This window comes from Oryzias latipes, chromosome 17 (genome assembly GCF_002234675.1).
Source record: "Oryzias latipes chromosome 17, ASM223467v1".
NCBI lineage: Eukaryota > Metazoa > Chordata > Actinopteri > Beloniformes > Adrianichthyidae > Oryzias > Oryzias latipes.
Genome location: NC_019875.2, coordinates 30012895 through 30083870, shown reverse-complemented (window position 1 = coordinate 30083870; position 70976 = coordinate 30012895). Strand labels below are relative to the sequence as shown.

General features: G+C 44.0%; 2 protein-coding genes and 1 long non-coding RNA gene across 11 annotated transcripts; 2 read left to right on the top strand and 1 right to left on the bottom strand.

Annotated features, from left to right (window-relative positions):
- Positions 1-23277: 23277 nt before the first annotated feature.
- On the bottom strand, positions 23278-27094 carry LOC110016934. 3 transcript variants are annotated; one of them, XR_002292254.1, is made up of 4 exons: positions 25249-27094; positions 24710-25179; positions 23584-24500; positions 23278-23504 (listed from the first exon to the last, which is right to left on the bottom strand). It is a non-coding gene; the product is annotated as an uncharacterized LOC110016934 (long non-coding RNA). The 3 variants fall into 3 exon arrangements; XR_002292255.1 differs by having other exon boundaries at positions 24710-25412; positions 25754-27094; XR_002292253.1 differs by having other exon boundaries at positions 24710-27094.
- Positions 24496-49017, top strand: LOC101165260 (RNA-binding Raly-like protein). 5 transcript variants are annotated; one of them, XM_011487082.2, is made up of 9 exons: positions 24496-24701; positions 36683-36953; positions 43584-43659; positions 44948-44989; positions 45736-45929; positions 46812-46925; positions 47118-47269; positions 47986-48024; positions 48423-49017. In XM_011487082.2, exons 2-8 carry the CDS (start codon positions 36698-36700, stop codon positions 48016-48018), a joined length of 867 nt encoding a protein of 288 aa, XP_011485384.1. In that variant the 5' UTR covers positions 24496-24701; positions 36683-36697; the 3' UTR covers positions 48019-48024; positions 48423-49017. The 5 variants fall into 5 exon arrangements, with proteins under 5 accessions (XP_011485384.1, XP_020566902.1, XP_023821007.1 ...); XM_020711243.1 differs by having other exon boundaries at positions 47118-47302; XM_020711245.2 differs by lacking the exon at positions 24496-24701 and adding an exon at positions 29272-29718 and having other exon boundaries at positions 47118-47302.
- Positions 49018-51815: 2798 nt separating this feature from the next.
- Positions 51816-67582, top strand: lrrcc1 (leucine rich repeat and coiled-coil centrosomal protein 1). Of its 3 annotated transcripts, none has more exons than XM_023965315.1 (19): positions 51816-52205; positions 54221-54426; positions 54563-54628; positions 54774-54917; positions 55108-55274; positions 55767-55961; positions 56339-56538; positions 58764-58935; positions 59121-59269; positions 63149-63353; positions 63467-63606; positions 64506-64707; positions 65208-65393; positions 65500-65674; positions 65931-66094; positions 66216-66424; positions 66533-66670; positions 66858-66993; positions 67324-67582. In XM_023965315.1, exons 1-19 carry the CDS (start codon positions 52162-52164, stop codon positions 67438-67440), a joined length of 3015 nt encoding a protein of 1004 aa, XP_023821083.1. In that variant the 5' UTR covers positions 51816-52161; the 3' UTR covers positions 67441-67582. The 3 variants fall into 3 exon arrangements, with proteins under 3 accessions (XP_023821083.1, XP_023821082.1, XP_023821084.1); XM_023965314.1 differs by having other exon boundaries at positions 54750-54917; XM_023965316.1 differs by lacking the exon at positions 66858-66993 and having other exon boundaries at positions 54750-54917.
- Positions 67583-70976: the final 3394 nt, after the last annotated feature.

The following is a 70976-nucleotide window of genomic DNA, read 5'->3' as shown; positions in this document are numbered from 1 at the left end:
ATAGAACCCCTGCTGGAACTAAGTGAACCCATCTGTCCATCTTCAGAACCCGCTGAACCCTTAATGCAGGGGTCGGGAACCTATGGCTCGCGAGCCATATATGGCTCTTTTGATGGTCACATGTGGCTCGCAGACAAATCTTTAATTATACTTTTTTTTTTTTTATCATTAGTCCAGTCCTTCTCGGGCGCGATGCGATGCCAGAGGCGCGCAGTAGTAGCGGTGCTTGGAGAGAAAAATCTGCGCCAGCACTATCAATTACTATAATCTATCTCGCAGAGTTTGTACCACGCGGAAACCTGTGAATTGCCGTGCCTAAAACTGCGCGCTCTCGTCTCTGAGAAAGAGCGCGCATTTGCGGGGACGGGATGTGTGAGGGAGAAAGCAGAGAGAGGTGGGGGGGTTATGGGGACCGGCAGCAGGTGAATCGTGCAGGGATTGTGAAAACGTAAAACCCGCTGCCCGTCACTCGGCCACCAGCGTGTGTGTGAATGTGTGTGTGACTGGGTGAATGGGTCTGTGACTGTAAAGCGCTTTGTCCTTGTAGGAAGAAAGGCGCTATATAAGTATACGCCATTTACCACTCACTGCAGCGTGTGAGTGTGTGTTTGGCTCCCCGTCTGCATGTGATCAGTCTTTGTCACATCTACAGAACATTCAGACCTACGATGACGTTTAAAGTCTCAACGCCTGCATGAAGCAGAAACTCACCACGTATCAACCAGACTAGACCATCAGCAAAACTACCACGAGAAATACTCATCATTTATTAGCAACAGCATAACAATGTTATTAAAAACAATCCACATGTTTATTGTACTTTAAAAATGTTGAAATTAAACCAAATGCACACATTCATTTGAATATTTAGTTTTAAACATATCGTTGCATACTGACTTGGGCTGGGTGGCTGTTGGGCCGCGTTAAAAGTTCTGGAGTTCGTTGAACGCATCAAGCAGAGATCTGATTGGCTCTCAGTTCTGTCGCTCAGCCTGTTGTTAGGTAATTTGGACCAATTGGGTTCAGCTATGGGCCAAATAAGGGAAATGGGAGGGCTGGAGCGGGAGCAGGGGAATATAAAGTTGGGAGAAGCGCTCTCGTCTCAGCGGGAGAGACTGAGGAGTTTCTGAATTAATTGTACGTCTATAGTAACCAGAATAAAGAACCTTAAAAGAGGTTAAGTCTCCGTGCCTCAGTGTGGGAAAGGGACACTTTATTATTGTATGGCTCTTTCGAAATTACATTTAAAAATATGTGGCGTTTATGGCTCTCTTGGCCAAAAAGGTTCCCGACCCCTGCCTTAATGGGATGGTGGTGTTGCTGGAGCCTATATTCTGGTTACGGTTTGCTGAGGGCGGGGTTGCCCACTGAACAGGTGAACTGTCTGTCACAGAGCCACGCACGTGCACACGTAGGGATAATTTAGGACGTTTTCTAGCAAGCAGGTCCTGTCGAGCTAGTGCCCATGAAATAGCCCTCAGTTCCATCCTGGTGACCCCTGATTTGGAGACATAAATGAACCTTTGAGGCATGTTTTTTGGGCTGTGGGAGCGAAACAGAGAAAACCCACACAGAGCGCAAGGAGATCAGGCAAACTTCACCCAGCTGGGATTTGAACCACACTGTGAGGCAAAAGTGCTAACCACTACACCACTACACCAAACATGAACACAGTGGCAAGGCAAGGCAAGGCAAGTTTATTTGTATAGCACAATTCGTACACAAAGTAATTCAAGGTGCTTCACAAAACAGAAAAATGCATTAAAATCACAATACATCATAGAAATAATCAACATAAAATTTACTTTAAAAGAAAAGAAAAAAAAGATTTAAAAAGAAAGGAAGGAAAGAAAGGTGCAGATAGGACCTTTCAGTCATATACACGGCTAAACAGAAATGTTTTAAGTCTAGATTTGAACATGAACACAGAAGAGGCCTGTCTTACGACTTCAGGGAGGCTGTTCCAGATTTTAGCTGCAGAATATTGAAACGCTGATTCCCCTTGTTTAGTTCTGACTCTGGGAATCAACAGGAGGCCGGCCCCTGAGGTCCTCAGAGTACGAGATGGTTCATATGGCACTAACATGTCAGAGATGTACTTTGGTGCTCGGCCATGGAGAGACTTGTACACAAGCAGAGCTGCTTTGAAGTCTATTCTTTGAGGTACAGGGAGCCAGTGCAGAGACCTGAGCACAGGACTAATGTGATCATACTTCCTGGTTCTGGTCAGGACTCGAGCAGCAGCATTCTGGATGTACTGAAGCTGTGTTACAGCTCGTTTGGACAGGCCGGTGAGCAGGCCGTTACAGTAGTCTAACGTACTGGAGACAAATGCATGGATAAGTATCTCCAGGTCTCGCTTTGAGATTATGTTTTTGATTTTGGCAATGTTTTTCAGATGATAAAATGCTGCTGATGTTACTGACTTGATATGGCTGTTAAAGTTCAGGTCAGAGTCCATGATTACCCCTAGATTTCTGACTTGATTTGAGGGTTTAAGAGACAGAGAATGAAGGTAGCTACTGACTCTTTCTCTTTGTTTCTGTGGGCCAAAAATAATAACTTCGGTCTTGTTTGAGTTTAGCTGGAGAAAGTTGTTCTGCATCCACGCACTGATCTGTTGGAGGCAGTGGCTGAGTGAATCCACTGGCCCATATTCACCTGCTGTCAGTGACACATAGATCTGAGTATCATCTGCATAGTTGTGATAAGGAATGTTATTACTGCGTATTAACTGCCCTAGTGGCAGCATGTAGAGGTTGAACAGAAGGGGTCCCAGGATCGATCCCTGGGGCACACCACAAGTCAAGGCCATGTAGTCTGAGACACAACTCCCAATTTCAACAAAATATTTCCTGTCTTCCAGATAAGACTTGAGCCAACTTAGGGCAGATCCAGAGATGCCAACCCAGTCTTGGAGTCTGTGCAAAAGGATCCCATGATCAACAGTATCAAAGGCAGCGCTCAGGTCTAGCAGGATTAAGACAGAGACTTTGCCATCATCAGTGTTCAGGCGGATGTCGTTGGTTAACTTGATAAGAGCAGTTTCTGTGCTATGATGGGGTCTAAAACCTGACTGGAAAACATCAAATGAATTGTTTAATAAGAGAAAGTCAGTGAGCTGTTGGTAGACAACTTTTTCAAGGACTTTTCCTAAAAATGGCAGATTAGAGATAGGTCTGTAATTATTCAGTACAGTGGGATCAAGACAGTGAGCTTCATGTCTCAATATTCTCAATTGATGTCAATATTTCAGCTTCGGAGGACAAACAGTGGAAACTGAGTGATGCTCTGATGACGGAGCATGAATCAGAAATTGGATTTTAAACTTCTAAATGTCATCATTGGTTCAGTCTTTTCTCTGAAGAGGTTCAGTTCGGAGTCCGGCTCGCTAAGTGAAGCTTTTTCGGTTAAATCTTGTAATGTTCAACACCAGCTCTGGTTCTGGAAGGAGGAGGTGACACTTTTAGCCGTTTAGGATTCGTTTGATTCACAAACATTTCTTACATTTAAAAATTTCTTTTTAAACACATTTCTGTTTTAGAAGCAGCATTTTTTGCGTCCCTGTGGATTTGTTCTTGTTACAGGAGAAGATGCTTCTACAAAAGATCTAACGTCATGGTGCATTTGGAAAAGAACATTTTTCTTCTGAACCGACACTTTGGGTTGTCTGTCAGACGTTTTCTCGTGTGTTTCAGGTGGAACTCAGGGGGGGGGGGCGCTGCTGCTCAGCTATTAACACCTGAGCAGCTGCTGCTCTCAGCAGAGACGTGCGCCACTGACGGGCACGTAACTCACGCCGCAGGCGGCAATGAAACCTGAATGCAACATCCTCTGCAGAGAGCCCACCCACTCCTGAATGCAGCTGTTGACCAGGAACGTCTGGACTTGTGTCAAACTCTTCTGCTGAACAATAAAGATGAAAGAAGACAGAAAGATCTGAAGGATTTACTGTTCATAAATCCTGGGTAATACATGGTTTATTATATACTTTCTCCTATTTTAATAGCAGAAAGTCTTATTCGCTTTAGTTTGGAGGAAAAGGTGATTTAAAATGTTTGAATATTATTTCCTATTATTCTTTTTCTCACATCCAACATGCTTCACTTCCAGATAAATTCTGTGTCGTCAAAGCTTCACTAAAAAGGTGGTACAATCCCTGTTTAATCCATTGAACGTGGATCGTACCATATTTTTCAGAAGCATCCTCTCCTTTAACAAACAGAAATCCACTTGGAAGAAAAATGTTTTGGCAAAAACTTAGCAAAGTCCATCAATCATATGATATTTTTATGATTTCACATGTTTGTTTGGTAATATGGTGTTATGTAGAAAAAATTAAAGTTTGTTGGTTTAGTAATGAATTTGAATTTCCCCCCCCAGACATTTCAGAATTTGTGACCTTTTCGAAACTATAGAAAAAGTAAAGATAAAAATGTGTTTGGAAACAAAAAAGCAAAGATAGAACAGAGGTTTGCTTTTTCAGATGTTTCCTGGTTTGAAACACGAGTTAAAACTGGGATCATGTTTAATTCATGCAGCATCAGTCAGTCTTTAGCTGAAACATGGTGAAATACTAAATATTTCAACACGTTAGATGATGTTGATTCTGCTGTGCAGCAAAAGATGCTGTTGGTGACACATTTTCCCTAAATCTCTCCTAATGTTGCTCCTTTATTTTGACAAGATGTTTTTCTATTTGAGGACGGACAGTTTATCTGCAGCGTTCAGAGAGGGATTTACAGGAAGATCCATCCATCCATCCATCCATCCATCCATCCATCCATCCATCCATCCATCCATCTGTCCATCCATCCATCCATCCATCCATCCATCCATCCATCCATCCATCCATGCATCCATCCTTCTGTCCATCCATCCATCCATCTGTCCATCCATCCATGCATCCATCCATTCATCTATCTTCAGAACCCACTAAATCTAAGGCGTTGCTGGAGCCTATCCCAGCTACAGTTGGTTGAAGGCGGGGTTCATCAAGAACAGGTCCCCAGTGAACCAACATTCCCGCCTAGAGACAATATAGATCATTTTATTTTTATTGCACAAACAGAAAATAAGACATTTTTAATTGAAACTTTTTACTTTAGTAGTAAAAGGTTTTTGTTTTCAGTTTTTAACGTGAAAGGAGCACATGCAAACTCAGAAAGACTGTAGCTGGGATTCAAACCATCTCCCTTTGAACGGAGAGTGCTAACCACTCCGCCACTGTGTCATCCTGCAGGTCAAAAGGAAGAAGAAAAAAAAAGTTTCAAAGTGGGGCTTAAACGTGGTCAAAGGTGAGTCACATGGGTTTTCATCCGTGTTCAGTCGTTTTTGGAGACAGACGCCTAAAGGTTTTGCTTTGAGTCTTTCTGACGTCTTCAGGTTTTGCTTTTCTTAGGCTGAGAAACAACGTTATTGCTCTGATTAAAGCTTTAGTTTAGTTAGAATCAGCTGAAATTCCCTTTTGGGATCAGTCTGAGCTGTGAGGTGAGGCCACTGATGAAGGTACAGGAGTCTTCCAGCAGGGGGCGCAGTTTACCAGTTCAGCCGCTACATCTGCTTGTCCCGTTGAAATGAAGGCCTCCCAGCCACAGCAGCCTTTATCTTCATGAAAGCACTGGTCCGTGTTTTACCAGCATCTGCTTTTGAGCGCCGGCGTTTCTCCACACAGGTGAAGCTCCGACCTCTTCAGGTGAGATCGCACAAATCAGCTGCTCAGACCGGGTTTCATTACAGGTGGTTTCGGTAGAGCAGGAATCCAACAGGGTGGGGAGGACTGAAAGAAAATGTTTGGAATCAATTTCACGCTTCTGTGGAGAATAATTGCTGCAGGTTTTAAACATTATGATATGAAGATAAGCGCCTTTCAGCGCCTCACAGGGAGCGCGCTCAGTCTTCTGCTTTATCACCGTCACACGTCTGCTGTTAATTACTGACAGGCAGAGAGGCAGGCAGAGAGACAGGCAGACAGGCAGACAGGCTGTCAGGCAGGCAAACAGGCAGACAGGCACACATACAGGCTGTCAGGCAGACGGACAGGCAGGAATATAGGCAGACCGACAGGCAGACAGTCAGGCAGGCAGACAGGCAGACAGACAGGCTGTCAGGCAGACAGGCAGGAACAAAGGGAGACAGACAGACAGGCAGACAGGCTGTCAGGCAGAAGGACAGCCAGGAACACAGACAGGCAGGCAGGCAGACAGGCTGTCAGACAGACGGACAGGCAGGAACACAGGCAGACGGACAGGCAGACAGGCTGTCAGGCAGACGGACAGGCAGGAACACAGACAAGCAGGCAGACAGACAGGCTTTCAGGCAGGCAAACAGGCAGACAGGCAGACAGGCTGTCAGACAGACGGACAGGCAGGAACACAGACAGGCAGGCAGGCAGACAGACAGACAGACAGACAGGCTGTCAGACAGACGGACAGGCAGGAACACAGACAGGCAGGCAGGCAGACAGACAGACAGACAGGCTGTCAGACAGACGGACAGGCAGGAACACAGGCAGACAGGCAGGCAGTTTGTGTAATCAAACAAGCTACAATAAAAGAAGATCACATTTATTTCAGGTCAGTTTGAAATGTTTTAGGTCAAATCTTCAAACTCCTCAGTCCATCAGTGTATCTATTTGTGTGTATGATCTGTAAGATTATTTCAAATGTGTCACCCATAAAACCCTCCATGACTGACAGCGGGTGACACATCCATCCCTCCATCCCTTTATTCCTTTTTTAAATCCTCTCTTTAATTCTCAGGGTCATGGGGCAGTTGGCGCCGATCCTGTGAGAGGAAGTGATGCGTTCACTCAAACGAAAGGGTCAGACGTTCAGAAGAATCATATTTTATAAAGTTAGAAATACTCGTGCTGCATTTCCTTCACGTTTGACCTCTGACCTGCTGTCCATGAGGCCAAAAACGAAGCTTCCTCGACAGCAGTGTACTTTGCTTTTCAGGCTTTGATTTGCCTGAAAAAGTGGAAGAAAACGTCAAACTGAAAACAAAAATGACTCAGAGTAAACATGACAACAATAACCTCTCAGATGAAGCTCTGCTGAGTCAGCACAAACGGATCCTCCCACTCAAATACATCACTGTCAAAGTCGGCCTGGATTGAAAAAAGAGGAGTTCTAGTCAACACAGAGGCAGATTTTGGGACGGTGTTATATAAATGAAGACACAAACAGTCTGTGAACATGAGTGAAGACAGAAAAAGGACAGATCACAGAAGATGTACTGTTATTTCCTGCTTTGTTTTTTTCCATTCTGGGCTGTTTTTCTCTCCAATAGATTAATAGAACTCACAGGGTTAAATGAGGTCACTGCTTTCTAAATGTTTTTTTACTTTTTTTTAATTTTTATTCTACATTTTTTTGACAGATATTTAATTGCTGCTTACCAAAATGTGTTTGTAGTTTTATTTTTTAATTTTTATAATTTCTTTTTTTCATTTTAATATTTTAATTTGAAATTTTTTTGGCCCGTGTTTTGGTTCCTACATTTTTTCATCTACCTTTTTATTTATGGTTTTATGTTTTTTCCTTCCGTTTTTGTTATAAATATGTTGCCTAATATTTATTGCTGCTACCCAAAATGCTTTCAGTTTAAAAAAATTACATATATATTCAGTTTTTTCTTTTTATGTTTTTTGTTTTAAATATTTCGTCCATTGTTAATAACTGCTACCCAAAATGGTTTCTAATTTTTATCCATGTTTAGATATTAATTTTACATATTTTAATCTATTTATATTTTAGGTTTTTATTTGACATTTTTTTGCTCTTGCCGAAAATGAAACAAACCAAGAAGACAATTTTCTCAAAACAATTTGAAAAGAAATTTGTCTACGGTTCTAACAAACAAACATTTATCTGCACAGAGATTCATATTTGTTTTTTTTGTTTTTATTCCGTGCCTCCTGGCTCTTCTATGTTAGAATTGGTGTTCAGGTCTTGTTTCCATCCTGTTTCCATCCTCTTCGGTCTAAGTGGAATGTTCTGGCATGACGGCCCACCGCTGCCACCAAACCCAGGAGCCACGTCCGTTCGGACCCAGGCTGCTGCATTTACAGAGATTGCAGAAATGCAGAAGGGATCTTCAGGTATGTTGGACAGTCTGGTGTTAAACATGTCAGCTTCTCAGTACATTCAGATGAAGCGTTTTTAAAACAAGTATCAGTGAAATACCTTTAAAGCACTGCTGGATTTCTAACATGCCTGTTTTTTAAACCCTAATACCAGAAAATAAGAACTCAATTCAACATTTTTGTTTCTAAAATTCCCTTTGGTGAAAGGAAATCCACTATGGTGACAGACACAGTCCCCCGACACTCATCCTCTGAATTATTCATACCTGAGCCTTTACATTTATGTGCAAACCTGCATCTACACAGAATAAATAGAAGAGCCGCGGTCAGCGTTTGGAACGATGTTTTCCTACAGAAGAATGTTGGCTAAGTCCTCAGTGTCACAAAGCAGCTCACTTATCCTCCGTCACAGCTCCACCAGCAGGCGTCTCCGCCCTGTATCCATCCTTCATCTGGACACAGGCTGGGAAATCCTGTCTCCACCCAGGAAACGAAGCTGGAAGGAACTTCCTAGAAGGTCAGGTTCCATGTGTGGGACTGTGAGACTGCAGAGAAGCTCCAAACTGTTTTCAAACCTCTGCAACCAAAAGTTGGAATCAGATTACATGTTGCTGCAGTTGTTGCTCATAAACAGTGATCTATGTGGGTTTTATACCTCAGCCAGATGCACCTATGAGCTATGGGGGAGGGGGGGTCATGGGACAAGTGCTTGGCAGGCGACCAGCTGACACAGAACAGGAGGACGTGGCGAGCAGGTTAAAAAGACAAAAGCTACCTCAGAACCACCATGGATTATCTATAGGATGTGGACCTTTCATAATTGTATCTGGAACTTGGTTCAGCAGCAACAAGTACGATTCTGACCGTAATCTATAAATTAATGATTGTTAAAGCAATAATATTTACTGATGAGGCTCCCTCTGTGTCTCTTCAAGCAGACCCTCCAGCTTAACTGTAGGTCTCAGACCCCCCAATCACATCAAACCGGGACAGGAACCCTGCAGAGAGCGTCTGCCGCTGAACAGAGCTGCCTCTGTTCTTGATGTCAATTTTCCTTCATAAAAAATGTACTTTTATAGTTTACACAGGAACAGCAACAGCCCTGAAGGCGCCAAAGCATTATGGGATGTTTGCTTACAGTTTGTAAGTGTTTTGTTAGAAACTGTAATGCAGTTTCTGAATTTTGAACCTTTTGTTTTTCACAGATGATTCACTGAAGTGACTCTTTAGCAGGTAGATCCACCTGAAAAAGTCACAGTGAACACTTACACCAAAGGTAGAGCAGAGATGAGGGAGGGGGTTAAAGCTGAGCTTCATGCGGGAGTATTTACTCAAAGATTAACGAGGCAGAGAGCAAAGAGACCGAATCAGACGAGCAAACAAAGGCGGCAGATGAAGACTTAAACGGAGAATCCAGAACAGACTTCAGATGCTGAGGCTGGAGGAGCTGGAGGGAAACTCTGGAGTAATTATCCTACTGCTGGTATTCAGCTGGCATTTCAGCAGCACTGGCACGCCGGGATTTCAGCTGACTCGCTACTAATAAAGCTTCATTGAAACCCCGGTGTTGGAGGATGCGAGCAGGACTGTGGCAGCTCTGCTCTCCGCCTGAATCAGCACAGAGGAGGTTTGTGCTGACTGCGGCGAGCAGCAGGAGAATATCATTATCTCCCATCGAACCTGCAGTCTATGAATGGCAATGAGGCTCCCAGCAGGAGCTGCCTCTGCTCCGTTTGGTGGAATCCGCCGTTGTCCATCGCTGGCAGAGTCCGAGAGCGACAGCTTCACTGTAACATGGACTTCACACAGTTTGAAGAAAGATTTCTGCAAATGTTTGAGGAGGACAACCTTCGAACAGCAAACAGAGTCTCTGCTGAAGGCCAAAGACGCGACTTTCTGCAGCTTTTTCACTCATTTCATCAAACGAACTGGATGCTGGTGGAAATGTGGCTGTCCTCTGGGGGGGGGTTAATGAAGTGATGCAGAACAACCTCCAAACATTTTACAGAACAAAATGAGTAAATAAACACAAGCATGATGTTGAACGACGGGTTTTGGATGAAGATGAATAACTCATCGAGACCAAATCGCTTTTTACTTTATAATTCAGTCTAAACTTAAATTTATACAAGAAGTATTTTTTGTGCAAAACTACAATAAATAAACGCCGAAGGCAATCAGTTAAGATCAAAAGATTTTAGAAAAAAGTAGATATGGATGAATCTGTTGACTCCCTTACATCTATTCATGATGTCCCCCTTTGTCATTACTTTGAATGTTTTTATGGATTCACCATTTCTAATGTCGTCTGCAGTTCTTCCAGATCTGAACCAGAGATCAGTGACGGTTTTGTTCTCACCGCTGGTTTCATGAACAGGTTTGATCCTCTCAGATGGAAAAGTCTTTGGTGACTGTTTGTGTTTCACTTTCATCATTTTCATTTATTAAACAGTGTGTTTGTTAACGATAAATTTAAAGGTGATTATTCTCGTGGCTTTTTTGAAAAAGAAAATACAATTTCCTGATGCCCCCCCCCCCCCCCCCCCCACACACACACACACAGCTCAACACAGCAGATCATGTATGGAAGGATGATTAATTTATAAAATGTTTCCCTCTGTGGAGAACAGATGGAATTGATCTAATTTATGTTTCTTCCAATTCAGTTTTTTTGAATCAGTAATTAAACCAAGAATTTTCAGACACTCTTTCCATGACTTTATCACAAATCATTCCGTTTTTGTCTTTTAAGTCGGTTGTTCTTTTTCCAAAACTATACATTTAGCTTAATTTAATTTATTGTTTTTCAGCTGCATCCAAAAGCTCCTCCTAAGGAAGATTTTTATCATCCACAAATAAAAGTTTAAAAAAAAAAAAAAAACAGAAACATATTACAGATGTACAGAATAAATCCTATTGGCTCCAGAATGGAACCTTGAGGAAGACCAGACTTTTGGGGTGTTAGATTTTTACCTGGTTTGTTTCCACATTCTGCTCTCTGTTATGCAGATAACAGGTTTACTAGCATTTCAACATAGTTTCAAATGTTTATTATTGTATTATTGTTCTTTAAAGCTCAATTATAACATGGATGGTATGAAACCTGACGAGGTTCTCAAACATCAGCTACCCCTCCATCTCCAGGAAGTTTCTTCTGGCTCCTAAGATGGTTTGAGATCTTCTTCTCTTCCTGTGCTCAAAGGTTTTGAAGCAGGCGAAGACCCCAGCAGACTTGGAGTATTAATTTCTTTTAATCTCCACATCTTTAAATCTTGAATCCAGATAAAAAGCAGCGTTCTCCTAAAATCGGAATAACTCAGAGTTCCTCTACAGTAACGTTTGTGGTTTAATAATAATTAAATGAATGAATCAATGAAAGCAGACCTTCATGCTTTCACCTGAAAACCTTCTGCTTTCTGTTTGCTGAAGGTCAGAGCTGGAGAGGAGACGAGGCAAAGTGGGAAAGCAGATTAGTGAGCCGAGGCTGAGCCGGGTGGAGGTAACCATGGGGGGGGGCAGAATTTCAGTCAGCTTTATTTACTCACAGTTAGATTATTTACCGAATCCCCGTGAGAAACATCAGCAACGCTAAGCTAGCTCCTCGTTCTCTGCAAAGGAGATGATAAAGACTCACTGAGGTTCATTCGGATGCATCTCCTTTCAGAAAATAAAACATCTGTGTACGTCTTTGTTTCCCTCGTCTGAGCTGGAATCTGGCCCTCAGTTATGGGTGACAGGAAGAGAGGGCGGGGTTGCTCTGCTCCAATGGTCCCGCCCACATCTGAGAGGTGATCTTCTCAGGAACTCTAGGAAACTATGTCCTAGAAAACGACACAGGATTTTAGATATTGGCTAAAAACATGATAATAATCATGAAAAGACGTCTGGGAACGCTTGACAACAGTCAGAAGTGATGTGAGAGGGAGCTTAAGGGACTCCATGGTTGTGTCTGAATTCCTTACCTACTGACTATAAAGCCCGTTCGCCATTTTCTAGTGCTGTCTGAATCTACACCTCCAAAATTCAGTGCCCTAGAAATTTGCCAGACGTCTCTGCGAAAAACCAGTGTGCATTGATGCTCACTAGATCAGCAAAAACAGACCACAATGCATTGCGTCGGTAACATTTTTGCCCCCAAATTTTTTTTTTAAATTATAAACAAAAATGTCAACGTTTTATCTTCAGAAGACAGTGGACTCATTAATAATCATCGTAAAATGCTCATACAATTAGATTGTAACTTCATGAAATCGATTTTGTCATATCCGCCGTTTAAAAAAAAAAAAGTAGTGAGCGTGGCGTCCGAATTGCTTTTAAAATTTAAGGCACTATGTAGTTTTTTAGTAGTTATCCAGTGTGTCATGAGTGAGCACAATATGTAAAAGTTCAAATATTATGACTGGACGCAAATTTACTGTCATAAAATGTCAAGAAGATAACAATTTATTTTAGTAATTTGTAAATTACTAGATTTGATTTATCTATTTTATTGCTTTTTCCTTTGTATTTATTCCTTGACATAAACCAAACTGATCAATCTCTCGAGTCTGAATGCTTGAAAGTTTCCGTTGAAGCGACCTTTTTCCTCGCTTTGAAGCCAGTTGGACAGAAGCTACCAAGGTCCTCCAACATGAAAAACTGACATCTTTTGCGGATGATGTCTGCTGCGACCTCGATGGAGGAGGTGGAGGACAGCTGTGCTGGAGAGGAGGTGGGTGCACCTCCCACTGTGGGTGGTGTCAACCCATGAAACACCAGTGTTTGTGGAGTTTCTAACAAACCGGAGTCTGATCATGTAAAATGTATGAGCGCAAAGACGCCTGGCTGGAGGCCTGCTGCCTGCATGACGGGGAAAGACGGGGATGATGGGAAAAGCTCCAAATATTCAGAGTATCAACTCAAAGTTTGTTTATCAGTTCACTCTGACATAGAACATTTATCTGAAACTTTTTTGGACAATCAAATAAAGTGAAGGGAGTTCAGGAAACCTGCTTTTGTTTGCACTTTTCCGTCTTATTTCAGGAAACGTCCTTAAAGTCCCACTCCAATCCTCCTTTGATCTATTTTTCCCAGTGGTCTTTTCATCAGGATGATGCCGTTGTTACGCAAATCTCAAAAAAATCTGTGTAGTTTTAGAGGACATAGTTTCTGCAGATCGGCAGGAGCTCATCAGAAATTTGCGGAAGGGACTCGAGTTGCGTAAGGGACTGGAACCCCGCCCCCACTTCCCATCATGCATTTGTTTACACTCTCTCCTGCATCATTGGTGATCAGTATCAGATCTATCCAGCCGTACAGTTTAGATCCAGATTCCAGCTCAGACCGGGAAAACAAAGACGTTCATGGATCTATTTGTCTGCAGAAAGGGGGCGGAGCTTGAGGCCCCATACCAGCTATGTCACAAATATGTTCTTTTCCAAGCAGAATTTTTTTCCCCAACGATTTGAATAAAGAAATACTCAGAAATATAATTTTGAGCTGAATTTTATGTATTTGTCCTCCAAACAGCATGAAAACACCAAAAACACAATTTCCTTTGAAGTGGGTCTTTAAAGAGTAGAGATGTGATCTCCCAGTGAGAACAGCCGTCATTGGATTCGTCTTGAGGCCTTCAGCTCTCCTCTGTTTGCTCAGCTGCTGGACAGGACAAGTAAAAAAAACTCAGCAGCTGCTTCATACAGAAAAAACGTCTCCAGATGAATTCTTCAGAACTTTCTCTTCTCACTTCACTTAAAATCTTTTCCACCAATCAGCTAGCTGCAAACCGGTGGACTCGAGACCAGCCTGGTTAACCTTCCCGTTTGCGTGCGACGACGCGTCTGCAAAGCATGCATCTGCCGGGCCTGCAGCAGAGCAGATGCTCGGCAGATGTCGGGGTTAACACGGAGCGCAGGAATTCACTCTCTGTTTAACAAGCTGTTGGCAGCTGCAGCCTGGAAGTGGTGTCTCTGTGTGGGTCCACAGCAAACTCTGTGTTTCTGTTGGTTAAAAAGGGTCTCTGGAGAGAGAGGGATGCTGAAGAACAGAGGATAATGAATCTTTTGTTTTTTTGCTGCGCTGCCACAAAGATGAGTATTATCAATACAGGCGGAAGCAGCAGATCTCTCCTCTCATCATGAAATGTACTTAAAGGAAACTAAAATAGAATCAGACTATTATTTTTCTTTTTAATCGTGTTTTTTCTTTGTGGTTTTAAAGTTTGGGTTTTGGTGTTCATCTGATTTCTGCACGTTCTCCTGTGTGACGCGGCGCCGGGAGCTGTGCTTTCTGTGATCATAGAAACGTTCTGACGTGTTTGGCATGAAGTCCCTCTGGCAGGAGGCTCGGCGCACCATTTGGAGATTTATGGCGAGGCAGGGATGGGGGGGGCGTGGGGGATCAGCAACTTTTTCGTCTTTGACAGTAACAGCTTCTCAGCAGAACTGCCTCCCCATTAGCAGGAGGCCCACCAGCACCTCTCAGCAGTTCTTCCACGCTGCTCCTCTGCAGAAGCCTCCCTGTTTATGTTCCCGCCGCCACCGCTGATGCTTTTTTACCTTTTAATTTACCCTCCCTCTGTTGTCGGAGACGTGCACACGTTGGAGGGAGCTTCTGAAAGTTAACAAGCCGGCGTCTTTGTTATGGAGAGATGGGAGTGGGCTCAAAATTACCAACCTGTTGCTTGCAGAGCGCTGCTCACAAACATCCTTTTCTCCTTTTGTCATCCGATAATCAGCTGCAGCAACAAAGGCGCTTGGAGACGAGAAACCATAGAAACACAGGAAAGTTCTCTCTGCAGCTCCAGTCCTCAGACAACCGATTAAAAAACCCCAAACTCCCCTAAAACATCCTTCATTATCCCGATGCTAACTCCTCTCACCGCCTCGGTCAGCATCAGGTCAATGCGACAGGGCTGAGGGTTCAATAGGTCAAAACAGGAGAGCTGGACCTGCATGTCACACATGATTTGTTCTGGAACGGGAGGGGCGAACAAGGTTGACACCAAGAGCCGAAGTTTTTCACTGTGAGAGTCAAAGAGCCACCCCACACACTGACCTGCCAGACACACACACACACACACACAAACACGCAATTAAAGCCGTATTATTTACCATAACTACAACACAACAGCAAGTATTGTACTTGTGTTTATTTCAAGGAAAGTGTCCACCCTCAATACACACATCAATGCAGCTTAGCCAGAGTTAACACAGAGACTACCCTGGAGGTCAGGTACCCCCTGGTCAATTATTGTGTCACTACTGATCATTCTTACAGCAATGTAACAGCAGTGAGGCTTACGAGGAACCAAACTGCATCTTACCCAGACACAGAGCTGTTAGGTTTCGCTTTTGGTATGTGCAGAGATATGCTGTTTCACCTGTTTTGCTTTTCCTGTGCTCCCCCAGTGGTTGAAATGCGCTTTTCGGTTATTTCTTTAGATAATCACAACTCGCCACAAGAATGGACTAGAAACAGGCTTTTTTTATTTTTTAAACTTCCTTACAATTTTTAGTCTTCATGACTGGGCCGCATTGAACTGGTAGATGTGTCTGCTCTGCTGCTCAGGGGGAGCAAAATGATCAACAGGCCTAAAAATGTGGTTTTGGAATCTGATGTCATATCCTGAGAAGTTAACCAGAAGAGGCGGAGCCTCATCTTAACATTCGGTCACCAACAGGAAGAAACAAATTTAGAGTCCGGAACAAAAACGTAAGCTTGCTTCATACGTGCGTGTATGCGTGCGTGCATGTATATGTGTGTATCCAGTACGCAAACGTGCGTGTATGCGTACTGGAGACTAGGCAGCCGTGGTACAGACGTAGAGCGGTCAGCCTCTTATTGGAGGATTAAAGGTTTGGTTCCTGCCTTGCCTGGCCATGTGTCTTTGGACAAGACACTGAACCCCACATTGCTCCTGGTGGTTATAAGGCTGCCGCTATCAGTGTGTGAATGTGTGCATTTGCACCATTTCCCATGAAATCTTCCCTAAAACCTTTCGTCAGCTTTGGAGGTGTTTCAGTTCAACTCCACTGACTGTTGACTTATTTACTGTACAGTCACATTCAAATGTAAATGATGCATGTCCCACACTTAAATTCGAATGCTGTTTGTTGTTTTATTCACAGGAAAGCCTTCGAGCGTGTGAGAAACAGTGATGCCATCAAACCCTCGCTGGAAGCACAGCGAGCTGGAGGTGCATGTCAGAGCGCTCTAAAAGGTTTGGACAATGTTTTTAGCATTTCCCATCCCTGCAGGACGTTTAAAAAATCACCACTTGGCTCTTTGCTAAATGAGGAGGGAAACGGGCAACAACATCAAGCTTTATGCAGCGGCTGAATTAATCAGGATTGCGCTTCATGCTGCAGGACTGTATCTTGTGACTCAGAGTCAGAACATCATGTCCCTGCCTGAACCTCAAACATGCAAAGAATAACAGGGAGGAGAGAGGAACAATAACACCTTGTACTCATTACTCCTGAGTGGATCTACAGGCTGAAATGATGAGCTCCCAGTTGGATTAAAGCTGCAAGCGCAGAGATCGCTCTGAAATGAGAATGAGTTCCTCAAAAAACTGCAGATCTTGTTTTAAAGGCTAATGCAGTGTTTGGATTTTTTGTTTTTTATCACTGAATTGACTTTTTTTCTGGCGTACGGCTCAGTTTTGCTTTGTGCAGCTGGCAGCTATTCCCAGGTGTCCCTTAATACATCACAAAGTTTGCATAGCAGGCAAGTCTGCAGGATCACATTTGCAATTTAAAGCAGCTTCCTTTACTCTCCTGCTCTGAAGTAATAGACTCCTGTCACTGATAAGTCCCTGAGGCGGCGCCGACTCAATCCTGTCCCACGTCTATATCGACTGGTCCGAGAGTCCGATCTGATTTACATCGACACGAGCGCAGGAGCCCGAACGAAAGCGAGCATGTCTGAACAAATTGGAATCTCAAGGGACACGTCGTCCTGCAACTGGGGGGTGGGCTGACTGAACTGGTCTCCAGATGACCGTTTAACTTGGATTTTTTTAATGATTAAATACGGATTCATGTTCAGTGTAAAGTCTCAGTCAGGGAGTTGACCTGTGCAAGTTCTGCAGGTTTTTGGGTCCGTGGGGGTCGTAGAAGAGCGGCTGCACCCCTTACCTAAGGGGAGCGCAGGCGTGTCTTCCAGTTCACTTGAGGCTCGTACGGCCACCGTAAGGGACGCCATGAAAATGGAACGTACCATTGTTGTGGGTAAGGTAAGCGTATCAGGAAGTATTTGTAAGGCTAATGGAAGTTAGACGCACTTGTGACGTGCGGCTGATGATGTCGTACGGCGTCCTCACGCCACGCTCTAGTCCTTAAGGTGAGAGGACTGACTCCTTACTGAATGCTGCACGCACGGGGTGTGCACGTGATGCCGAAGTGCCCGTAGGACGTCCATGCAAACTACACTGATGTTCTCATTTCCTAATTTCTAACAATTAGGCTGCAGCGAGGAGCGTGCACGTTTTATGTGAACAGCACTAACGGCTCCTTGAACAGTTCAAAGGATTTCAGAGGTTAAAAAAGTGATAAATCCGCACGACACGCCTGCGCCTCACCTACTTCCCCTTATGTGTTGCATGAGTGTTCATTACAAGCTGTCGCCGCAGCATGAACGTAGAAAAAAATGAGCATTTTCTCTCTACGGGTTCACTGAGCGGTCCACCACCTGGAGACTTCCTGTGGATCGCCTCTGTGCCCCGTACAGCTTTGACCATTTTTCACCCCAGATGGCCCTTCTTCACCCATAAGGGCAGTAGAGACTGAGACCAAATCCAAGTTGCCCCTCCCCCTTTGCTCCAGTTGTGGGGGATTTGAAGCTGTAGCAGCGTCCGAAAGTTTTTTTAAGGAGGAGCCGTAGCGACTCAGGGGGAGGTATCCGTCCGTCCGTCGGAGAGACGCATTTCTTCTCGTTGTGGTCTGAAGTTTTCCTGTAAATGTCAGTAATGACTTTTTGCTTTTGCATGACTTTTTGAAGATATCAAACTAATGCTGTTATGCATTTGTTAGCTAAACATCTAGCTAACGTAGATGACCGGCTTCTATTGATGATGTCATCAAGCTGTAGTAAGGTCCATATTTGAAGACACTATTTTTCCATATTTCTTAGCTTGCAGGCATAAATGTAGAGGTAGGGAGAATTCAGATTCGGCCAAAGACTTAAGTGGATGTGTAACACTGCCCCCTGCTGGAGGTGTTTTTTAGAGGAATTCACACTTTTGTAGTGATTGCACTGTGCATGTCTTATATTACTTAGTCACAAACATTACTCCCAAATCCCTCACAGGTAGAGGGATTTGGTAGATTCAGTTAATTCCTTCCTGATGAGCTGAGGATGCAGCTGCAGCTTCTTTAATGTTCTTTTTCAACCTGCAGGTTTTTTCTTTATGATATCTGAGTCTGACTCATGTGACTACCTGCTACTATAAATAAAGTTTAGAAAAAACCCAATGACTTCCAAGTCCGATGCTACCGTTGGAAAACATGAAGTCTGTGGAAATAATTTTGTTCATAAACAGGATTTCTGAAGGTTTTGGTGCTGGAAGTTGAGAATTGGTGGTCAAACTGTCACATGTCAGTGCAGTTGCTTATTGTTTGAACGCTATAAAGGATTCAATCCGTTGTTTTCCTGTTTCTCTTTCTTTATTCTAGTATCTTCCACCATTTATTCTCTCTTAACTCCTCCTCCAATGTTTCATCTATTTCAACCATCCAACTATTCAAATGTTCAGCTCTTTCAGATTTTTCCAGCTGTGACTTTTGGTCCTTCAAATCCTTGAATTTTTCAAGATATTCCAGGATTTCCTGGATTTTTCTGCCTCTATTGAAATACATGGGGGATCCTTGGTGCAGAAGCTCGCTGGTTCGATACCCGGCTCTGGCATTTTTCACAAACATATCTTTTTATTTTTGTGCTGTTTTCACTTTATTTATGCTCAACTTTGATCATTTATTTATTTATTTTTGTGCCAATTATTACCCTTTCAGTTTCATTTTCATTCAGCAATACAGCATTCAATGCTGAATTTTCTTCTGGAATTGCAGCTCCTTCCAGTTCCAGTATTACATGAATCTTGTTGGGTTTAGTCTATCATTTCCCAACCCTTTTTGTTCTAGAAGAAACGCTGAATCCAAAAGCATGGCGGGGAGGACGGAGGGTTTGATTGGGCACCTGAGAGCAGCGGCGTGGGAACTCTGTTGACGTCTGCGTGGAGTGAGCGCTGACAGAGCTGTCAGCTCAGAAATGTGAGTCTGAAGAATGTCAAGGCTTCACTTTCACTGCAGATCTCTGGAAATGTCAGTGTGTAAACACATTCAAAGGTTACACTTTACCACTCACATGCACGCCGGCGTGTGCACGAGACCCATGATCTGATGCCTACAAGTACACACGTTTACACACAAACGCACATCCGTAAATGACCTTTTGTCTAATAACTTCTTTTTGAGAAAGCGGCGACAAACGGCGTTTTCATGACTCTCGCCATCTCCTCCACGGCTTTCTTTGCAGGAGAATTTCTGAGAAATGGCAGCAGATGCAAAGTGGCGCCTGAAAAATGAGGCAGGAGCAGAAAAGAATAAAAACAGAAATGTTCACAGAGCTGTAATTTGGACTCCATTAAACTGCTGTTTTTTTCTCCAAAGGGCTGAATCACAGTGGCAGCATTACACCAGAACAAAGCTCATGTGCTCACTCTGAGGCAGCACTCAGCCACCCGCTTCCACTTCCCTTTCTGCATATCCTAAATTGTATTTAATAGCTTCAATCAGGGAGCGCAGAGTGAGTCCCTGCTGCTAATGCACTATTTGTGTTTGGGGGGGGGGGGGGGGGGGGGGGGGGGGGGGCGTTGTAGGCGAAGCTTCAGCCCCCGTGCCATTAAAGTTGCATTACATGTTCTTTCCTGGGCTGCAATTACAGCTGAGCTTTGCCAGAACTCGGGCTCGCGCATCGACCTGCTGCGGGATGCAGACCTGGACCATCAGGTGTTTGGGAGCAAACAAACTCTGCATGCTGCACACACACGTCCTGTCATCCTCCACCCCCATTGCAGCTTTTGGTGGAGCATCTCCTGCAGGAGAAGGCGGTGCAGACTCGGCTGCCGTGAGGCGCCGAGCAGGAAGGAGCAGCGAGCTTTTTTCTCCTTTTCTGAAACATCAGAAAATCACAAATGATTTTTAGAATTTAAGAAACCTTCAGAGAGGCTTCTGTCAGGAGTTGTGGATGTTAAGGAGCAGAAGCAGGAGGTTCAGGGGCTGTAACTGAAATAATAGACACGACAGAAGACCAGACACTGTGGAGCGGACTCACTCACAGCCACAGGCCTGAACCCTTTGGCTGTGATGATCAGAGAGCAGAACCTGGAGATGAAGAACATCAGGAACAACTAAAAAGTGATCAGAACCTGAAGTCATGACATGAAGTAACAGAGAAAAACCAGGAGAGTTGAAAGTCCTGAAGATAAATCCTGGAATCGTGTTCTGTCTGCTGGAGATTTGTTCCGTCATCCAACTTTGACTGTTCAACACTTGAATATTAACTTAAGGCATAAAGCAATGAGCTCATTAAACATCCTTTGAAACCATGGAAACATTCTTCTTCCAGAAAACATCAAAGTCCAAAGGTAAAAGAACACAAATACATGTGGGAGGTTCACAAACTTTCCTTTAAGTTCATGTCTTCGGTTTAGTTTGGTTCTTGGAACAGCTTTTCAGAAACTCTTTCTTCAGAAAACGTCTCCAACATTCGTTTCTGCTGCTTTTCTGTGCATCAACAGTTTCTGCGTCCTAAAAATTCCACTCTGATCATCCTGGGATCTATTTTCAAAGCGTTCCCATTTGATGACCATTATATCGTTTCAGACAAAATCTAAAAACAAATCGGTCATTTTTAGGACATAGTTTCTGCAGAGCGGCAGGAGTTCATTAGAGATTCACCTCTGTCTTGTGGGCGGGGGTGTTGGCGTGTCGCAACCCTGCCCCCCCTTTCCCCTCCCCATGGCTGAGAGCTTTTTGTTGACTGTAACTAGCTCTCCCCCTGGCTTACAGCCCCTGACACCCCCAACCTGACATTAGCGATGCAAACAAGACTCTTTTTGGAACAAAAATATGAGCAAAATGAGAATCTTAGTCCAAGCTGGCTCATCTTAATTTAACCTCTAAAAACTAGCCCTTATTCTCGGAACATAAATCTACTTTTTTGTTTCCAAAATAATGACAAATAAAGGCAGTCTAAACTTGAAAGCCCTTTTCATGCTATCCTACGCCTTTCAGAGTAAACTATATGCATGATCATATATTAGATTTGGCACAGTAAAGAAGGACTTTTTATGGAACATGAGTTATTTTCACAGCTCATTTTTCTACCCAAAAGAAAGACGACTCGATCTGTCAGGCTCCGCCCTTCTCTCCTTGTGGGTGCCGCCCATTTCATGATGTTATCCTAGAGCCGCCCTCAGCAGTGTTTCTGCGTTTCTCCCACAAAAACAAACAACATCCGAACTTTTGTAAAGATGGATGTGCAGATTGTGCAGAGAAAGGAAAGCGTTTAGCCGATCACCGCCAGCTGCATGGAGAAAGTGGGTGTGTCTGTTAGCATGGGGGCGGGGCTGAAAGCTCAAACTCTTCCTGGAAGGGGCGGTTCTTAATTTGTTCTTAATTTGAGAAGCCAGTCGTTTTTGTGGATTGGGAGGAGCTGGTGCTCAGAGAGCAGGTTTTTAGAGTAATACTTCGAAATGCATGAATGGATCAAAATTCCCCTTTGGGGTTGTTTATTTTGCAGAGTGTAGGCCATTTAACATCCTTAATATTTAACCAAAAATTACACTGAGTTTGTGTCTTAAATCAAGTTTTTCTATTAGTTTAGCGAGGAAAAAGATTTTGACTCATTTTAATAATAATTTTCTTATTTCTAGATCTTAGCTCTCAAAGAAATGCAACATTCTGGACTGTGCTGATTTTTCGTGAAATGCTTGGAAAGGTGTGGAACAAAAAGAAGTTAAAACTTCAAACCTGGTAAAATATCTTGATTGTCTAAAAACAAAGTTGTGAAATCTTTGCAAGGATCAAATCGTTTGTTGTGCAGAAACGTCCCACCTTTGGATAAGTCAGTCTTCGGGAATAAAATCATCATCACTATGTCTCTTCATGGTCTTTTATGATTTTCATAACGAAACATTTTGAAACAAAGACAAAAGGAGATTTTTCTTTAATCATTCATTTGAATCCTGGAGAACCCACAGGGTCAAATTTAGCAAATTTTTTACTTTTTACAAAGTAATTCATTTTTTTATTTGTTTATACTTACATTTTAACTTTTTGGTTGCTTTTAATTTCTGCAAATTAAAAATGAAAACACAAAAAATGCCCAGAGAGAATAGTTCTTGGGTTCTCCTGAGTTTCTTTATGTTTTCTTTTATTTTCTGAGCTGGACCTCAGTTTCTGGACTGATTTCAGGTGATGAGCTAAAGCTTCAGGTGAAACTAAACTGAGGATTTTTGACTTTTCAACTGATCAGTTTTTGTCTAAAAGTTGCTCCAGAAGAAATTTTTTGTGAACTTTAACGAAAGACAAAAAAAATCTTCCTGTTCCTCTTTCTTATTGTAACTATGGTTTCCTTTGTTCTATTTCATGTTCTGTTGTAGACAAACATTCAGAGGAGGTTTGTGGAAGGTTCTGGAGTCGTCTTTCCCCCCCCCCGTCTTGAGCTGCCGTCCTTTGTTTCCAGTCTTTTTGTTGGGCTGACTAAAGCTGCAGGTTGCCATGGAAGTATTGATTCTTTTCTCCCTAAAGTTTGCTCACCACTCTCCACTAACACGATGAGTTTCCCGTCCACTTTTAGATTGATCACTCCTCACAGTAAAAGACATTTTCATTCACCACAACTAGTTCGAGTTGAAGCTTAGTTGTTGAAAAGTTTTTGAAGGAAACTCTGCTCACGGCTTTCTCTTCTGTTGTTGTGACATCAATGCTTCAGCGGATCTTTTGGATCCTGAGCTCACGCTGAGAACAACCGTCTAATGTCTGCTCACACGCTGAGTTTGAACGCTTCCTCTGGGCCCTTTGCTGTCAAGTCAACCCCTAAACTTAACCACTCGCTAACTTATTTGCCCTTTCACCTATTTTTGTCATGGCTCACTTAGCGAAGCAGACCCAGATGATGGAACCCAGAAGGAACACACAGGTGAATAAGAAGGTGAGTAAAGATTTATTTCTCTTGTCAGCAGTTTTGTAGTTTTGTCAAAACTGGCGACTGGATCGTGGTTTGTGGTTCGTGGCTGGAGGTAGCAATGGCTCGTGGCTCGATTGGACTTCGATTCTGGTTTGAGGCTTGGCAGAGGAGTCCTCAGAATTCCGTGAGGAGCTTCTGTTCCACAGGACTGGATACTCAGGCGACCACTCGTGGTTAGAGTGTCCTGGAGACGAGCCATAGGATGAGATTAGGCAAGGCATGACTACATGAACTAAGAAACTTGGATTGACCAGACTAAGCACCATGAGGGGCAACGAACTGGCGATGAATGCTGGCGCTGGATCTCCTTTTGAAGGTTGATGAGGTGAGTGCTCACAGCTGGGGGAGTCAGGAACAGAGCAGAGAGGGGAGGGGGAGGAGAGCTGACAGTGGCACCATGACAATTTTTTCTGGTTTATCCTACAATATGCGAGAAAACAAAACTTGTCAGACAAATAAACAAAAGTTTCACTTTGTGTTTTTTTTCTTCCTTTGGCAACTTCTCTCTAGAAACATCCAAGGTCTCACTGAGGTGTTCAAGTCAGCCAATATTTCCTCCAGGTGGGTCCCCACATTCCAGCAACCAAATGGTTCTTTTCAAATAAAGCAGTCCCCTCCTGGAGGATCTGTGGGACTCGAACCCAGAACCTCTCAGGTTGATGAAGCTGTTTGGATGAGCAGTGAAACGCTTGAAAAGAGAAGATTTGAAGTCATGAGAACCTTCATTCACACAGCTTAGGGTCACGTGTTTGTTAGTCAATCTGAGGTTTACGTTATGAGGAAAACTTTGAAAATGGAGCCAGAAGACGTAAAATGACTGATAGCAGAGTCTTCAATGTTCTGCAGAATTTCAGAGGAAGTTTGGGATTCAAGGAGAATAAAATAACAAGATACTTTGCATAAATATTGGGTTTATTTAGTAAAAACAAAGATCTGTATTTGAAAAAAGTCATTATCAAATTTAAAATGTTTTGGTCTGTATTTTAAAGTTTGCAAAATGATGGTCTTATCTTAGTACTGAAAAAACAATCCTGTTTTGTTAATTTAGATCATGTGCGTCCCTTTTTTTAAATGCACCATGAGGAGAAAGTCACGTGACGTGCTCCTCACAGACTCCTGCTTCCTCAGGTGAACAGAACTCTGGTTCTCCTGAAGGTCTTCCGATCCAAACCGAAAAAAGCTGCAAAGAAAAATCATTGAGTCTCCCGGAGGGGCCCCGGCGCGCTCCTCCAACCCCCCACCCCCACCCCTCCCATCACGTGACTCCACCACCGGCAGCGCAGAGAGGACGCAGAGGCTCGGCGCACACACGCCTGCACGCGGCCAGCCTGCTGCTCCGCCACACCGCCCCGTTCCTTTTTAAACGCTGTCCTCGCGCGTGGTGAGTACCTGCTCCTCTGCACTCCTTCACGCGGTGCCTCCCCCGCGTGTGCGGGTTTTCTGCATGCGGATGCGGAGCGCGGCTGCTCCTCCACGCGCCTCCTGGCTCTCTGCGCCGCGCGCCGTTTCCCCTCTTTTGCTGAGGCTGCGTCTCCTCCACGTTCCCGGTTGTGATCTGAATCTTCTGCTGGTCTTTTTTCTGGTTTGGTTTTGGAGGTTTCTCTGCTGCTGAAGTGCGACACTTTTGATTTTCACCCGCAAGGATTTTGCGAAACTTTGAAAGAGTTTGTTTCTGTCCTTGCTTTTGTCTGATTTCTCCTCTTAACTCAAAAACTTCTTCTGGACTGTTTGTCTTGGGAAGATTTTGGATTTGCTCCAAATCAAAAGCAGTTTGAAGTTTTCTAATGCTGCAGAAGTCAGATCTTCATCTGCAGGAGTGTTGGTGTTTTGTGAAGATGTGATGTTGACAGACGTGTCCTCTGATGGAAAGAAAAGACAGTAAATGTTTGATCTAAGAACATCAGCTGAAGCTCCTCTGTCCTCCTCACCCATAGACCTCATGCAGTGACTGAGTGGGCACGTGATTGCAGGAGGAAGATGGATGTGAGGCTCTTCTGGGCTTCAGGACCAATTCTGCAGAAGTTCACTATGCAAATGAGGCGGCCCTGTTTGATTAATAGCTTGACCTTGTGGCACGCCCTCCTGCTCCAATCTGCAGGCGACAAACCAACACCGAAAAAAAAACCATCTGTAGATTTACCTGAAAGCCTTGCATCAAGCGGTTGCACAACCACATTTATGTAGTATGAGCTACGGATCCCACAAGGATAAATATTGTAGTTTTACTTGAGGGTGTTGCGTAATCCCTTGCCTAAATCCTTAAGTAATGGAAAAATGTTTCAGATATTTAATAATATTTACACAAGCATTTAAAGAGTATGTGAAAAAACAGAAGTTCATTAAAAAATATCAAAATCTCCAGAACAGCAGCCTCTGAAATCCTTGGAAAGTTAGCTTTTATTTTTCTTCTGGGCTTGGCTGAGGAGGATAAACCTCTGCAGTGGTTCTCCAGAGGCGGGAGATCGTCTGACGGCGGCTCCAGCCTTCAGACTCTGCAGGTCTGGGAACAGGTGGGGGGAAGCCAAGCATGAAATATGCTCTGCTATGCAAACAGTGCTTATCTCTCAGCGGGGATGAAGGGAGAGGCCGGCTCTATCCAGCCCATCATACACATGCGCCGAATTCCTATCAGCTCACAAGAGGCTGAGGCGGATGAAGTGCTCCAGATAATCTGTTTCTCTTCAGCCAAGGCCCGGCTTTCCATTTCCTGTTCCGATCATCGACCCCTAACAGGTGAAGTCAGGCGTTTTTCCTGAAGTCATGAGCTGCAGATGATGAGATCCAGCAGCTCCTGCGTTCAGACGAACAGATCAAAGAAACCATTAAGGGATCAGATCCTCCCTGCACGTGAAATATCAACAAAGAGAAAAAAGACAAAAGGAACTTCAAAGAAAGATGATTTGACAGATGCTTCTCATGTGGAGGACTGTTCTTTATCATGTCCTCCTTTAGCAGAGAAGTCCCCTCCTCCATTCTGCATGTGCGAGCACCTCTGCTGTTGCTGCCTGTCCAAATCCAGAGCTACATCATTCTTTCAGAGGCGGCGTGACATGATGAGGCTTCACTTTTCCCCAAGCAGCAGATGAACACACCTGACACTTGGTTCTGCTGAGAGACGTTTGCAGCATCAGTCGGCTTTCATTCCCCCATTCAGAGCTGGGCCTGATTTCAGCACCACGGACAGCTGCCAGCACTTCATTACTCTGACAGAAGGAGCCGGATGATTCCCGCCTGAAAGTCGGGAGTGTTTCCACTCATGAACCCCCCCAGCCCAGCTCCACACAGATCTGTGGCTGATCCCCCCCCACACACACACACAAAACAGGCATAGCAATTATCTGCTCCCACAACCGGCTCCTGCTGGGTCTCACTTCAATTAAAACAGATATTTGGAATGGTGAAAAACACAAACATCTCAAAAGCTTTCAATATTTTACTTATAACGCTGCCTTTAAAAAAAAACAGTTCAGCTTAAATGAAAATGAAAACGTTTTACTTTGAGGACTCTGAAAACCAGCCATGTTTCTCTGCGTTCTGAGAACAAACACAATAAATGTTGAACTGACAAATACAGAGAGGAGGCCAGAGCTGAAGTGTTCCTCTGGAGTTCCTTTTTTTTAGTAGAAAATGTTTTTTTTTCAAGGTTGAAACATCTCTTCCGACCCTTGAACAGTTCAGGCTTCAGTCAGCCTTTACGCTCTGATTATCAGAAGTCACTAAAAAATGATTTTCAGTATCAAACTAAATAAGCTAAAATATTAGTGATACTGCAGTTAGAAGTGGGGGGGGGGTATCTTTCCTTCTCACATGATGCCATGTCTCCATACATGGTCCAAGAATCAACACTTAAAAGATTCAAGTGTTTGTGGAAAGGAAACGATCTTTATATTTATTATTCATCTGGCATTTAAACCTATCAATGAAAATGTTGTTTAACAGAGAAACCTTTTTTAGAGCAACAAAAGAAAAAAATGTATAGACAAAACAGCTTCAAACATTCAAATCTGGTATTTTAAGTCTTTTAGACAGTTTTCTTCTTTGTGGTTAATAAAAGTGAGTTGGATTAATTTATTCAGTTTGTAATGCTGTGAAAAAATGCTTTTCATATGTTTAGTGAACACAACACACAGGCCTCACTCTGGTTCACCTTCAGATAATTGGAACTGACCTGAGATGATGTTTTTAGAGGAATACTCAGAAATGCAGGAATGGATCAAAATAGCACTTTGGGGTTGTTTTATGTGATGAAGGAACATAATAAAACCCTTAAAAGCTCAAAAAGTTGATTTGGCATGATATTTAGGCTGTTTAATTTAGTCTTCTTTTGTTTTCTGTGGTCTTTTGCTCCTTGTCTGGTCTTTAAATAGGTACAACATTTTTTATTTCACCTGCAGTGCTTCAAGCTAAAAACTAGTTTGAAAAACGGACCTTTATCATTGCTCAAAAACAGTCAAGAATGTCCACACGACCCAAACCAGAACCCAGAAATGGCTGTTGTTTTGCTGTTAAGAGTTCATCAACGCTCTGAACGTTCAGTTGTAACGGCAGCGGATCAAAATGGAGGACGGATGCTGAGTTTTCTTCCTCTGAGAAGTGACGGACACAAACTAACACTAAAAAGCAGATTTACTGAGTCAGTGACACACAGACTTCCCGTGGTCTCTTCTGGTTTATTTGTTATTATTTTAATCCTTTTTCAGGCTATTTTCTCCTACAGCCTTCATGCAGGCAGAAATAATGAAACTCTGCTTCGTCCTGGTGAAAGTTCATTTCAAAATGAGCTGGAATCTGATGAGAAAACGACTCTCTGTAGCTCCTCCCACCAAGTTTCTCTGAGTGAAAGTTGAACTCAAAGGAGGCTGTTGAGGTGATGCTTCCTGAGGACCAACACTTCTTCTTTCTCATTCATGTTTCCTGCTTCCAGCAGCAGACTTTGTGTGTGTGTGGGGTTTCAGGGGGGGGCTGAAGCTGCATTTAGCTGCATTTAGCTTCACGCTGCCCCGTTTTTAGTTCACAAAGCAACAGGAGGCAAACATGGGAGGCAGCAGGTTGAAGGTTTTCTTCTGCAGCCTGAACGGTTCCTTCAGTTCTTCACCAGCTGCTCCATCCGTCCTCGCACTCCCGCTGCGCCGCTGTGTGCTCCTTTCACCCCCTCCCCCCCATCGTTTGTGTGCGCTAAAGGGGGGGGGTCGTGCCACTCAAGTTACATGTGACTCATAACATCTAACGAGATGATGAGTGGGTCTCAAACGGAGGCTTGATGAGTAAGGAAGGCCTCGCCGGAGTATTTTTATAATGCGACGTCCCAGAGAAGACATGCTTTTCATTTGAGTCCTTTGGTTAATAGGAAAACCTTGAGCAGTTGTACATGTTCATCAGACTGTGCAACACGCTGCAGTGACAAACTATGTGCCCACGCAGTGTTTTTCATGCATTGTTGCAGTCGTTGTTTCAGTCGTTTTTCTTCTTATAACGGTTGTTTGGTGTGTAATTTTTTTTATTTATGTAATATTTTGGTTTCATTTACTTTGTTGTGCAGGTTGCAGATGTTTTTTTTATGATATTACACTGTTAAACCTAAAGGTCACTTTGCTTGAATGTCACTTTTGTTATTTGGATCTGTTTTTTGCCGTTGCAGACAAAAGAACTTGCATCTCATCTCATCTCATCTCATCTCATCTCATCTCATCTCATCTCATCTCATCTCATCTCATCTCATCTCATCTCATCTCATCTCATCTCATCTCATCTCATCTCATCTCATCTCTATAAACAAAAAAAAAACTGTCAAAATTCAAAATTCTCTAACTTACAGCCCCTCACACCCCCAACCTAACATTACCGGTACAACAAAAACGGCGAGCAAATCTTTCGTCTGCTGCTGATCCTCAACAACTTGGGGAATGAAATACTCAGAATTGTGACTTTGAGCTCACTTTCTTTCTCTGTGTCCTCCATCATCAGAAAATCACCACAGGAACACGTTCAAATCTCCAAAAACCCATTTTCCTCAGAGTGCTTCTGTTTAGAAAACAGCTTCAGACTGGCTGATCACTTCTTACTTTATGTCCAGTACTTCATCATTCATCTTCATCCCTTCTCATCTTCATCACTTTGCATGAATTTGACCAAACCTGCTGATGGTCTGGATGCTCCTCAGTACCTGCTGTAACCTTTGACCTTTCGCATCATTGCCTCCAGGGCCTTCTGCGGTCACAGAAACTCGGGCGTACTTTCTTTTCGCCTAATTGCTCCGGTTTCCGCTGACCCAGTTAGCGTTGAGGAGGGGAAGCGGCGTTTGGCAGGAACACGGGACGGGAGTTAAGGAAACGGAGAAGTGTGTCAGAGCCAGGAGAGACGTTTCGGAGGAGCTGTGGACTCCCCTGCCGCAGGAGGAGGTGGGCGGGGCCTTTATTCTCCTCTTCTTCAAACAAACACACAGAGATGTGGGAGCAATCCTTCACTTCAGATGTTTTCCAGACAATAAAAGAATCTGGAGCTGAACTCCTGAGAAAAACACTTCTGTGTCGCAGCAGTGAACCCCGCGCCGCCGCCACCGCCGCCACTGCTGCTGCCATGCTTCACTTTAAAAAATAACCAGCTCTGCTGCTCATGCAGAATGAAGGACGAGTCGTCTGCCTGTGAGGCCGCGCTCAGGCTTTGATTGCAGCGGGTTGGCCTGTTGTTTTTCTCTTTGTAGATCTTTTAAGAACCGTCTCTTTGGCTTCTCCACATCGCTTCCGTTTGATCCGCCTCCAAAGCCGCATTGATTTTCAGATCTGAGATGGTTTTTAGAGCTTGCCTTGGATATCAGTGATCTCTCAGCTCAGTCTTTGAGATCTTCTCCCCCCCCCCCTCCAACACACACAAAACAGGGGGCATCTCTGCTCCCGAACCACTGATCTCTTCATCAGGAAGTTTATGGAGGTGAGGGATAACTTATTGTTCTCATCTTCTCTTAACCCTGTTTACACATTTGACTGGATGTTTTTTTTTGTTACACCTCCTTGTTTTATCTTGTAAATCATTTTTCTTTGTAGACGTGACGCTCCTGCAGACTTTTCCTCCCATCGTCTTACAGAGCTTCTGAAAAGGATTTCAGTGATTTTTGGGAATCAAACTAAAAGATGAGGCGGACAGAAATTGGAGTTCTGGCTTCTCCATCAGTATTTCAGCAGCGAGCTGCACCTCAGCGCAGCCTTTGAGTTCAAAAAGTCAGTTCATTAAATGTATGAGAAATATGTAAATGACAACAGCCTGATGGAATAGTAATATGAAAGGACGGAGTCACAGGAATAATTTATAAGCAGCGCCGCTCACCTACTGCATCATGCATGCCTGCATTTTTCAGCTTTGATATTCTGGTCCGAAGCTCAGTTTTGAGCGGCTCGAGGATGACTGCCGTCACAAACGTCTGTCATTCACTTCTTCTTCTTCTATCTCTTTTATTTGAATATCTTTCCTCCTTTTCTCCACTTGTGTTCAGCAGCTTCTACTGTTTGTGATGCTGAAGGTAAACGGTCAGAAGGAAAGGCGGGAACGGCCTCTGACAGTCACAGATCTGCAGCCTCAGAGATGGAAAGCTGCAGGGCTGGTTGCTCATTTAAGGATTGCAGCAGCAGCTCCTCTCCACGCAGATGCTCTGTGTTTACCGGACGACTCCTGCAGGAGTCATTCCAGAGCACCGCGCTCCTCTAAGCAAATGGCCCAGAAAGGACCTCCATTCATTAAGCCTCTAATTGCTAATTGGCTCTTTGAGTGATTCGGCTGCTGCTGTTGGGGTTTCAGCACAGAAATGTTTGGCTCCAGGGAAGCAGCAGAAGCTGCACAAAGGCGGGAAAATGTCATTAAAGGGACAGCAGTGATCACACCTCAGAGGTGCTATTAGCCCCACCTTCTGCCAGTTGACGGTTTTCCTCTGTAAGGCCAGTTTCACTTCTTTACTCTTTATTATAAAACATTTTGCGCAGGTGTTTCCTTTTAGATTTTTTAAATCAGGCCAATATTTTGTTGCAGCTAAAAAAAAAAGTGTTTGTGCATAAGTTAAAAGTTGATGCTTTTATCCTAGCAACCGTTGCCATGGCCTCAGATGCTGCTGTTTATCAGATCCGAGTATCTGCCGTCGGTGCAAACACCTTTTTTTTTCCTCCAGCCTTTTGTTTTTCTCATTTCTTGCTTATTAGATTTCAATATAATAGAAGTAAAAACTCTTGAGCAGAATTGTTTACACGACGTTCAGTCCCTGTTTTTCCATTTGTTTGACTTTAATTTCATAGAAAGAGGAAACTAGAAAACCAAATAAACTGGTTTATTAGAAACACAGAACCTGATATCATGACTGTGAAGCATCAAGAATGTTCTTCATTTCTTCTCCAAACTTCACTCAGGCTTTCATTTTCACAGAACAAACTAAAGTTGAAACGACCACACGGACACGATGAGCTGCAGCTTCTGCTCTTCTTCTCCACCACATGAACTCATTTCCCGTTATTTGGAGGCTGGTTCGTCACATCTGGCCTTGAAATCGTCTTTCTTGAAATGTTTCACCTCTCATCCTGGATGAATGAGACATGAAGAACGGCATTTACAATCAACCCCCCCCCCCCCGCTCTCCCCCATTCCTGGCCCCGCCCATCGTATTTTCCACATCACAAACGATCTTTTTCAAACGACATTTTTTCATCTGCTCCTGATTCGCAACAATTTGAATAAAGAAATCCTCTGAAATGCAGTTTAGAGTTAATTATCTGTATCCCTTGTGCTATCCTAGGCACTTTAACGTTGGGAGTTGGGTCATCTAGACCCACTAGACAGAGCTCTGAACCTTTTTTCTTCAATGATTTGTGATCTTCACTGGTGTCCATGGATTACATGAAATCTTTCCACCTTTATCCACCTTTGTCATGGTAGGGAGAACATGTCAATGTAAGGGGGGGGGTCATAGGATAACACAAGGGTTAAAGATGTTTAGCCGACTGTCCTGTTGCGTTAAATTACAGAAGGTGTGGCTTTCAAAGAGCGATGTTCTCTAATATTGACTTGTTTTTGATCCGTTTACGTTTGTAGCCTCAGTTCTCGTACTCCTCTTTTACTTTTTGTCCTCCTACAGTCTCTCCAAAGAGCCTGAAGAAACTGTTTATTGTTTCATTTTTTCAAGTTTATCGTTCAATATAGTTTTTCTGACTTTATTCAATATGAAGTATCAAAGAGTGTTTGACACAAAACACGTGTCCTTCACTCTTTCATGATGAATTGACTTTTTTTTTAAATGTCTTCTGTTTATTCGCAGGAAAGTATAGAATGAAATCAGCAATTCTGTTTTTTTCTTATGTTGCTTCTTTTCATACGAACACAGTGATGAACTGGATCCTTTTAAAGAAGCAGAACCTGAACATTTGGAGCTATTTTTCCTCAGACATTGCTCTTTTCTGTAAAGATGTTTGTTCATCTTTTATTAATTAAAAAAAAGACCTTGGAGGTTATTTCATCTGAATTATAAATGAAGAGAACGTGATCTCTGAAACAAATCTTCAAAAGTCGTCTTTTTTTAATAAACAAACTATTAACCGTGTTAAATCAATATGTAAACAGCCTTTTGTCGACATTTGAAAAGTCTCATCTGCTCCGTTTCAAAGCATGAAATGCTGCATTCAGGCTGCGCTGCTGGAAGCATCCTCCACCTCCTCCACCTCCTCCACCCTCTTCACCTCCTGCATGCTTTTGTCATCCTGCAGGAGCAGTTTTCACCTCCTTTTGTCAAACCAGAGTGTGCGTCAGCAGGAAGAGAAGCTACTAGAATGATTACCTTCAGCGCCGTCTGGCTTTTTCATCGTCTGGGAATTTGCTCTGAAGTCATTTGGTGTGAAAGAAGCAAAAAGGGATTCAGGAAATACTTGAACTTGGGGTCTTTGTAATACAGAAGGATGCAGAAGAAAGGCGCCGTCAAACCCTCACCTCTGTGTTCTGGAGGAGGAACCGACCCGGCAGCTTCAGCTGCACTCATGCATGAAGATGTTATTCGGCTGTCGTTTGAGGAGCAGTAAGCCCAAACCCTGCTGCTCTCCTCCTGCCTCTCCTGCGGGCCGCTGTCGTCCTCTGAGATGCTTCCTGTTCGCGTTTGCCAGCAGTTTCTTTTTTTGAAGGCCTTTCATGAGCGTCAGATCGATCTTTGAAGTCGTCGTGTTAAATGAACTGCAGGAACGGCTCAGCTCTTTGTTTGATCCTGCTTTAAGAACATGTAATTGAAGGTAATGGAGGAGATGAAAGTGAAGCGGGAGCACTTTGATGATGACTTTAAGCTCATGAAGACCTCAGGTGGAGGTTTTGGAGAACCTGCTTTAATGAGCCCGCCCTAAAACAACAGCGATAAGCCATCTAAACTCTCTTCTTTTGCTCCAAAGTATTTATCTGCATTTTTCTTTCTCCAACATATGAGGGATTTTAAGGCTTTAGTGTAGTTTTGGACTTGTTCATTTCAAAGCACAGTCTCTGTTGTATTGTCCAAACAAGCCAACCAGCAGATACAACAGCAGATACCTGGTTCAATGTTCTCCTTCAAGCTGCTTTCATGAGGTTGGCTGTGTTTTGGAGTCTTTCCTGCCCCAAATGCTGGAGAGCTTACTGCTACAGTGACTCATTTTATTCTTGGTCCCATTCAGAAAAACTCTTGATTCTTTTTCTAGTTGGATGTATCTCTAACATTGGACCTTTAAATGGAGCAAACTGTCCACCAGTAACCAACTGAGAGAAAGCTGCTGCTGTTTGGGTCAGTTGTTCTGTGATCCTCAAAGATGTGGTTGATTTTTTTAACTTTTTGGAGTTGTTTGCTCCAAGAGTCAGGACCACAAACCTCCCCCTCGGCACAGAACATCTCCATCTTTGTCTTCAAAGGAGCCCCCCAGCAGAGTTTTGGGTCTTCAGCGGTGGTTTATGGCTCAGTTCAGCTCAAAGATGGGAGAAAAAATCAGTGTGAAAATGTTAAAATGATCAATTATTGAATGGATCATTAATCAGAGCTGTAGTCCTTCCATCGTCTTCCTCTTCGGTCATGTTCCTCTGCAGACGTGTCTTAAATCTGAACATCAGATCTGGTTTCCCGTCAGCTGCTGGTCAGGACTGAGCTCCACGTTTCTTTTCGTCTCTGCAACATCGTCTCATCAGGAATATGGAACATCTGTCTGACCTCATGAACTCCGTTCAAACCTGCCAATGTTCCCCTTCGTCTGTGTTTCAGCTTCAGTCGGAATCGGGATTCTCAGATTTTCAATCCTCCGAATCTTGTCTCTCGTTGGCCTGATCAACCTTTGTCACATCCATCAGTCACTCAGCGGGTCAGACTCTGGAGGCGTGGCTCAGGTGCCGCACTGGAGGTGTGCTGTGATTGGTGGATGTGCTTTTGGTTGCCGGTTCCTCGCTCTGCTGCTAATTAAGGCAATTAGCTGTGAAAAATTCAATACTGGCATTGCTGCATGATGGCACAGGCAGAATTACCGTCTGTGTCTGGGGTTTAGGGTGGATTATGTGGGTGGAGGAGGTAATTGTATGGGGGGGGGGGTAAAATAAGAGGAGGGGTGACTGCAGGGGGCATGTTTGAGGCTCGCTGCACGCTCGCTCCTCCTGTAAAACATTTTTAGAAATATTATGCAGTAAATCAGCGTTGATTCTATCCGCGGCTCATCATCGCAGCTTAAACTGAATGAAAAGCGGCGCCGCTTCCGCCTCAGGAGGAAATTACTGAGAGAAAGCAGGAAGCGGCAGCTTTACGTGTCCTGGAGATGAGGCCTGATGGCTCCGCCTCCAGAGCGGCTCCGTGTGTTTAGCATGACCAGACTCCCATCCGCAGGGCCTTCCTGCTCCTATCGCGGTGTGCCAGATTCCCCCAGGTGACACCCACCGTCAGGGAACTGATGCATGATGGGAGCTGATGGTTCAAGTCCCCCCCCCCCCCCCCCCCCCCAAAAAAAAAAAAAAAAAAAACAACTCTTTAGCCCAGAACCTTCAGTCCTTTCCTGTCCCTGTCAACGACGCGTCTCCATAGTGACCCAGAAAAGAGGGGAGGAGCTTTTTGTAATGTAAAGTTGATGTAGGATTAAAAAAACAAAGTGTGGATTCATCATTTAGATGAAAGGTTTTTATTTATGGTGACATTTCCATAGAAACAGATGGAGGGGGAGGAGGAGGGGCTGAGATTGTTTCTATAAATACCATTTAAAATACATTCAAGTGTCCTCAATAAAAAGTAGAAACGTTTGCAAAAAAACATTTGACATTTTTACCGATGCATTTGAAAAAGTTCAAATGTTTACATAAAAGATGGTTGGCGAGCATTGTTGAGGTAAAATAACGTTTCGAGATGAGCATCGACTCCCGGAGACAAAAGAAAAGAAGAAAAGAGAACAGTGAGAGGAATGTTGCAGCACCTGAGCTGTTTTCAGAGGTGAGAGCGCGGTTCACATGCACCGTGTGATGTATCGAGTTAACGCCTCTGAATCACTTCCGACGCCGTCTCTGACCTCCTCTCACCTCCTGCAGGGAGCAATCTGTCGCACAGGCCTGAATCTCCTGAGCAGAACGCAGGAGCTTCAAGCAAAGGACAAATTCAGAGTTTCATCTGCTATTTATGAAAATAATACTTGTTCAGGAAAACTCACTTTATCTTGTTTTTGGTTTTCTGTTTTAACACCAAATAAAAACTTTTCTCAGAAACACCACAACAGGCTAAAACTGTTTTTTTATTCGTGACGGAGCCTAAAGGGACGTTTTAATCCCGTTTTAAACCCGGTGACCTGTGAGTCTGCCTTGGCCCAAGAGCAGCTGGGTTAGCTCCAACAACCCTGTGTTCTTAAAAGGGATTCAGCAGGCGCAGAAGATGGAAGGATGGGCGGATGGATGCATGGATCGCGGCTGTGTCTGAGGCCCCAAATCTGAAACCGTTTCCTGGAAGACACTTTGTTCCCACTGATGTCAATGCTTTTACATCAAGCATCAAACCAGGACAAGGTGTGCAAAAAACGGAAACACCTGAGCGGTCGGAGAGGCAGAAACCATGAGCACAGCACTAAACACGTAAACTGCATAAAACTAAGAAATATTTGATCAGGTAGGTCGGCTGAGAAGTTAAAAACGTGCAACAAACCAGGAATGTACCATCAGACTTCTCAGCATCAGTGAGGCGGTGTGCAAAAACAGCTGAGGTCAGCGTTAAGAGGATGTTTCTGAAGGTGCCTGAAAGGTCAAACGGGGATGGAAAAATTCACCATGGAGCAGCTTTACGCTGTTGGGTGAAATAAAGTTCAACTAATAAATATATAGAGTTCAGTTTGGTGTGTCCTTGTTGAACTGTTTGGTGTCCCCCCCCTGCAGGCCTGAAGGACGAGGATGACTGGGAAGACCCAGACCAGTAACGTGACCAACAAGAATGACCCGCGTTCCCTCAACTCCCGCGTTTTCATCGGCAACCTCAACACAGCGGTGGTGTCCAAGGCCGACATCGAGGCCATCTTTGCCAAGTACGGCAAGATCGTGGGCTGTTCGGTGCACAAGGGCTACGCCTTCGTCCAGTACGTCAGCGAGAGGAACGCCCGCGCCGCCGTGGACGGGGAGAACGCCAGAGTCATCGCCGGACAGCCGTTAGGTAAGACGAGGTTTCACTTCTGCTGAGATCCCTACAGCCCTCCAGTTTGGTTTGGATGGAGGTGATGCCCCCCAGCATTGACTTAAACGGGAACTGGACTGAGTGACCCCTCCCCCCTGGCGTTCCAAACAGGAAGTGATTTCAAGAAGCCAAAATCCCAAAGACTTGTATTTTCTAAATAAACACTGTTGGTCAGTCAGTCACTCTATTGGTCAGAATAAACATTCTGGATCTGATACATTTATCCAACATCTTCTTGATAATCTTAATTTTTTTCAGGTTATTAATTCGGTAGTTATTTAGGTTATAAACTGACCAATCAGGTGCCTCGATAAAAGTAGGTGGAGCCTGCTGGCCCCCCACTTCCAACATTCAAAACATTTGACAGATTTCGTGTAGGCCGCTTTCAATTGTTAGGGGTGTGGCCTTCCGTCAGTTCAGTCGGGTCAGTTCAAAGGAGCTTCTGCCAGAAGCTTTGTGGTTCCTCCAAAAGCATTGTGGGAAATTCCTGCCTGTTTTTAATGATTCGATTTCACCAGTGGTGCCCTCCTTAGTAGTCTCCCTGTGGTTCTTTCTGGCTCAAAGATGACAGAGGGGTCAACCCCTTATACGGGTGCATGTGACTAAGACTTTTTAACGTTTCTATTGTTTGTTGGTTATTTCTTTACCCGTTTTTCTTTTCTTTCATTATCTAGTGAGCCAACATTTCTTTCTCTTCCTGTGCAGTTGGAAAAAGAGATGCGTCTCCTGGGAGTCAATTTGCCTCCCAGCAATGTGCAGGGAAGGCTGAAGCTGCAAGTTTGATCATTGTGTTTAAAATACCTGGAAAACATGCAAATGTGTTAATTAGTGAGCTTCAGCGGCAGCAGGTTTTCATTCCAGAGCTGCTGTAGCTGTTTCTGTTCCATCATGTTGAGCTAATTTAAACTAACAGGTTCAACTGTTAATGTTCAGGGAAGGAAACTGGGTAATTAACTCCTCCAGCTTTCTTTCAGAGAGACTCCGTCGCGTTCAGGATCCAAAAAGTTTCACTTGCTGGACATAATCAGGGCCGATGATAAATCAGGGAAATTAACAGCAAAGTGATTTATGAAGTCTGATCCCATTAATATTAATAACAGCTCAAAGTCGGGCGTCTCATTTGCATCCACTGAAACGCTCTGTCCTTGTTGTTATGCAGACTGTTGAATGGGGATGTTTCTGAGAAAGTGCAGACGTGGTTCACTGTCAGAGCGTCTCGTTTAGAAAAAACTTTTGTGGCAAACATCAATCTTGTCGCAGAGTCTCTGCACACAAACCCCCATCCATTAAGCATGCACCGTAAATGTCAGAGGCATGCTGCGCAGACGACCCTCTGCACCGGAGATCATCTCCTCTGGCTGCGCAGACGACCCTCTGCACCGGAGATCATCTCCTCTGGCTGCGCAGACGACCCTCTGCACCGGAGATCATCTCCTCTGGCTGCGCAGACGACCCTCTGCACCGGAGATCATCTCCTCTGGCTGCGCAGACGACCCTCTGCACCGGAAATCATCTCGTCCGGCTTTTTTCTGCTGCCTCTGTGAAATGTAACCCTTCATGCCTCATCTTTAAAACATAAGCTTCATATTTGATTTGGCGAGAGGACCCTGCGCCAAACAAGATTTGTTGATGTCTCTGTCAGCACTTTAAAGTCGCACCCAGCGGTCCAGATCTGGGAGGTCTTGACTGCACGGCAAGCAGGTGAGCCTGCTGAGGCGCCGCAATGCCCCACGTCTGATTGGATGGAAGAGCTGGAACCTCTGATGACTCTTTTCTGAGCTGTAATTACTTCTGACGCGACTGCAGAGCCGACGAGAAGACCTCAAGCTGTTTGAGCAAATAAAAGTGACATTCAGCGTCAGGCGGCAGCTAAGCCCTGATGAAGAGGCCTGCAGGTTATGAAGAACACGGAGGTTCTTCTCTGGTCTCTGCAGCTCAGCGTTCCTGCTCCTAATTTCTGCCTCTGGGTATAAATGTCAGACAGAGATGCATCGATATTTTCTCCCGGATGTTTTACAGTCAGGCCTCTCACATCCTCTTTGCAGCTTCTCTCTCTCAGAAGGTTGTAGCGCCTCCCAGTGGTACAAATGTGTACTGCAGATGAGGAATTTGACAATGATCTATTCTCGGAAGGCAATTCTTCTCATTACATTAACCGATGATAAATACGACGTAAACATGACTAAATGTCTTTGTCTGAGTTTGTGGGTTTCAGGCTGCTGCAGCCAGAACAGTATCTCCAGGAAACTAGTTAATCTGTTAAAAAATGTAAATATGAGTGAAATCATAATTGTATTTCCTCCTCATTTTGAGCACAAAGCAGCGTTGTCTCCATGTTTCTGTCTGCACAATCACTAGATGGAGCTGAGAGCTTTGATTTGAACAAAAATGTGTCTCCACGTCAGGATGAGGAGAGAAATTCTCTCAAGACTGTTTTTACTTGTTACAGATTAGAAACTATGAAATTTGGTCTGAAATGGTCCATAAACACATTAGTTGTCTCTGGCCAATACATATACATGGACACTAAAATAAAAGTAGAAACTTTCTTAGATGTGAACCGTCCAGTATGTAGACTGGACATGAAGGGATAGGCTCCAGCAACCCATGGGAACGCTTTGAAAATAGATTAGAAGATGGTAGGAGCGGGACTCTCAAGACTTTAAATCAATACGTTTTCAAGAATACTAAACCACATCAAGTCTGAATCCAAACAAAACTATTTAACATCATTGTTGATCAAGTTATTTTGTATTCTTTTCTGCTAAACTGTCCTGAGTTTTCGTCACAGCTAAGGTTGACATTCATAGAGTGTCTCATGTTTATGAAGCTGGTCTGGTTTCTTCAGTCAGTGATGATCTGCTCTGTTTAGGTGGAGGTTCTCTCAGATCTCAGGTGCAGGTTGGTTCTGGATCCGCTTCTAGAAGGAAATTGTTTTCTCATGTCTGTCTGCTTTCATCAAGCTTTTCCTGAAGAAAATCCAGAAATGGAAGAAGATGAAACCGTTGGTTATGACGGCCGGTTCATACTTCAAAGCGTTCGATCAGTCGTCGCACCAGTCCCATCCACAATTACGTTTAGTTTGGATTTGGCTGCAACCGTCTGCCAGAACTGCAATGAACTTCTGATTGTTGTTTCTACTTTGCATAGCATGAACGACATCCCGCTTATTAGGCCTGCACAATATACCGCAAATTTATCGTTATTGTGAAATCAAGCCGTGCAACATGCATACCGCAAAAGACTGCAAAAATCGCAATAAATGATTACCTTAAATGTGCTAAAACAAACTCATGGCAGCTTGAAATATTGAACAAATGAAAGAAATCCCTTTATGCATTTAACCAATCAGAAGGACCCGTTTACGTTTTTGATCAATAAGATGAGCCCTTTTATGTTTGATGTTTGCCTCCTGGGTCGACAAGGGTCATTTGGAGTATAATTCTTAAACTGTTGCAGTGAAATGGAAATTATGTTTTTGTTTTTTTTTGCTATTTGTTTATATACCGCAATTTATATCGTTATCGCAATATTAATTACCAATATCGCATATCGCGAGTTTTCCTCATATCGTGCAGCCCTACCGCTTATCCACTTGCTGTGTCTGAGGAAGAGGAGGGTGGTGTGCTCCTCCACTGAGGAGAAGCAGAGGAGGAAAAAAAGAAGTGAATTGCATTTTATAGTCTAGTGAAAATGAAGAGATATATTATTGAGATAAGAGACGTTTCATTCCAACCGACAGTTTTGTTGAGTCTGCCTTTCTTGCTCCTGTAGTCATAATAATAAATGGCTGCTTTAAAAAGTAATAAAAACCTATAAAGCAGGTGTGTACATGTCCTGATAATCAAAATAAATAATCCTTTCCCAAATTATAAAAAAATGTCCATGGTGCAGCTTAATTTAATCACGTCAGGATACACAACATGGCATTATTGCGCTTGGAAACGTGTAAAATGCAAGGAAAACACGCTGAAGAAGAGTCACGTGCAGTGGGAGGAGCGCAACGCGCTTAACCCCGCCCACGTTGAGCCACACCTCGGTCTGCTCACTGCAGCCAGGGGTAGTTGAGTCTGAATCTACCTGGATGAAGGTGAATCTGTCCAGCAGCTCAGGAGGGTTTCGTGGTTTTCACACATTGACATGTTTGACTCTCACGCACGCGCGTGAACCTCATTTTGCACAAAAGCGCGTGTCGGTGATCGCGGAGCTTCAGATGGGCTCACCCGTCGGCTGTAGGGGGGGTTCCCCCCCCGGGCTCAGCCAGTGAATGGTACAGTCCTGTCTGGAGGTGAAGCTCCGGCGGCGGCGGCGCTCACTCCGACGGGCTCACCGGGACAGAGGCGCTGACGGCGGCGGCGCGCGCTCCTCCGCGACGTCATGACCATGTCCAAAGGCACGCGACGCAACCACAGACGTGAGTCCGAGCTTTGCGCGGTTCGACCCCCAGAGGAGATCTGACGAAGAGGAGGTCCATCCTCTTCATGCGGGAGAACTAAAGTTTATTAGAGGAAACATCTGGACATCCAGATGAGAGAACTCGGTGACGTCATTAAGCTGCTGATCTGTGTTTGAAAGCAGCTGCGGCTGGATGCTCTTTAGCATGAAGGTGTCTGGTGCTGAGCCATGATCTGCAGGAGGTTCTGCAGGTTCTGCACAGATGTTGTCTGCTCTGCTCTCCAGAGTTTCAGACTCTTTGATGCTTCTCTGGTGAAGCGTCTGACATGCGGCATCCATCGCTTTCTGCTACCTGAAAGGTCCGTCTGGACCCCCTGAAAGGTCCGTCTGGATCCCCTGAAAGGTCCGTCTGGACCTCCTGAAAGGTCCGTCTGGACCCCCTGAAAGGTCTCATCCACAGATTATTTTGGTCTGAATCATCAGGGAAGACGACACAAGACTCCTTCCTCCTGACCGAGGTTTAACCGCCATTAATCCACTTCTGTACAGAACATTTTAAAAATAATTTGCTATTTTTATTACTTTTTTATTTTACATGCAACAATTCTGATAATTATCAGATTATTAAAGTGAGGAATATAATCTGCAATCCTCTGACGGTGGCAGTAATTTGATAAATACATATGGATTCTTGCATGTTTACAGTTAATCTGATTTACCTGAAAGACAAAAATCAGTAAAGTGACGTCAGAGTGGAAACCAGCAGATTGACAGGTGGAGGAAGGTCAGACGCCTGTGTTTTCCTCCTGATGGAGAAGAGTCACAGAGACTAAGATCAACTCCGACTGGACTGAAGCAGATTTAGGAAAAAGAGCTGGAGGGTTTTCTAACGTTCAGATGATGAAACGTGATTCCTGCAGAGCGTGTAAACACGTCAAACCGGATTACTGCAGGCGTATGAAACAGTTTGTCAGATTAATGGAATGATGCATGAAGATGCTTTTAGAAGAAATCTCTGCTCTGGATTGTTGGTCTCCTCTTTAGTCAAACACAAACAGTAGTGAGTCAGCAGTATTTGTGTGTTTTACTTTGTTTTGAAATCATTTTTCGTTGAATGTTTTGCACTTTCCCAAACCCATCTCGATGGTTTTCTTGTTGCTGCTGCAGAAAGTTGTTATTAAATCGCTAAAACCGGATTTGTCTGTGAGGTGACGCTCAGTTCTGGCCGTTAAATGTTTACATGAAACGGATTAATCACGATTCTTCAATTTTTTCCATCTTTAAGAAACTTCCTGAAGTGTTTGTGGACAGATCCTGCATCTGCTCAGTTACCAGCAACAATTTTCTACAAAAGTTGAGATAAAATAGAATTTCTCAAGATTTCTTTATTCAAATCGTTGTGAATCAGGAACAGATGACAGATGCGGTTTAAAAAAGATCACATTTGTGACACTCTGGGCGGGGCCACAAGCTCCATGCTCCGCCCCTTTCTGATGTGTCCACCTGCAGACAAACAGATCCATGAATCTAAATCTGAATGGATCTCACCTCTACGGACGGATAGCTCTAATGTTGCTGCCATTTTTGTTGCAGTGCTACTGTTAGGATGGGGGTGTGAGGGGCTGTAAGCTAGTGGGAGAGAGTGTTAACAGATGCATGACTGGAAGTGTGGCGGGGTTGTTCTGTCCACGGCTGTTTTTTATTTATTTTTTTACACTCTTCACGACTGTTCCATGTATATCTAACAGACTTTTCACACATTAACCACTGATGTTTAACTTTTACACCTCGTATATGTCGCACATATGGCGTTCAAATTACGTAGTTGATGCCCACATTTTAGTCCGGGTGAACTCTGACTCATCTCTCCTGCTGCGTCTTTGGCGTCTGATCTTGAGGTGATTTACAGCACAGAAGACGGCCGACACCACTCACCAGTCACCGCCGAGCGATGAGGCGTGTGCGGACGACTCACTGTCTTCAGCATCGACTGGAGTTTAGTTTTTGTTATTTTTGACTCTGCCCCCTAAAGACAACTCTTTTGTCCCTACAATCACAATTTAGTGTTTGCATGCTATAAAATTGCAGTGAACGAATGGTGCCGATTCCTTTCTCCTACCCTGAAGATTTTCCTTTGGGGGGGGGTTTGTCTTTCTGACTTTGTGTCTGCAGCGACGTTTGCTTTTTAACTCCTTTATTTACCTTCTTTTCCAGACATCAACATGGCTGGTGAACCAAAACCTTACAGGCCTAAGATCAGCTCCAAGAGGCCGCTCTCGTCACTCTACAGGTCAGTGGGAGAAGTGCATCTTTGAATCTCTGCTCCAATTTCAACCGTCAATGCTTTTTAAATTATTACTTTTTTTATTAGTGATGGGATTAAAGCCTCTTTTTAGGGATCCGAATCTTTTGGACCAGTTCATGCCAAAGAGCCGTTTAAAAGTCTGGCTCTTTTGACCAGCTCTTTTTACATGGATTCATTTTTAAAAAGCCAGCCTGGAGTTTATTCATTTAATCCTGGAAATAATCACAGGGAGGATTGATGGGATGATTTTGGGATCAGAATCATTGAAATTCAGATTTTTCACCAATAATTGAGTTCAAATTATTTCTAAAATATCAATTTTTGCTTTGTTTGAAGTGTGAATGAGATGTGAAAATCGGACATGGATTAACTGTAAATATTCCGCTGCCAGCTTATACAGCGTGTATGAAACCAGGTACTGCTGTGCAGCAGAAGATAAGAACTTAATCTAAATATCAACAGTTCTGACAATAGATTTAATCATCATTAATAATCTGACGTGTGCATTTTGGAGGATTGATAAAAGACATAAGGCCTCTCAATTAAGTGTCATGTACGGAGTGGTTAAAAACAAGTTTATTTAACTATTATAAGTTAAATACGGTAATAAAATGTAACCAATAAACCCCTTATTGATACACAATAAGAAAGGCAAATCATAATAATATAGTAGAGTAGATAACAGACCAGGGGCGGAGCTAGAAAAATTTTATATGAGGGAGTAGCTGCCCTCATTGTAGCTCCGCCCCTGTGGTAGACTAAATATCTGTAAGCTTCACTACAAAAACACAGGAATGCTATCTAGTTTCATGAAACATCAAGTACATTAGTGAAACAAATATTCCGATAACCATAACATAAAGAACACGCTAACCGTCCTCATCCTCCGTAATGCTTTGCAACAATTCCACTGAGCGGCATTTCTTCTTCGTCTTCTTCTTTGTTGTCAGTAGAATCTACAGCGCCCTCTAGCTGGTCACAGCAGAGTCGCACCGCCCAGACAAACTATTCAAAAAATATGACCATAAATTTAGTGGGTACAAAAACAGGTTCTACTCAAACGGACTCTTAACACTTACGGGAAACTTTGACTTAACTTGAAACATTTTAAGTCCATTCCACTTCCAAAAAGAGTCAAACTGGTGGAAAGAAAACAGGTTGGTCTGTAGTTTCTATGGACATATTGGTCCTTAAAACACAGAAGGATCCGCTTTAACTGTTTGCTTAGATGTTCAGCGGGTCTTATAGTGTCCTCCATCTTTTGTGTTCACAGCGGCTACGAGTTTGACTACTACAGGGACGATTTCTACAGCAGGTATGTTGGAAAAATGGTAAATACTTGTGAAGCGCTTTCTACCTTCATCAAAGGCCCAGAGCGCTTTACAGTCACAAACCCAGTCACACAGTCACACGCTGGTAGCGGCTCCGCTGCCGAACACTGGCGCCAACCTCCCACCAGATGTAAGGTGGGGTTCAGTGTCTTGCCCAAGGACACTTCGACACATGGGCGGGCAAGGTGGGAATCGAACCTGCAATGTTCTGATCAGAGGTTGACCACCCTACCGCTACACCATGGCCGCCCATGAAAAAGAAAAACCCTGTCAGAAAAGTTCACAAAGGCCTCTTCATCTTTTTTTTTTAAAACTTTAATTCCTGCTTTCATTTCCAGCGATGAATAAAGAGGATTTTTCAGGAGAGACGCTGCTGCAGAGCAGCCACATGATCCCAGCTCTAATGAAAAGCTTTCTCTTCCTCCTCATGGGGCTCGCTAGTGATGCTTTTAGCGGCTGGACGTCAGACACTCCAACATTTACTCAGGATGTCCAGCAGAGCCGAGTCCTTCAGCTGCGACAGACGTTTGCAGCTTTGACAGTTTGACACATCTCAGACGAGCGAGAATGAGCTTCTACGGCTCTGGCGCCATTCGCCGTTCCCCTCTGTCATTCATGCAGCGAGCCTGTGGGGTTCTTAATATGGCTGAGGGTGATGGGATGTGAGACCTCTGACCTTCAGACCAGCTGAGGAATTCCTGAAACCTCCTCTGCCTTTTCGTGTCTCCAGACTCTTCGAGTACCACGGCCGGGTTGTGCCCCCGACCCGCGCCGTCATCCCCATCAAACGTTCACGGCTGGTCATCCCATCCACACGCAGAGCCAAATCCTCCTTTCCGGTCAGGGGCTGCTCCTCCTCTTCCTCCACCTCCTCTTCATCCTCTCGAGCGCTCAACATGGGATCCTCCATCACAGTCCCAAAATGTGAGTAGCTGTTTTTCCGGCGGCCTCGTTCGGTCAGGTGTGGGAGTTCACCTGAACTCTGACGCTTTGCAAACGTCGGCCAAACAACCAAACAGAAGTTTGACGTTTTTCAGTAGATAAATAAAGTCCTTTTTTCCTGAACAGCAATGTCAGTAATTTTACAACTCATGCTAACATTGTTGTAAACAAGAACTGACCAATGGATCATTATTGACCCCATCTATAGGTCATGAAATTTTTTTTTTTTTTATGGATTTCATCAAAGAGTTACAAAAAAACCTCAATTCCAAAAGAATTACATTTTCTGTCAAATCTTTGTTGTTTTCGACTTTACGGGGTGAACTTTACCGCACGGTTGTTGATGTTGGGTTTTAAGAATGTTTCATCGGGAAACAAAAGTGTAAATATGGTCACCAAAAACCACAAATATTGGTCAAAAACCTAAATTTTGCTGAGTGTGTCTGTTTTGAATTTGTCAACAGTTTATCAAAAACATATTTTTTAAAAACATTTAAGTCTGTTTTGGAATATGAACACATCTTAAATGTTTTTTTAAAAGACAAAAAGATTATTATAATTTAATATTAAGTTCAATCTTTGGCAATTTATTGCCAATTTTAGTTTCATAATGTTTTTTTGATTATCGTTTGATATTTGTAATATTGGTGTATTTAAAACTCTACAATGACAAAAGCAGGATGAAGAGGTTTTGATCGGTTTAAAGAAAGTTTTTCAGTCAAATCTTTTCAGTCTCTTTGAACTTTCTGTTGTTGTTTTTTTGTTTAGGAGGAAACATGCATTTATCATTTATTTAAGGGATCAAGCTGAAATTCCCCTTTAAGAGTTTTGGATGATCATCATCCATCTTTTGAATTTGTGCAGTAAAGACAGACCAGCTTCTCACTATCAAGAAGGAGCTGTCCCAGATCAAGACCAAGATCGACTCGCTGCTGGGAAGGTTGGACAAGATCGAGAAGCAACATCGCTGTGATGCTGGTAAGATCAGCGCTTCTCAGCATTTTTGTTTGTTCTTCTGTCAACGGACATCAGGAAAATGACTGAAAGTCCTGCTTTTGTTCGCCGGAGACAACTTTCACCGAGTAACTTCTCGGATTTCTGCTGCCCATCGAAGATGAAAAACGATCCGCGATGTTCGCGTCTAGTTTGTCTCCATCTTGTCTCTGTCAGAGAGGAAGCAGGAGGAGGTGTGCGAGCGTCTCCATGGTGACGCAGCAGATCACTCTGGAGGAGAGGAGGCGAGGGGCGCCGTCGAGGTGGAAGCGGGCGAGATGAGTGACGGCGGTGAAGACGACTTTGATGATGAAGGCACCAGCGACGTGGTGAGCAGCTCAGATTTCAGTCACTCCCTGTTGGTACGCATCTGCAGAACCTTTGGTTTCCTATGAGTACAAAGACGAACTTTAAATGATGCTTTTGTGGAAAAAGAAGTCAGTTTTAGTGTCTTTGTTAAAATTTTCTTTTAATAAAACTAGGAGTTGCATTTCCAGAAGAAAACAAAGTTCTAAATGTATATTGCTGAATGAAACTTAAACTTAAAGGGGAATAATTAAAAAAGTAAGAAAGAAATGATCAAAGTTGACCATAAATAAAGTGAAAACAGCATATTTAAGAAATGCCGGAGCCGGGTATCGAACCAGCGAGCTTCTGCACCAAGGATTCCCCATGTATTTGTATGGAGGCAAAAGTCCTGGAATATCTGGAAAACTTCAAGGATTTGAAGGAACAAAAGTCCACGTTCTCACTTTTGTCAACACATTTTTCTTTTCTTTAAAGCCTTCATGTAAAAAATGTTTAAGGGACATTTTCCACAGACACTCCACTGAACAAACAACAAATCCATTTACTGGTGAGGTTTGACCTTTTTCTGTGGTTTTCCTTCCACTTCTGAAAGGGAAAGCTGGGGGCGTGTTTCCCTCAAAGCAGAAACACGTCTTCATCTTTGAGTTTTGTCCCAGGATGTATCAATGAAACGTGAAACATTCAAAGATTCATTCTCCTGAATGCTGTGACTGTCTGTCTGTTTCCTGCATTGCAGATCGACTACCACATGTCAGACATTGACAACTGAATAAAGGTGGGTGTTTGGTTTCCGCTTCCATGACATTTTAAAGATTTAGCAGAATTTTACGTGTTGGAAACCGAAGCTCCGTCACAGTAAATAACTAGTTCCTGACGAACTGCAGCAGCGACAGAGATCGAAGCAGAAACAGCATCATCATCCTTCAGAAACAAAGATCTTTGCAATTTTCACTGAGGTTAAAATATTCCATTAGCTTGAGAATCTAAGCCTCTTTCCTATTGACCATCATCTCGTCCTGCTGCTTCCAAATACCTGCAAAAACAACAAATAAAGCAAATATCAGGGTGTTCTTTAATGCTCCTCTCTGTACATTGTCTGGGTTTTCAGCTCAGCTTCATCCAGGAAGTAAAAGTAATTAGCAATTTATTTCTTTTTCTTTCTTCCCCTGAAAGTTGGAGCTGAAAATAAGTAGCGAGAAGAAGAAGTTGAGGCCGCAAGATGCAAACAAAACCTTCTGGATCCCGGAGACGTCCGTGGAAGAGGCAGCGACTGACTGACAGTAGAGGAGGTTTCAGACTCAGAGCTCTTTGGCTCCGTCTCAGCGCTGAACATTTTTCTAGGCAGAAAAATCTCCTGCGAGCTTTTCACAGAATGAACAGAAAAATAGGGACAATGCAGTGAATCGTGTATCCATATGATATGGTCTGTATCGTGCATCAAACTACAGTTCTGTGACCAGCTTTGGTTGAATTTTAATGTATGTTTCTCTGTCTATGCACTGAGAACTGTAAAAAACCTGGAAGCAGACAGAGACCTTCCTTTATTTGTTTCATGTAGTTTATTTCGTTTGTGTATTTGGAGGAAATGTTCTGTAATATGAAATTGTTTGCACTCATAATTTGTAAATTGAAATCTTAACATTCTGTTAATGAGGACATAATTTATTTTCCGCAGCATGACTGAGATGTGAAAGCTACGATTCTTCATTTGCATTTGTTGCATCGGTTGTTTTGTGACGTTTTGACATAAATTTACTCCAAAAAATGACTCTCTACGGCTTTTATTTTGAAAGGCAGTCAAGTTGAGATCTTATTGTTTTTAAAGCAGATGGCTGTAAAACAATATTATAAATGTTTGTAACATCTTAATAAGCAAATGTACAGTCAGCCTCCACTTTCCACTCATTTTTGCGTTTACATCTTTTGAACATTTATGCTGCCGAGCCGATGTGAGGCCAACAAAAAAAGCAAACATTGCTGTTTTTTTGTTTGTTAAAACGTTTAATTAAATATTTGTTTACATTCTAAAGTTAGATAATATATTTGTCATTTTCACAACCAAATTTAAAATGTTCTTAGTTAGGTTGATATAAAATAATACCATTACATTGTGTGCTTAATTCTATGCAACTTGAAATCTACATTCTGCTTTTCTCTAGCTATATCCGGCTGATTGTTTGTTTTTGAATAAATATGAAATTATCTCCTAAAAAACTGGTTAATGAAAACTGTCAACAATAAACAACATCACTTACCAGCGGTGAAAGGAAAAGATAGACTTTTCCCATTGGAAGATAGGTAAACAACTGGTGCTGCTTTTCAAATAAGACTTTTAATCAATCAAGTGTGATTTGATCTAAAAGAAAATAAGGTAACTATTATACCAGTTTATGTCCATAACAATTCTCAGACAGACAACATCTAAACGAAGGACAAACATCCGTTGCTTGTTGTTTATCTCAGTTTATTAAATAAGATCGCAGATCGAGTTCAGGCTGCAACGTTTGTCTGAATAAATCATTTTCATTCATTCCGAGTCATTGAATGGATGTGAATTTTATATAAAGTTTGTCAATATAACACAAATGTAATTACAGTGTTGGGTGGCTGCTAAAAGGCCAAGCTCTGAGAAAGTTTTTTTTTCTTCAAACTTTATTGAACGCAGCAATCCAACACACAACAGTGCAACGTAGGTGGTCTCCATTTTTCTTCTGCTTTGTGATTATAATATTAACAAAATCCCCGTTAAACTCTCTGCTTTTCACAGACAGATTCTTCTTTCTTATTTATAAACATAATTTTCCCCTCATGAGTTTTTTATTTGGAATAACAGATATATCCTTTACAAGAACAAATGTTTATTTTACAATAATTGGTTTGATAATAATATCTTACTGGTTGGTCAGCTCTGTAACCCTTGTGCTATCCTAGGCACTTTAATGTTGGGTCATCTAGACCCATTAGACAGTTCAGAGCACTGTCTAGTGGGTCATCTAGACCAGTGTTTTTGAACCAGTGTGCCGCGGCACACTAGTGTGCCGTGGGAGATGGTCAAGTGCGGCGTGGAGAAATTGCCCTCATTCAGTGATCTAAAAACATTTTCCATCTCCAGGAAATCAGGTCTTTGTTCATCCAAACAGGTCCTGATAAAACACTGAGTAGTTAGGAATATAAAAGATCTTAAAATTACTTTTTCTTTGTGTTTATTTAATTCTATTAAAGACATTTTGATAAGAATCACGGTACCGCGATTTAGCTGCAGCTATAACTGTGTAAGGAAAAGTCCCGCCCCTTTAACTGTCTCCGCCAATCATTCTTGAAGGCTTAATCACATGTCATCAGTCTGACCAATCAGAAGTGGTTAAAGTCTTCACTTCCTTGTTCTTAATTCTGCTGATAAAGTCGCTCAGTTCTAACAAAAATACCAGCTAAAGCTCTTCTTTAGCTGGTGGTTCATCTCTTAGAAAAAAAAACAGCCGCAACTTCCTGCTTTTTCTGCCACAATTATCACAAAAATCTACGTGAGATTGCGGGGGGGGGGGGGGGGGGTCATCTAAGATAGCACAAGGGTTAACCACTATGGTCAATTACTCAGATATGAAGAATTTAACCTTAAATATAACCTTGCTTTTCCTCTATGCCAGTGTTTTTGATGCCGTTACTACTGAAATCTGTGAACTCTTTAAAAACACTGTGCTTGATGAAAATATCTCTTTTTATCTCTAAGTGACATCCCTGTTGGAAATTTTGTTTCAACTGAGCCCTAAAGAATAACAAGTGTTTCAGCAAAATGTCATTTCTGTTCCCTCTGCTGTCTTCTATTGGAGAAAATGAATTTCTGACTCGCCCTGGAAAAATATTTGGACCTTGGATCAGAAATGACTAATCAATAACAAGATGAGAGACGTCTCCTACATACTCTTACATAGAATATATCCCACTAATCAATACATGCTCAGATATAAGAAGACAATTGACCCCAACTGTTCTCTTTGTAAAGATCACCCAGAAACAATCAGTCACCTATTTTGGAATTGTAACACTACTAAAACATTTAGGAAAGAATGTGCTCGTTTTAAAAATTACAAATTAGACTCACAATTTCAGATTAAATTTGAATATATCATATTTGGCCTAAACAAAAAGAACATAAAATCAAACACAAAATTGGGAATTGATCTAATTGTAATGTTTGGTAAGTCTAATATTCACAAATCAAAATTTTCTTCATCAAGTATTTTCCCCTGTAATAATGAAAGAATTAGGATCTTATTTGCACACTATTTAGCTTAAATAGCTTAAACAAAAAGGCCATACGTATTTATGAAAACTGTCTGTCTGTGAACATTTTTAATGCATAGTAATCTGTTTTTGTAATATTTCTTTTGTAATACATCTACCATCCCCTGGCGTTCTTATAGTTATGACTATTGCTCTTGTCACGCATATTTTTCTATTTGTTTTGAACAACAACGTGAAAAAAGTCAAATAAATAAATACATACATAAATCGTTCAGTGGGCGGAGCCACTCATTTTTTCCGGAAGTTCGTGGTAGCTACGTCACGTAAACAGGAAGTTTGTTTCCAAAAGCGGCTAGTTTAACTTTTCTGCTTCAGCTGTGAGCGCTGTTATGATTTTATAATCCTGTTTACCTCCGTAAAACTTTATTTTAACATAGAGTTCGTATGTTTGTCATTCTACTTAGCTTTAGCTTCGTCGTTAGTAGCCAGTAAATGACTTAGCTAAACTATCTGGTTGCATTGCAGGCGGTTTCGTAAAAACAGATATTATTTACTACTAATTTATATATTTAGACTTTTTTACTCGTTAGATTATGTAACATTTGTCACTTCTTAACGGTGCTGGCAGCTGTGATGTAAAACGCAGCGATCACGGCAGAAAAGACTCAGAATGGAGGAAAGAGAGCTAAACCTAGCTAACAAGGAGCTAACCAGGTATGCTAAATATTTAACATCTTTTTCTATATTATTACACTTAGTCAAATGTAGTAAAGTTACGATTAACTTCAAAAATGTTTTGTTTTCTGAGCAGAGCTCCCCCCTCCCGTTATGAATTGGTGATGTTTTCTGTCATGAGTTAATATGTGTCTTTACTATCTGAGGAAAGAAAAGCTTGTTATGATCATATTATTATGTTTTTTTGTTGTTGATTTTAACCAACATTAATTAAACGGTCTACTAAGCTAAATGTCATTTTTTAAATGTACGCTTCTTGCACATAATTTTCTTTAAGATGTGTCAATCATTTTTTATCTTTAGCTGTTAGGATAAAGGATTTTCTTTGTAAAGTAGCTGAAAACTGGAGATTTAAGGTCCATTTTACAAATAAGCTCTTCATTTGATGATGAAACCTAACAAATGTAAAATAATCATAAGGAACATTACCATTTTCTACTTTATAATTTATAGCTTTTTTTGTCTGCAACCGTAAGAAGCTGCTCTAAAAATGAGCGATGCTGTCATTTAACCGTGAAGTTAGTTTGTGACTTTGTTCTGTCAGAGTTCAGACTGAAAGCCTTTTATTTTGCATTGACATTAAAAGAGGTAATAGTTTATAATGAAATGATTAACTCTGGAAAACCTGGGGGCGGGGGTATTTTCACAGGAGACGGTCATAGATGTCTCATTGAAATATCCTGAAATATATCAAATGGTTTAGTTTGACTCTTGTCCTTAGTTTTTACATATCTACAAAATGGAGTTAGTTTAACTAACGATTTGTTCCACTGGTTCAGTGCTTTTCAATTATTTTTTGCAAGGCCCCCCCTAGGAAAAAAACAATGCCCCCCTCCCCACCCACCCACACACTCGCGCAGTGACAATATATTAGGTTAGTATCTAAAAGAAATTGTGTAAGTATACCTAAAATTGTATCTTCTAACAATAACAAAAGAAAAAAGCAAAATAAATCCACTTTCAACAAATATTACATTTATTTAGCCACAGAAACCCTGTTATAGTGTAAAACAGAAAAGAAGCTTAAAGTGGCTGAAATTAAAACAAAAATCTGTCAGTCATTATTTAAACTAGACACATTTTGACCAACTGAACCGTTTGATGCTGAGAAAAATCATTCAATTAATAAATAATATTAAATGTAAATTGATCTGAAACATTAACAGCACCAATATATTTAACATTTTTAGTCTGAAGAAATAGATAAAAAAAACATTTTTCTGATTTTTTTTTTTCTAAATGATGATTGTTTACTTCTGATCTCATAAAGTGCAGCTTTTTCCTGCATTACCTGCTGTCTTTCTGTCAAATACTGAGACCAACTAAACCACAGACAGACAACGATACATTGATGGAAAATAAAGACATCAAAATGTCTACAATAGTTCATAAAGAATGACATTATTAGCATGAGCTGAGGAATCTAAAGGCACGAGATGATCCTGGTGTTGCGCAAGCTGGGCAGCTCTCCGCATGTGCTGTTCCACCTCTCAGCCTGAGCCCCCCCGTTAAATTTGCGCCCGGGACAATTGCCCGTATTACCTGTGCCTAAAACCGCCACTACCGCAATACTGCGCGCCCCCCCTTGCATCGCATCGGGGGGGGGGGGGGGTGCTATTTGAGAAGCACTGCACTAATCCACAATAATTAATGAACGAGTAGAGATAATAATTGGTGAGAATGTGTTCGTCCTTCAATGTTTCTGATGATTGTTTGTGTTTACAGACAAAACCACAGTAATAATCATAACCCTAAAATAAAGATTGCTGACATGCTGGTTGGTTTAGTCCATAGAAAAATCAATTATTTCATCTTTATTGTGATAAACAATCAAATGAAGCGTCTCCTGTAATATGTAAACATTTACCACTAAGATAACTGCTGTGTAACCACGGTTAACAAAAAAGATGCATCGCTTCTGTGCCTGTTATTGTGATCAGTTATGATTCCTCAGTAACAGTTTTTAATGTTGTGCTTCTCTGTCTTCTCCCTAGTTTACTGGATGTTCCTCTGGGTTCTATCCTCACTTCACTCAATCTGCACTGCAACCTAATCCCGAGGATCGAGGGCCTGACTTCCTCCTGGAATCTACGCAACTTGGATCTTTCCTCCAATCGCATTTCCAAGATTGAGGGTCTGTCTTCCCTCTCCTCTCTCAGGACTCTGAATTTATCCTGCAACTTGATCACCAAGGTTGAAGGTGAGTCTTTTCCTCCATCACTTTCCAGAGATGACAGATGTTTTATCTCTTTGAGTTTATCGAGTAATAATTCTTTGTTATGGTTCTCTGAGCTGTGAAATGAGTCACTTATTCATGTCCTCCCCTCCTGCATTAGGACTGAATGGCCTTGTAAACCTGACGAGATTAAACCTGTCCTGCAATCAGATTAATAACCTCACTGGTGAGTCAGATTCTGTTTATGATCAAACACTCATGAATAAATCCACAGATATTAGTTCAGACGTGTCCTTTATTCTGACTGTCTTAAGACACTAAAACCAAAACTCGCACCTCCTCATTAGGCCTGCTGTATCTCCATGGCACAGAATACAAGCTCAAGCACCTCAGTCTCCATGGCAACCACTTAGACAGCATCGACCATCTCCTACAGTGTCTGCTGGGATTACAAGGTTTACGCAACGTCACTTTAAGACGAGACGGCCAAAGCAACCCGCTGTGTGCTTCAGCAGGTACGGGCAGAGAGGCTGCAGTCTGGGTCAAATGGTAGGCGGGCCTGGTCTGACCCCCGGGCCGCAGTCTGGGGACCCCCTCCTTTAAAAAGGAGATGTGTAAATGCGGCACATATTTTGCATTAGTGACGCCAATAAAACATTTGCTGGGTTCGGGTTCTCTCAGATTCGCGTTCCCGTCTGGCTGCAGGGTTCTGGGACGCTGTGATGGAGTCGCTGCCGCAGATCTTTGTTCTGGACGGTCTGGACAGGCTAAGGCATCCGTCCTCTCCAGGTTTAAGCAGCATCTGTGACATCCCTGGCCTGGAGGACTACATGGACTTTCTGCTGTCCTCAGATACGAGTCACCATGAAAAGGTCCTTTTTATTAAAAATCTTTTTGCTTCTCATTCAAGTTCATTTTTGTTTGTGACTTATTTAACTAGGACAGATTTTCCCACCAAAGCGATGATTTGGATTTATCTCCAACTTCATCTGAACGGCTTAACAGACGGGTAGCGTTTTAGAACATTCTGCAGATGTAAAGAATATGGACAGAATCTGGATTTAAACTGCAGATCATCCTGACGACAAAACAAAAATGTCCTCAAACCCCCTAAAAAATGCCATGACAGTTGATAGGAAGCCGATGTATTTTAAAAGGATGGATGGAGGTCAGGTGGTCAGCATTTAAATTTGTTGGAAAGGTTTAGTTTGCAGATGCTGCAGCTCCATAGATCTGGATGGAGGTCATGGTCTGAAGCACATCATCTATGTCACTTTTGAGGAATTCTGTCTGTAAAGTCGGGAACAGATTCAGAACAAAGAGCAGCTCTGATGCTTCAACATGAAGGAAAATGTCTTCCTCAGGTTAAAGGTGCTGTCAGCCCCCCCCGCTCTGGCGCAGGGACCCACACTTCCTCTGAAGAAGTCGCACAGCCGACCTCACAACCGGTCGGTCGGCGCTCCCGGACGCTTAGTTCCTCTGGACCCGATCCAGCTGATGCCGATAATGAAGAGCGCATCCGGAAACTGGAGCACCAGGTGTCCAGACTCATCCAGCAGGTGTGAAAACCTAATCCAAGGATTTCATGTAGGATGAAAGTATATTCACCAAATACCTGTCACTGAACAAGATTAAGTAACAGTCTGAGATCAGCAGCTCACCCGTCTGTGATCCTCATCCTGGAGGAGAGCGCCATCAGCTCCTTTATTAGAGGAGTCTGTATGAAACGAGGCACGAAAGGAGATGCTAAACCCCCCCCCCCCGTTAACACATACGTTGATTTATTGATCAGTAAAGATTTCATTGAACTTTTAGAAAAAGAAACCTTCTCTTCACCTTCAGAGGTCTGAATGTTTGTCATAGAGCTGTGAGGCTGATAGTCCGTCCTCGCCGTGTTTGTCTCCTCTGATGTTTAATGGCCGGGACGTTGATTTAGGTCCCGACGGGAGAAAAACCAGCAAACCTCAGCCGAACTGCAGGGAAGCCACTGAAAGCGAAGAGAGACACCGACCGCGTGTCAGAGAGTGACGGCGACAGCGGGAAGGAGAACAGAAGACGCTCCGGGATCCCCACGCATCACACCGTCCCGACGTCGAGCACCACCCCCCAGGAGACCAAGAGCAGCAGGTCAGACAGGTGAGTCTGCGCAGACGCCTGCTGTGTTTCTTTCACTACTGCATCTGCAGTCCTCTGGTTTGCTCCTTAAGCCCTAATCCCAGCTGTCCTTACGGGATGTGTGCTGGTAAAAACCTGTGCAGGTCATGCAGGTGACCCACAGGAAACATCCAGGTCCTAGACGCTCAGTGAACCCTTAGAGAGGAAATGGTCACACATGCTGCGGTTGTAGTGAACACTTCTGCAACACGTAAGGGGGAGTAGGTGAGACGCAGACGTGTCATAAAGATTAACCCCCCAAATCCTGCAGACTGTATCAGGAGCTCGTTAGTGCTGTTCACACGATCCGTGCTGCAGCCTGACTGTGAGAAATTAGCCAATCAGAGTGTAGTTTGTGTGGACGTCCTACGGGCCCAATGTATCACGTGTATCACATCTCGTGCAGCTCAGTAAAGAATCAGTCCTCACACCTTACTAACGACTAGAGCAGGGGTCGGGAACCTTTTTGGCCAAGAGAGCCATAAATGCCACATATTTTGAAATGTAATTTCGAAAGAGCCATACAATAATGTAGTGTCCCTTCCCCACACTGAGGCACGGAGACTTAACCTCTTTTAAAGTTCTTTATTCCGATTACTGCAGACCGCAACAAACGCCGTTCAATTAATTCAGCAACTCCTGAATCTCTCCCGCCGACACGAGAGCGCTTCTCCCAACTTTATATTCCCCTGCTCCCGCTGCAGCCCTCCCATTTCCCTTATTCGGCCCATAGCTGAACCCCATTGGTCCAAACTACCTAAAAACAGGCTGAGCGACAGAACTGAGAGCCAATCAGATCTCTGCTTGACGCGTTCAATGAACTCCAGAACTTTTAACGCGGCCCAACAGCCAAGTTAAACTCAGTCCGCGACAATATGTTTAAAACTAAATATACAAATGAATGTGTGCATTTGATTTAATTTCAACATTTTTAAAGTACAATAAGTCTGTGGATTCTTTTTAATAACATTGTTATTCTGTTGCTAATAAATGATTAGTATTTCTCGTGGTAGTTTTGCTGATGGTCTGGTCTGGTTGATACGTGGTGAGTTTCTGCTTCGTTCAGGCGTTGAGACTTTAAACGTGATCTTAGGTCTGAATGTTCTGTAGATGTGACAAAGACTGCTCACATGCAGACGGGGAGCCAAACACACACTCACACGCTGCAGTGAGTGACGGGCAGCGGGTTTTACGTTTTTACAATCCCTGCGCGATTCACCTGCTGCCTGTCCCCACAACCCCTCACCCCCACCCTCTGCTTTCTCCCTCACACATCCCGTCCCCGCATCTGCGCGCTCTTTCTCAGGGACGGGAGCCCGCAGTTTTAGGCACGGCAATTCACAGGTTTCCGGCTGGTACAAACTCTGTGAAATAATAGATAATAGTAACTGATAGCGCTGGCGCTGATTTCTCTCTCCAAGCACCGCAACTACTCCGCGCTTCTGGCATCGCATCGCTCCCGAGAAGGACTGGTCTAATGAAAAAAAAAAAGTACAATTAAAGATTTGTCTGCGAGCCACATGTGACCATCAAAAGAGCCATATATGGCTCGCGAGCCATAGGTTCCCGACCCCTGGACTAGAGCGTGGCATAAGGACGCCGTGCGACACCGTCTCTCGTACGCCATAAGAGCGTGGAACTTCCATTACGAAAACTAAATGACACACCTTCCACACATCTTTTTATCACATCTCTTGGGGAAACTGTGAGGCACACCTGTGCTCCCCTAAAGATGTGGTCGCTCCTCTCTACGACCCAAAAACCTTTACCGGTCAACCCCCCCCCGTGTGGGCGCATGTGGGGCTTAAGAAGCGCTCCATGAAAACCAGCAGCTGCTGTGGATAAGAAGGTAAGAAGTGGCAAACACGTTCATGTACCAATCAAACCAAATGTGGTGAAGGACGCCGTCACCTTCATCATCACTCAGAACGTCGTCCTGAACTTCACATCTCGGCTCCAAGACTCGATGGATGTTCATGTTGGACTTGTTCTTCGTCTGATTTAAAGCTCAGTTTGACAAATGTCGGAGCTTCCCTGTTCCGCCCCCCCATTTTACTTCATCAGCCACTCCTATTATCCTCCATGTTTTCTCACTGTCCCGTGTAAAGCGGGCTCCCTACATGTTTGATCGTTCTTTGGTCAGACTCTCCCTGCAGAGCGCTCTCCACTCATTTGATTCCTGAGCTGCTTCAAAATTTTCTTTGCAGCGATCAGGAGAACCGGAGGCTGAGAACTTTAAAGCCTGCTGGGTCCAGAAGGAAAGCGGGGGGTGCAGGAAGGATGGGGGGAGCGGTGCAACCCAAGGAGGTTCTTTTGAGAGCAGCCAAGGTTCCAGAAGATGTGAGATCCAGATCCAAACAGGAAGAGGAAACCTACAGGGTACAAACTGTTCACATCCTCCTCCTGCACGTTCATCTCGTGGATCAGGCTACACTAACATCTGCAGCTGATCCTCCTTTCATGCGACGCCTCCCGGCTCACCTTAGCAGCTGTTTGAAGCAGCAGGTGAGACTTTCTCCACACCTCAGTGACCTTCTGCTCTTTCATTTTCCAATGCCGTTCAGACGATTGTGGAGGAACGCGACCAGGAAAGGGAGAGACGCTGGAAGGCAGAACAAGCCGTACGAAGGCTGGCTGAGGAGCTGAAGAGCCTGCAGACCAAAGTCAGCGAGGAGAAAGACCTGCAGAGCATGGCCCTGCACACCACAGACAGGTGAGAGGACAGACACACCTGCACACCACAGACAGGTGAGAGGACAGACACACCTGCACACCACAGACAGGTGAGAGGACACACACCTGCACACCACAGACAGGTGAGACGACAGACACACCTGCACACCACAGACAGGTGAGAGGACAGACACACCTGCACACCACAGACAGGTGAGACGACAGACACACCTGCACACCACAGACAGGTGAGACGACAGACACACCTGCACACCACAGAAAGGTGAGACGACAGACACACCTGCACACCACAGACAGGTGAGAGGACAGACACACCTGCACACCACAGACAGGTGAGAGGACAGACGCACCTGCATACCACAGACAGGTGAGAGGACAGACACACCTGCACACCACAGACAGGTGAGAGGACAGACACACCTGTCACCACAGACAGGTGAGAGGACAGACACACCTGCATACCACAGACAGGTGAGAGGACAGACACACCTGCACACCACAGACAGGTGAGATGACAGACAAACCTGCACACCACAGACAGGTGACAGTACAGACACACCTGCACACCACAGACAGGTGAGAGGACAGACACACCTGCACACCACAAACAGGTGAGATGACAGACACACCTGCACACCACAGACAGGTGAGAGGACAGACACACCTGTCACCACAGACAGGTGAGAGGACAGACACACCTGTCACCACAGACAGGTGAGAGGACAGACACACCTGCACACCACAGACAGGTGAGAGGACAGACTCACCTGCACACCACAGACAGGTGAGAGGACAGACGCACCTGCACACCACAGACAGGTGAGAGGACAGACACACCTGCACACCACAGACAGGTGAGAGGACAGACACACCTGCACACCACAGACAGGTGAGAGGACAGACACACCTGTCACCACAGACAGGTGAGAGGACAGACACACCTGCACACCACAGAAAGGTGAGACGACAGACACACCTGCACACCACAGACAGGTGAGAGGACAGACACACCTGCACACCACAGACAGGTGAGAGGACAGACACACCTGCACACCACAGACAGGTGAGAGGACAGACGCACCTGCACACCACAGACAGGTGAGAGGACAGACGCACCTGCATACCACAGACAGGTGAGAGGACAGACACACCTGCACACCACAGACAGGTGAGAGGACAGACACACCTGTCACCACAGACAGGTGAGATGACAGACAAACCTGCACACCACAGACAGGTGACAGTACAGACACACCTGCACACCACAGACAGGTGAGAGGACAGACACACCTGCACACCACAAACAGGTGAGATGACAGACACACCTGCACACCACAGACAGGTGAGAGGACAGACACACCTGTCACCACAGACAGGTGAGAGGACAGACACACCTGCACACCACAGACAGGTGAGAGGACAGACTCACCTGCACACCACAGACAGGTGAGAGGACAGACTCACCTGCACACCACAGACAGGTGAGAGGACAGACACACCTGCACACCACAGAAAGGTGAGAGGATAGACACACCTGCACACCACAGACAGGTGAGATGACAGACACACCTGCACACCACAGACAGGGGAGAGGACAGACACACCTGCACACCACAGACAGGTGAGAGGACAGACACACCTGCAGACCACAGACAGGTGAGAGGACACACACCTGCACACCACAGACAGGTGAGACGACAGACACACCTGCACACCACAGACAGGTGAGACGACAGACGCACCTGCACACCACAGACAGGTGAGAGGACAGACGCACCTGCATACCACAGACAGGTGAGAGGACAGACGCACCTGCACACCACAGACAGGTGAGATGACAGACACACCTGCACACCACAGACAGGTGAGATGACAGACACACCTGCACACCACAGACAGGTGAGAGGACAGACACACCTGTCACCACAGACAGGTGAGAGGACAAACACACCTGCACACCACAGACAGGTGAGATGACAGACACACCTGCACACCACAGACAGGTGAGAGGACAGACACACCTGTCACCACAGACAGGTGAGCGGACAGACACACCTGCACACCACAGACAGGTGAGATGACAGACACACCTGCACACCACAGACAGGTGAGAGGACAGACACACCTGCACACCACAGACAGGTGAGATGACAGACAAACCTGCACACCACAGACAGGTGACAGTACAGACACACCTGCACACCACAGACAGGTGAGAGGACAGACACACCTGCACACCACAGACTGGTGAGAGGACAGACACACCTGTATACCACAGACAGGTGAGAGGATAGACACATCTGTATACCACAGACAGGTGAGAGGACAGACACACCTGTATACCACAGACAGGTGAGAGGACAGACACACCTGTATACCACAGACAGGTGAGATGACAGACACACCTGCACACCACAGACAGGTGAGAGGACAGACACACCTGCACACCACAGACAGTACACACAGACAGCAATTTTTCAAAATAAATCATATTTCAGATTCCGAAATAAATAAAACGGAAGTAATGCAGGTTATTTATTCTTTCTGTGCGGCCCGGTACCAAATGACCCACAGACCGGTACCAGTCCGCCGCCCGGGGGTTGGGGACCACTGTGCTACAGTATTAGGAGTAGCAAAATCAACAGTGTGGTACATCCTGAGAAAGAAAGAAAGCACTGGTGAACTCAGCAACGCAAAAAGACCTGGACGTCCACAGAAGACAACAGTGGTGGATGATGGCAGAATCATTTCCATGGGGAAGAGGAACCCGTTCACAACAGCCAACCAAGTGAACATTACTCTCCAGGAGGTAGGCGTATCAATATCCAAGTCTACCATAAAAAGAAGACTGCATGAAAGTAGATCCAGAGGGAACACTGCAAGATGCAAACCACTCATAAGCCTCAAGAACAGGAAGGGTAGATTGGACTTTGCTAAAAAGTATCTAAAAAAGTTCTGGAAAAACATTCTTTGGACAGATGAAACCAAAATCAACCTCTACCAGAATGATGGCTAGAGAAAAGTATGGAGAAGGCGTGGAGAAGCTCCTGATCCAAAGCACACTACATCATCAGTAAAACACGGTGGAGGCAGTGTGATGGTCTGGGCGTGCATGGCTGCTAGTGGCACTGGGACACTAGTGTTTATTGATGACGTGACAAAGGACAGAAGCAGCCCAATGAATTCTGAGGTGTTCAGAGACAGACTGTCTGCGCAGATCCAGGTGAATGCAGCCCTGTCTGCGCAGATTCAGGTGAATGCAGCCAAACTGATTGGACGGCGTTTCATAATCTAGATGGACAACGACCCAAAACATACAGCCAAAGTAACTCAGGAGTTTATTAAAGCAAAGAAATGGAATATTCTGGATGTCCAAGTCAGTCACCTGATCTTAACCCAGTTGAGCAGCATTTCACTTGTTGAAGACTAAACTTCAGACAGAAAGGCCCACAAACAAACAGCAACTGTTTGCCGCTGCAGTAAAGGCCTGGCAGAGCATTCAGAAGGAGAAAACCAGCATCTGGTGATGTCCATGAGTTCAAGACTTCAGGCTGTCATTGCCAACAAAGGCTTTTCAACCAAATATTAGGAATGACCATTTGGTTTGCAGTTATTTCATTTGTCCAATTACTTAGGAGCCCATGAAATGAAGGGATTGTGTTTAAAAAATGCTTCAGTTTTTCACATTTTTATGCAATCTTTTTGTTCAACCCATGGAATAAAAGCTGAAAGTCTGCACTTCAATGGCATCTGAGTTGTTTTATTTCAAATTCACTGTGGTAATGTACAGAAACTAAATTAGAAAGAATGTGTCTCTGTCCAAATATTTATGGTCTTGACTGTACACCTGTACACCACAGACAGGTGAGACTGAAGCTTCTGTGCTTTTACTCCACAGACTGAAGGATCTGCTGCTAAAGGAACGATCCGGACGCTCCGAGCTGCAGAACCGTGTGGAGGAGCTGGAGGGACGTTTACTCTCCTTAATCCAGCAGCTGGAGGTGACCCGCAGCAACGAGGAGAAGTCCAAGGCTGCTCTGCAGAGGGCGGAGGAAAGCATCTCCCATGCAGACGCTCTGAGGGCTGGCCAGCAGGCTGAGGAGGTGCAAACGCAGATTTCCTACCTGAAAACTGTCCGATCACGCTCAGGCAGACTTTAGAAGTATTCTGAAGAGATGCTCACAAGTTCTCACTAAGCATCTGCTCACGTTCTTAGATGAAGAGACGGCAGGATATGGAGAACAAGGCAGCAGCCCTGAAGAGGGAGCTGGACATCCAGAGAGCTGCGGTGAACCAGCACAAAGAAAAACTGCAGCAGCTGCATGAGCTGCTGGCATCCAGGGAGCAGGAGCACAGGTGACCTCAGCACTGAGGCTGACCTTAGCCTGTCGGAGGTTATGAAAGTCAACCTCCAAAGCAGGGTGTCAAACCTCAGGCCTCCAGGGCCGGCCTCCTGCGGGTTTTCCAAAAATCCTGCTGCTGATTACCTGGATCAGGTGTGTTTAGCCAGTAAGGACCTTCCACGGCATGTAGGACAGCAGCCCTCGAGGCCTGGATTCTGACACCCCGGCTCTAAACTATCCACCCACACAGACCTACCAGAACCTCAGGAAGTCCAGAGTTTAGATCAGATCCAGAAATTCCCAGAAAGAAAGAAAAAAAGATGGATGGAGGATGTTTTGAATCATTTCTAATGAATCATTATTTTAAAAACATTTCAAAACACAGAAGACACATTTTCAGGATTAAAAATGTATCTGCTTTGGATTTTTAAATCTAAGATGCTTTTGATTTTATCGTAACTTTACAGTTACAAATACGAAGCCCGTTGAGACGACTGTATAAATAAAACTGAATTGAACTGAACTGAAATTGAATTAATGATGTTGGGCTTTCATTATTTTTTCTCTGTAGAAACAGAAAACATCTGTAATTTACCCAGAGATTCGTCTGCACAGACTCATTGTCTCTATTTAAGGCTGTTTCCTTCCATTTTCTCAAGAATTCCCTTTTTTCTCTCCAAAAAATAAAAATATGTTTTTATTTCCGTTCTGGATCTTCAGAGAAATTCCATCCTGGAATATTTTAAACCTCAAAGGATCATGAATGGTTTCTCCACCATCATGCTGATGTGTTGTTTGTGTTTGGTAAACAAATAAACAGTTGTTTACTCCGTGATCAGCAGCAGACATTTCTCCATCTGCAGTCAAAGCAGCAGCTCAGGGATCCATCATCACTATCGCCTCCTTCCACAGGAAACAGCTGGACTTGCGGCTCCAGCCTGGGGGGGCCGATTTCCGTGAGGCGGTGGCCCAGCAGGTGTCCTCGGCGGAGCGGCGGCACGCCCAGAGGGAGGCGGAGCTCCAGGAGAAGGTGGCAGAGGGCAGGAAACGGTACGCCGCCCTGGAGGACGAGTTCCGCCTGGCGCTGACCATCGAGGCGACCCGCTTCTCTGAGGTCTGACAGTTTCAGATGACCTCCACTGATGGATGTGATGGATATGCAGACAGGTGGGGGGCGGGTGCAGACAGGCAGGGGCGGGTGCAGACAGGTGGGGGCGGGTGCAGACAGGTGGGGGTGGGTGCAGACAAGTGGGGGCGGGTGCAGACAGGTGAGGGCGGGTGCAGACAGGCAGGGGCGGGTGCAGACAGGTGAGGGCGGGTACAGACAGGTGGGGGTGGGTGCAGACAGGATGCTCCCCAGGATGCTCCCGGAGAGGCTCAGCTTCGTGTTCACAGATGTTCCCGTGTTCAAATCAACATGCCTCAGTGTAGGATTCTCTGTTGGATGTCATGACTCTGGGTTGATTGGCCCTCTCAGTGATTCAGACTTTAAAGATAATAACTGGCTGCAACTTAAAGCTCTCACCTTTTTGTTACCATGGAAACTATGGTAGACCTACCTGTCGCCTCAGCAGAAGCTCAGGCAGATCTTTCTTCTCCTGGGTTTGTCTGCAGGTGAAGGAGGCTTACGACCGGCTGACGGAGGAGATGGTGGAGGTACGGGCGGCGCTCTCCCAGTGGCAGCAGAAGGAGAAGAGGTCCGGCTCTCTGGTGCAGGAGCTCACGGCGGTGGTGAAAGAACAGAAGAGCCGCATCGCTGAGCTCATCAAAGCTAAGAAAGATGCTGTCTGTGGTTTGAAGGTGAGACGCTCCTCAGGTTCACCACTGATCCCTGCTCCTCATCCCTGCTCCTCATCCCCGCTCTTCATCACTGCTCCTCATCCCTGCTCCTCTGTCTCTTTGTCAGAGCCGGCTGCGTTCCCTGGAGGCGGAGGTGGAGGGAGATCGTCGTCTCGACCTGCAGCTGGAGGTGCTTAAGAAGGAGAAGGCGCGGCTGCTGTCTCAAGTCACCGCCCAGGAGTCTGTGATCGACGGACTCAGATCTGAGAGGAGGATCTGGGGCCAGGAGCTGGCTCAGCAAGGTGGGGAGCATCCAAGGAGTCCCATTCTAGAGCAGAGGAGATCTGCTGTTAGAGAATCTGGTCCATTTTTCACCCTTCAAGGGTTGAGCTGAGCCAGAGGTAAAAACACAAACATCTTCACAGGTTTTGTGTTCAGAAGCTTCTGTCGTCCAGTGGATGAAAACACACATGTATCAAAGTTTCTCTTCATGTTTTTGAGTCAGAGGGACCTTTTCAGTCTAAACCAAAGCCAAACTGATTACTCGTGTGTCACCAGGAGCTTCACTGGCTCAGGACCGTGGACGCCTGGAGGCCAGGATCGAGGTTCTGGCCTCTGAACTGGAGGCTCAAAGGAAACAGGCTGACAGGAACCAGGATGCTCTTAAAATCAAGACGAAAATAGTGGATGACCAGACGGAGACCATTCGTAAGCTCAAAGAGGTGATGACATGTTTTCTCATGACCTTCTTGCATAAATGTAAGGTTTAATCCTCCGTACCTGAACATCCACGGCCGTGGGTGGATGTTCCTGTGAGGCCCTGACCCGGTTTCCGTCCTGTAGTCCTTGCAGGAACGTGACGATCGGATCCGCAGGCTGAAGAACGAGGCGGCAGAAGCTCAGAAGAGGCTCCATCTCCAGCTGGAGGAGGACCGAGTCCAGCAGGCCGAGCTGCAGGAGCGGCTCGAACGCCTGAGCCTCCGCAAGGAGGAGCTGAAACAGCAGCTGGAGGACAAAGAGGCAGAGCTCCATGAGGTCAAAACATCTCACCGGTGAGACCATGTGGTGAAGAACCGGAGGTTTTAGGATCCAGGAGAAACGCTGGTCCCTGTTCTCAGATCTCTGTCTTTCTCCTCATACCGCCTCCCCTCCTCCATCAGGGAATCCAGAAGGAGGTGGCAGGAGAAGGAGGACCTCCTGACTCAGCTGGAAGTCCAAGTGAAGGGGATGAAGGAAAACTTTGATTCCAAAGAGCGCCAACTGCTGGAGGAGAGAGATAAAGCTGCAGACGCACACAAGTAATATGAGCAAAGCCTCATTCTGGCGGTGGGGGGTGGGATGTCATGACGGCATCTGGTTTGAATCAATGATGGGGGGGGACTCTTTTCCAATAAATCTAAAAGCTGAGGTTGTCTGAGATTCTAAAGGAACGGCAACAGAGTTTTCATGAAAGCTTTGCGGTCCGTGACGCGTTTTCTGCTGCAGAGCGGCCCTGCAGAAGCTGCGGCGTGCAGACGACGCCTTCCGCGCTCAGCTGGAGTCCGTCCACGCTGCACATCGGGCAGAGCTGCTGCAGCTGGCAGACGAAAAGCAGCAGCAGACCGAGCGAGCCAATCGAAAGGTAATAAGACGGACGAATCAACATTTGAGTTTTCAAATTAAAAGTCCTTTACAGCCAATAAAGAGAAAAGACTGCTGCCGTTTCCTTCAGCATCATTTTAACAGATGAAAGGTTTGCTCAGAACTTTATTTTATTTGGAAGTGACAAAATTGAGGGAAAGGGAAAGATGGAAACTTTATTTCAGCAGGACTTGGGGGAATTAAATGTGGTTTCTTTTAGTTTGTTGGATCTGACAGACACAGATGGTCCAGAGGAATTCAGAATTTCCTTGATTGTGTTTTTGTCCACTTTAAAAATGTGTTTCTGCAGCTAAAGTTTCTTTTTTCTCAGGTCCTTGAAGTGGAGGAGGAGATGCGCCAACTCCTGCAGGAGACGCAAACCAGCAAGAGAGTCATGGAGGAGAAAGTCAGACGTCTGAGCAGCGTTCTGAAGGACTTTCACTCATGAAGACACCAGAGACCCTCTGGACGTGAAAATGCCTTGTATGTCCTCCTGTCAGTCATCTTTACTTTACCTTTTGTGACAAAACCAAAACATGAAGTTAACAAATCTGTTTACAACATTAAAAAAAGGAGTTTGAATAAATAAATTGCTTTTGTGGTTTTTTACTTTTTAAAAGATGATTTTGTCCAAATATTTGCCTTTATTGAACCAGGTCAATCGAATCAGGACCATTATTTTGGTATTTACAGTGAAGATCTGTGATGCATATTTTTGGGGTGTTAATATTCAATCATTTCGGAGTCAGTAAAGGCGTTTTTGTCTGTGGGAGGAGGCCGGAACAGACTAGAAAATTCTGCCACATTGGCAGGATTTGAACCCTCTTGCTGTGAGGTGGGAGTGCAGACCACTCCACCACCATGCAGCATATGACTGTAAGTAAGTCAAACTAAATGACTGAACTGACGTAAGAGTTCTTTTTTTTTCTTTCCCCCACTATTTCCAGGCTTTCAGTCATAAGAAAAACTTTCTTTTATTTTTTCTCATTCAAAACTTTATTTATAAAACACAACAAAGACTCAAATGTGGCACAAAGTTCTCCTCAGTACAAAAGTAAATGCTCCACTGGGTTTTATCATTTTAAAGTCAATTTTCTTAAAGTAGGCTCCATTGTTCTATCATAAATGATCTGTTGTAGTGATTTACATTTAGACGCAAACACAAAGATTCTTTGACAATTAATTCACTTAATAAATTTGCAAACCTGTTATTAGAAAAACTGTTTTAATTTATGTACATTCGGACATAAAGAATAATGGTAACATCTTTGCCAGCAGTTATGAACACATTTTCTCTTCCGTCATCGGCTCCTCTCTGGACGGTTGGTTGGTGACGTCCGCTCCAGGAAAAGTCCCGACCAACAGATGTTGATTGTTATAAAGTTGGAAATGTTTCTTAAAATAATTGTACGGTGGCCCAGAAGGGTCACAACACAACACATTAACTTTACACACAACACATTAACTTAACACACAACACATTAACTCACAACACAACACATTAACTTTACACACAACACATTAACTTAACACACAACACATTAACTCACAACACAACACATTAACTTTACACACAACACATTAACTCACAACACAACACATTAACTCACAACACAACACATTAACTCACAACACAACACATTAACTCACAACACAACACATTAACTCATGGCCCAGAAGGGTCACAACACAACACATGAACTTACCTCACAACACTTTAACTCACAACGGAAGTAAAGCAGCAATTGAAGTGCTTTTATTCTGAAATGTCCACTGGGCTGAGCGGCTAACTACCTAACAGAAGTTAATGTCACAGTGAGCTGTGGAGGGAGCATGTTATTGCTACAAGAGAAGCTAGCAGCAGTGTTGCCAGAAACTTTCTCTTTATTACGATTCTGCTTCCTCTGAACACACACAATATGAATGCACACTCCTCCCTCCCACCCCTCTCTGTCGCTGCACGCACGCTCCTCTCCTTTCTTCCGCTCCCTCCCCTCACACATGCACGTGCGGTCCCCAACAAACACACACACGGGCGGGCGGGCGCGCGCACGCACGCACACACACACAATGAATGAAAGAAGGCCGGTCCGCTGAAGAAATATTCAATACTGTCCTCCTTTTATTAGATCAGGAGAAAGAAGTATACACAGCTTTCGTTGAGTTTTCCCCCCTACTGGACTGATTTAGCACCCGATCCGATGATTTTTCAAAATAAAAGATAGTTCAGACTAATAATAAAAGGATTGATAAATACAGACACCGATCCATGTAGCGATCAGACCATAAATTTAGCAGGTGGGTCATCCCACACGCAGCCGCAGTGTCAGGCTTTAAAGAACACAATTTTTAAGAGGCGGGGCGTTGCACCCCCCCAACAACAGGTTAGATGACAGAGCCCGTTAAGCATCTCTGCCTGGTGCGTTTACTGAGCTTCAGTACATAGAAGTTCACAGCCACACGGCCTAACGTAGTCCGCTATTATATATTCATGAGGGGGGGAAAACGCAGAACCGACCCTAAAACCGCCCAAATTATGAAAACCCGGCTAAAGCCATTTTTACCCCACAAATTTAGAACCAAAACCGCCCAATCTGGCAACACTGCTGCTAGGTTCTCTTGTAGAAAAATCATGCTCCCTCCACAGTTCACTGTGACATTACTTTCTTATAGGTAGTTAGCCGCTCAGCCCAGTGGAAATTTCATGATAAAAGCACCTCAATTGCTGCTTTACTTCCGTTGTGAGTTAAAGTGTTGTGAGGTAAGTTCATGTGTTGTGTTGTGACCCTTCTGGGCCATGAGTTAATGTGTTGTGTTGTGAGTTAATGTGTTGTGTTGTGAGTTAATGTGTTGTGTTGTGAGTTAATGTGTTGTGTTGTGAGTTAATGTTTTGTGTTGTGAGTTAATGTGTTTTGTTGTGAGTTATTGTGTTGTGTTGTGAGTTAATGTGTTGTGTTGTGAGTTAATGTGTTGTGTTGTGAGTTATTGTGTTGTGTTGTGAGTTAATGTGTTGTATGTTAAGTTAATGTGTTGTGTGTAGAGTTAATGTGTTGTGTGTTAAGTGAATGTGTTGTGTGTAAAGTTAATGTGTTGTGTGTAAAGTTAATGTGTTGTGTTGTGACCCTTCTGGGCCACCGTACAATTGGCAGAAAAAACTATCCCAACATGAAAAACCCAAGCGTTTTAAGAATGTATACTGTCTTCTTTGTCCACCACGTTAAGCCAAAGGGTTCTTAAAACCCACGTAAAAATCTGTTGGTTTGATTGAAAACTTCAGAGTTTAAACTTTTCTCCTTTTCACTGAGGAACATCGTCCTAAAAAACTTTCTGTACACAATATAGTTTTAACAACCGCAAAAAATATCTTTTAATGTTTGTCAGCGAGGAAAATCAACAACAACAACAACAATCATCAACAGTAATCTTCCTGTAAGAGTCATTTAATGTTTGTTAAGTTGGTAGTGAGTCTTTAAGGTTTACAGACAACATCCTGCTTTTGGCTTTAAAAACAGAATGATGCCGTTCCTCAAAGCCTATAAAACTCGGATTAAAATCAAAATTATCATCATTATCTTAAATCTAAAGTTTCTTATCAAACAAGTAAAATTCTGTAAAGCTGCTGGGAAATTGTTTAACCTGAAAATCTTTATTTATTAGTATGCAATCATCTTGGACGGATGGATGGAGAACTTTTTGTGCTAAAGTTTCCTAATGGTCAACTTTAGCTTAGCAGTAGGATTTAAATGTAAACTGGAAGGCTGTGGTGAGATGTTCTGTGGGGGTGACAGTTGAAGTTGGAGGTGGAACTACACCAAAAAGCAGCGCTGGGCTTCTTTTGGTTTCCATGGCGATGGACATAGACAGGACCCTCTGTGGATGATGATGTTTGCAGACGACATTGTGATCTGTAGTGAGAGCATGGAGCGGGTGGAGGACCATCCAGTGGCTCTGATGCAGAGGCAGCAGGCAGAGAAAACCAGGATG

Excerpts from the sequence above, each read along its gene's own strand:
- LOC101165260 (XM_020711243.1), top strand. The coding sequence starts at position 36,698 with ATGACTGGGAAGACCCAGACCAGTAACGTGACCAACAAGAATGACCCG. Across the intron at positions 43,660-44,947 it reads CCGCTCTCGTCACTCTACAG|CGGCTACGAGTTTGACTACT; the intron begins GTCAGTGGGAGA and ends TTGTGTTCACAG. Across the intron at positions 44,990-45,735 it reads AGGGACGATTTCTACAGCAG|ACTCTTCGAGTACCACGGCC; the intron begins GTATGTTGGAAA and ends TCGTGTCTCCAG.
- lrrcc1 (XM_023965314.1), top strand. The coding sequence starts at position 52,162 with ATGGAGGAAAGAGAGCTAAACCTAGCTAACAAGGAGCTAACCAG. Across the intron at positions 52,206-54,220 it reads GCTAACAAGGAGCTAACCAG|TTTACTGGATGTTCCTCTGG; the intron begins GTATGCTAAATA and ends TCTTCTCCCTAG. Across the intron at positions 64,708-65,207 it reads AGGCGACCCGCTTCTCTGAG|GTGAAGGAGGCTTACGACCG; the intron begins GTCTGACAGTTT and ends GTTTGTCTGCAG.